The sequence below is a fragment of the Mytilus edulis genome, chromosome 12 (genome assembly GCF_963676685.1).
Source record: "Mytilus edulis chromosome 12, xbMytEdul2.2, whole genome shotgun sequence".
In the NCBI taxonomy this organism is placed as follows: domain Eukaryota; kingdom Metazoa; phylum Mollusca; class Bivalvia; order Mytilida; family Mytilidae; genus Mytilus; species Mytilus edulis.
In genome coordinates, this window is record NC_092355.1 from 13,714,068 (window position 1) to 13,786,156 (window position 72,089).

Genomic DNA, 72,089 nt, shown 5'->3' on the forward strand with positions numbered 1-72,089 from the left:
TTGTAGGATCCTTTACTATAGATAATTTAGCTGATCTGTAACAATAACATCTTCATGCCTTATATATCATGTACTGTAGTACGCCGCTAGATTAAAACTGACGAGGAAAGGTAACACACGGCCAGCGAAAGCTCTTTTATGAGAGCCCAGGTGGTCGTGTGGTCTAGCGGGACGGCTGCAGTGCAGGCGATTTGGTGTCACGATATCACAGTAGCATGGGTTCGAATCCCGGCGAGGGAAGAACCAAAAATTTGCGAAAGCAAATTTACAGATCTAACATTGTTGGGTTGCTGTTTAGACGGGTTGTATATACATTATATACACAGCCATGTATCACCATCATTGATGGCGATCCGATGGATACATCTGTTGTAGAGTTGTGACTGACTAAGACGTACTTATAAATATAATTATTTTCTGTGACTGTATATTACATCAATTTGTTGGATCCTTTACTATAGAGAATTTAGCTGATCTGTAACAATAACATCTTCATGCCTTATATATCATGTACTATAGTACGCCGCTAGATTAAAACTGACGAGGAAAGGTAACACACGGCCAGCGAAAGCTCTTTTATGAGAGCCCAGGTGGTCGTGTGGTCTAACGGGACGGCTGCAGTGCAGGCGACTTGGTGTCATGATATCACAGTAGCATGGGTTCGAATCCCGGCGAGGGAAGAACCAAAAATTTGCGAAAGCAAATTTACAGATCTAACATTGTTGGGTTGATGTTTAGACGAGTTGGATATATATATATAAGAATATGACATTTAAATTATCTGAAAAAAAGATGTCATTCAATTGGTCTTTGCAATTTTTATTTTAATAATCTAAGATTATTGAGTGAAATATACCTTTTTGTCATTTGTCATGAAATAGCCATATACTCGATCAGATGGTGGTATATATCAAAAGACAGAGAATATCGATAAATACATCTTTTGGCCAACAATCAGCGGTCAACTCGAGATATCTTGCGTTTAAACTATCTCTGTTTGTGTTAGTTCATGTAATTCAGTTTGGTGAAAATGCAATCGCAGGACTATGGATTTCAGTTGAAGAACCACCAATGGGTCTTCGATATGCTTCAGTAATTATTGGTGCAGCAGGTGGAATAATGAACGGTGTTGTGTTTCTTACAGTGCGAAAATTACCATTTAGCGATAATGTCATGGCGTCGTAAACGTATGTTGTGAACATGACTATTGTATTAAATAGGTATGTAGCATATTTTGTCATTAGTTCATGACAGATCATCAATGGAAACCACAAGGCCTCTGAATAGATAAGAATATGAACATTTGATTTATCATACAAACAAATGGTTTAAATGACTTTTAAAACGATTTTTGTAATTTTCTTTTGACATTTAAAAGAATAAAACTAAATGACAAACATGTTCTTTCAAAGAGATTCTAAATCACATAACTATTCTCTAAGGTTGTAAGTTTTAACAATGTGTACATATATCGACCTGGCCTTTATATATTTGATGTTTTATGCAATTGACATAACTGAGACTGTTTCGATTCTTTAAAAAAAAGTCATCTTTAATAAACAAACAAAAAATTTAGAAAAATATCAAATTGTTTTGTATAGTGCCCCAAACGTAAATTCACACAAAAACATACAGACTTCCTCGGACCTAAGAGGCGAAATAAATGTATTTCAAATAAAAGAATTTTCAATTGCTCTTCTCAGTCATGATCACATGTCTCCATTGAGGACAAAGACAATGATTTCTTAGGAATTTATCTGTATTAATTCTATGCTTTTCACTATACTTTTTGACAATAAGATATAAAAAAGAATTAACAAACCATAGCATGCTCCTGCATTGTGTTGTAACATACATCTGTGCAAGAAAACTTAACAGAAATTCGAAAGAGAAAACAGGCACATACAGCATACACACATAAATTCCATCGAAAAAAACATGTGTGTCTTTGTTGGTATTTGTATACTTATTGCTATTTGTTCGTCTTTATTTTATGACTGTAACCTTATATTGTACTGTTCTCCCTTTTGGTGAATTTTTCAAATAAATCAAATTGTAATACTTGTTTATCGTCGTTCTCTTTAATTGTGCCGTTTAATATTTCAGCTGTTCTATAACAGAAGAGCGTGGATTCATCACCTTCTATTTTCTACAAATATTTCTCGTCACATTTTTGTCATTTGTTATCCATGTTATCATTATTCTGGGCAACAATCAGCGGTCAACTCGAGATGCCTTGCATTTAAACTCTCACTGTACAAGCTGTATGTGTAAAAGACAAAAAGAAAAAGCACCTTGCAAAATTCTTTAATTTCAATTGCAGATATATCGATGATGTCCGATCACTAAATAATCCATATTTTAGACAGTACTTACATCAAATATTGACACAGATGGACTATTTCAACTTCCCAATAATCAATTTCCCATTCGTAGTCGGAAACATCCCTAAGCTTCATCGTATAATGTTTCAAATTCCAGTTGATACGTTGTGCTTACGTATATACACAATATACGGACTTTATATTCATGAGTGTGCTTCTTTCGCGAAAACTGCCCCAACAAAATTATATGAAGGAAAGATTAAAAATGACGCTTCATAACTTTTATGGAGATCATCATGAATTGGTTGATCATACAATGTGCCTGTGTCTTAACTAATCATTAATATTTCTACAAGATGATGTTTATTGGTCTTTTATGAGTTTTTAATCTGATAGATGCTTTTGTACTTTTTTGTAAAATTGTTTGCTGTAAGATTTACTACAAAAGTCAAAAGTCTGAAGAGTGCACTTTATGTCAGAATTTGAATGAATATTTACTCTCCATTCTTTATTTGTCTGAATAATCTTTTAAAAAATCTTGATTTAGTATGAATTTGTCTAATACGGTTCGGGATTTTTCTTGACAGATGTATAGACAGTATGAACATTGTCTAAAAATATCTTGACACTTCCTGTAATATCTGATAAAAGACTGGATTAGTTTCGACCAATTCTTGACTGTCTTAAACTTGTCTAGATCAGTCTTGACATATTCTTGACATTCTTAATAATGTCTGAATATGTTTTGACATATTCTTGACATTCTAAATAAAGTCTGAATATGTCTTGACACATTCTTAACAGTCTTAAAGCTGTCTGAATATATCTCGACACATTCTTGACAGTTATTGATAAATTTGAGAATGGAAATGGGGAATGTGCCAAAGAGACAACAACCCGACCATAGAGCAGACAACAGCATATGAATATGTCTTTACACTATCTCAACAGTATAAATTTCGCCTGAAATGTGAACAGACTGGGTCTGCACTGTTTATGACTTTATATTGCTGTTAAATACCCCTTTTTATTATGGCTAAACTTGTCTGTGAACAATCAAGGATCAATTTTGTCGAGTAAGATACCCTTTGGGTGCAACTAAGTTGGAATACCCTGAATACTCCCCCCGTGTTGTTTAATTTTGATTTATATTTATTAAACATTTCATTAATTATTTTCACTTGGAATATATGTCAAAGTTACCGATAACAGCATTTAGATGTTTGCCGTTCGCAAAACTGCCAGTCAAATTTGCTTCACTAGAATAGGTGACATGAGGAAGTTTTAAAATGTGACCATGTGTCTCTTTTGGACCCCACAATTCATCTTTTGCGTTTGTGTGGTTATAAAAAAGGGGGCTTCCGTTTAGGTAAAATAACTTGTACCCATATTCATCCAAAAACCTTATTCATTTCTTAGAACAACCAAACACATTTGTTATTCAAATTTGTGTGTTAAATTTCATAATTCTTAAAATCCTTCCTGAAAAGAAAAAAATGTTTAGATCTATATTATGCATGTCTGTTTAAGATCCATTTCAAAGGACCGCTGATTTCTATAGCAATCTTTGATTGGACCCTTTATAAATAGTTTATTTTATTATCCCTGGAGTAGAAATTATTCTTTTTTAAATCTTTGGGAATTATTCAATTTGTTTTTAATCATTTAGGAGTTATTTAAAGATTTAGGAATCAAAATTTGTAGTTATTTAAAGACCTACATTAAAAATGTTTTAAAACAACATACCCACATTTTTATTGTTACTACTTTAGACCGACCGTGCAAGGGCTGTATAGCCAGTCAAAGTCGTTAAACACTTCCATTTGTTGTTGTTACTTTAGATTTCATAGCCATTTTTGTATTTGTAAAAATATTTATATATCAAAATTTTCAATTATTCTACAACCTTTTTTGTTGTTGTAAGAAGTGCAACTTGAAACAACTGTATATTATATGAAGAGAAATAAAGATTAAAGTAATATCATGAATATTGGTCATGATTTGTAAAACTCAGCATTGTCAAGTAAATTTAATACACAATTCAAAATGTTAAGAATATGTAAAGCCATACTGAGAAAAAATAAAAATGTCGAGAATATGTCGAGAAATTTCAAGACAGTATTCAAATGTCAAGAATTTGTCAAGACATGTTAAGACCATATTCAGAATGTCAAAAATATGTCGAGTAGATTTCATACAAATTTAATTTGATTGATAATTTGTCAAGAAAATTAAGACATAAGTCATACTTTTCGAGAATGTCGAGTAAAGGTGTATGCAGATTAAAACAAAAAGTGGTCTTTTCAGACTTTTAGACTTTAGTAGTGATTGTAACACAGTGATAACTGCTGTACCCATATTTTGACTATTTTACTTATTATGTCTGTTTTTGTTCACGCATCGTTGTAAACATAACGGAATTTGATGAGACTGTCGTAAAAGTGAGAGATTTTGCGCTATAAAACCAGGATCAATCCACCATTTTCTACATTTGAAAAAGCTTGTACCAAGTCAGGAATAATACAGTTGTTGTCCATTCGTTTGATGTGTTTTGTCATTCGATTTTGCCATGTGATTAGGAACTTTCCGATTGAATTTTCCTCAGAGTTCAGTATTTTTGTGATTTTACTTTTTAAGTACCGAGCGTGGCCCATTTTGGAATGTGACAGTTTTGCTAAGTCTGAATTCGCATTGCTATAATATGTGTTTCGTTATTTATTTATCAAACTTTCATGTTTTTGTTTTATGATGTGTTATTTCTAATTCTGATCAGATATTGCTTTATAAAAAGTAAAAACACAAAAATACTGAACTCCGAGGAAAATTCAAAAAGGAAAATCAAAAATCAAAAGGCAAAATCAAAAGTCCAAACACATCAAACGAATGGATAACAACTGTCATATTCCTGACTTGGTACAGGCATTTTCTAATGTAGAAAATGGTGGATTGAACCTGGTTTTATATGTTATCGTGTGTAGCTGCAATTCTATCTATTATTGTTTATTTGAATATAAAATTAAAGACAATTAATAACCCACTTCATTTATAAAATTTAGTTTATAGCAATTATATTCACAGGATTTATTTGTTTTTCACAGTTTGATTTAGAAGTCAAAGCGATATAGTTAGATAATACTATATATATACATTACTAACACAATTCTATATTGATAGTTTTGTAAATGTTATAAATTACATCAAATAACATAATTACAAACCTAATTGCGATTTATATCCAATTCTAAGAATTTACCTGTAACTTCACGCTTTTTGTGATGTTTATATATTCGTGTGAGGCACGGCTTGTTATTCTTTTATGCTGCTTTTGTAAACTGTCCTAAATTTATTTTAGGAATTCGTTGTTATTCTGTGGTAACCTTATCGTAAGGTACTATCATATTATTTATTTATTTATTTCTCTGTCCTGATAGTTCTTGTATTTATTTGTTCTGTAATCATGGCATGCACTGAAGTCATTTAAGCGGAATATTTAACATTGCCATAAAGCAAGAGGTTTGGCTAGCGAAAAAAATGGGTTTCCACCATTTTTTTTTTTAAATATCCTTTATCAAATCAGGACTGTGGCAGTTGTTATCTCGTAATTCTTTTCTATGTATCTTGCATAGTCGGATGTTGTTTTTTTTTTGTTATTGTTGCACTTCATTGTTTTTGGCGTTTCGTTGATTTCTTCTTATAGTTGATGTGTTTCCTTTGATTTTAGATTGTAACCTGGTTTTCTCTCAATCGATTTATTACTTATTAACCGCGGTATACTACATATTTAGTTCATGTAATACAGTTTGGTGGAAATGTAACCGAAGGATTATAAGTTTCATTTGAAGAACCACCCATGGGTGTTCGATATGTATCAATATTTATAGGTGCCGCCGATGGTATACTGTGAAAGGACTTTTATTCGTGGGATACCAATTATTGTGGTTTTCGAAGACGGTTGTATCCACGAATTTTAGTGGCCGATCAGCTGCGCCATGAGCGCATGATACGCCCGACGATTTGTGTGGAAGTTTTATGCAATAATCATAAATAGTTTCTGACAAAGTTTTTAGCAATAACCATTTATTGCTTTTCAGACACGGCGGGACATGTGAACCCCCCCCCCCCCCCCCCCCCCTCCCCACCCTGTTTTTTTTTTTAAACTAAATATCACTAAAATAAAATTTTGAATTAAACCAAATAGTATACAGATCTTTAGATTAATATAACAAAGACGTGTTTACAGTTTCAAGCAGTAATCATAAATTGTTTTTGAGATACAGCGATACAGCGCGACATGTAAAAAAAAACTCCCTTTTTTTACAAAATACTCAATAACTCAAATATAAAATTTTTAGTCATCACCGAAAAGTATACATATCTTTAGATTAATATAACAAAGAAGTGTGTAAAGTTTAAAGCAATAATCATAAATGGTTTTTGAGATACGGCACGACATGTAAAAACCCCTCCCCCTTTTTTACATAATACTCCATTACTCAAAAATGAAATTTTGAATCATCACCAAAAAGTATACAGATCTTTAGATTAATAAAACAAAGAAGTGTGTAAAGTTTAAAGTAATACTCATAAATCATTTTTGAGATACGGCGCGACATGTAAAAAAAAACCTCCCCCTTTTTTACAAAATACTCAATAACTCAAAAATGAAATTTTGATTCATCACCAAAAAGTATACAGATAGTAAGATTAATATAAATAAGGAGTGTGTAAAGCTTTAAGCAATAATCAAGAAACGTTTTTTGAGATATGGTGCGACATGTGAAAAAAAAACACACCCCTGTTTAAGTTACAAAGTGCCGTAACTCAAAAAGTTTAAATCTTATTTTCACCTAAAACTATACAGATCATTTGATCATCATAAGAAACAACTATATTAAGTTTCATGAAATTTAGATAAGTCGTTCTCAAGTTACGGTGCGACATGTTTACGCCGGACAGACAGACGGACGGACGGATAGACGGACAGACGGATAGACGGACAGACAGACGGACGGACACCGGACATTTGTATAACATAATACGTCCCGTCCAAATTTGACGGGCGTATACAAAATGTAGTCAGAATTAAGACACATTTATTCATTTGATATTTGGCTGGCTTTTTTATATGATAAGAATTAATTCTACAATTCTAAGCATTTTATGCAACTGTAAATGCCTTTAGATACATGTTTTCGGCGCAATTGACACCTTTATAGTAATCTGTCAAACATTCCATTTCATGTTAATTAATGTCATCACTTCTGATTACATAATTAAATTATTACACGTGTATACACCAATCCAAGGAGTAATCAAGTATTTCTTTAATGTCTTTGGTTTTTTTAAAGTAATTTGGCAGTTTTCTAATCATTATAATTTGTAATGAGGGCTTAATTTTGACACTGGAAGTTTGTTTCCAAGTGTATTGGTGTCATATAATCATTTAAGTATTCTTTCTATTTTGTTGGCTTTATTGTTTTTATTCCGCATTGTGTTTCGGATATCAATTAAGGTCACACTCGAACCAAAGCCATTCATTTTCATCAGGTGCTCTGCCAATATTTAGATTATTTATTTGATCTATTTATATTATTGTATTTTACATCGGATGCGATTATCTTAACGATTTTAATCTTCTTAGATATAGCGCTACAGAAAACATCCCGGACTAAATATTGTATACAGACAGAGGTGTTTTAAAAGAAAAAAAAATCCTCAAGCAATCACTAAGCTATCAAAATATATAGCTATTTGTATAAATCTTACAAAGCGATATTAAAAGGAAAATATTGAAGAAAAGAGTACGTGGGTTTAAGAATACATTGTAAAACTTCCTTTAACTATTAACTGAAGTACATATACAAAATATACAGATAAGTTAAATATAGAATATATTTATATAATAAAAGGCATTGAAAGGCGAAAGACTTTTCCGCATCTGTGCTACTTTACATAATATGCCTAATAGAAAAAGAAGGCGCATGAGAAAACAGGATAAGAACAGGAAACTTTTGAAAAACAAACAAAGGAAATACAAAAACAACAAACGTAGGAAATCTCACAAAAGAAACCTGAAAGAAACTGCAAAAAAAAGCATAAATAATTTAAAATAAATTGATATGTATACCAAATAAAATTTAACGAAAACGAAATATCAATCCTTGCTAAAGGGTTAAAATTCGTTCCTAGCCCAAGCATAAAAAATGCAAAAGCTAATCTTCTCATTGATTTTGAAGAACTAGCCCGAAAAATGCGATGCAAATATCAGTTTGACGATGGATCAAATAAGTGTATCCCTCACCCATTTCAAAAGAAAACAGGATATAATCCTAATCCTACTAATATAGCAATTGAAGACTACATATTTGCTACTAAGATTGAAATTGAAAAATAAATACTAAAAAAATCAAATCAAACATGTCCATTAATGAAAATGAAAAACTATCGACTTTGAGGAATAAGTTGAATATCATAATTTGAAAAGCAGACAAAAATTCACTGACATTGATACTTGACAAAGATAAATATGAAAAATTAGCCATGGATCATTTGAATGACCCAATTCACAATGAACAGGTGGATAAATCCGACTTTGAAGAACTTCTAAAGATTATCAATGGAAAAATAAACAATCTGTACCGGAAATCTTACATTGACGAAACTACTCTAAAATATCTATCAATTCCTATAAATACAAGACTTGGAAGATAAACTTAAAGTTAACAGAGAGTGGTTAGACAATATTAATATTACGGAAAGACCTACTGTATCATTATGCAATAGTCCATTTGCAAAGTAGGGAAAATTCTCGATTATTTCATTCACCCGGTGGTAAAACAACAATGGACTCACACCAAAGACACCACTGACTTTATTAACAAACTAGAAAAAAATCAAACTTCCTCATGAAATAATTATGTGTTCATTTAATATGTCTTCTATGTACACACGAAGCATCATGAAGATATAATTGAGGCTGTGGATAGTGATTGGCCAAAACTAAATAAATCTGTATATGAAATCAAACTTCCACCTAAAACATAAATTTTGGAATTACTAAAATAGTTCTTTAAAATAATATTTTGAATTTCACGAAAATATTTTTCGGCAGAGAGTTGGTGTCCCAATGGGACTATCAGCCGCACCATGCGTAACAGATCTGAGAATGTTTGAAATAATATAAGACACACTAAATCGATTCCAATATTCGGAGAACATCTAAATGATTTCAATTTACAGGGACGATGGGTTTATTATTTTTAGTAAATCTGAAAGATATTTTATGGAATTTATAAAAATTGCTAAAAGCATGCATCCACTCATTTAGTTCACACACACCATTTTAAATACGGAAATACATTTCGTAGACGTAACAATATATAAGGGGAAGAGATTCTTGGAAGTCAACATTTTGGATGTTAAACTAAACCGGAAACCTACAGATAACTTCCAATACCTAGACAAAACCTTCTCTCATCCTAAAGCTGTATTCAAAGGATTAACTATTGGTGAAACAATAAAAATAATAAGATCGTCAGACAATGAAATCGACAGACAACAGGAAATAGATCTTAATTTAAAGACTTAACTACATTAATCAAAACAAGCACTAGTGGTGGTATCAGGATAAATAAAACATATACAGATCCCCATATGGCATCTATCTTGTTACTCATTTATGTACAACCCTGATAATTCGTTAGGTCTTATTCGAAGAAAAGAGAACGGAATTTTGGTTACGACAATTGAAATATATCTGTCGTTATCTGTGAAAAAAATATCACATAACGGTCAACAAGTTTGTGATGGTGTCTATAAAAAGATAGAACGTGTACCATTGTTTGTCTATTTGGTTCTTTTTCATTTTTAGCCATGGCGTTGTCAATTTATTTTCGGTTTATGAGTTTGACTGTCCCTCTGGTATCTTTCGCCCCTCTTTTGCAGCAGCATGCTAAGATAATTTAGTTCTCTTTGTGATGTTACAAAAGAGTATCTTAAACAGATAAAAAAGATGTGATATGAGTGCCAATGAGTCCAAACAGTCATGCGTAGAGAGGTGACAAGAGAGCATAATAACGTTTTGCAGATCTATCATGTATAGGTTGTGTCTACTCAATAATTAGGTGTAAAACGAAGGAACCCAATTAGAAATCTAGAGACAATACATTAGAGCATATTATGTATATACAGAATATTCATCTATTCAAATTGTTTTTACGTTTATCAAGATGCTTTATATTGTAAATTCACAGGCAAACGTTATAACAAATATTAAGAATAAATATAACTGAAAAAAACTATTTTTGATTATCATTTCCTCCCTTGAAAAGCAAAAGACGAGTACAAAAGGCCACAGTTCGCATTCGAATAAAATTCCGGATGAACAAAGTTAAAAAAAAAACTGATTGCAGAACTCTCTACAACCTGTAAATCATTTTTATATATCGACAGCTACATGTACATTATAGACGTTCGGGTGAAAAACATCTAAGGAATCGATTAATATGTAGTAAAGATTAACACTTTCAAAGCAATCTTGAAATTTTTAAATTTTGAAAGTTTGCACAGACACGCAGCAATCTTAAAATTTTGAACGTTTGAAGTTTTGAACAGGCAAGACATGAAAAACTGTTAAATTCACAAAAAAGACAATATCTTATAAGGAATGTACATATGACAAGAACAAGAGACAAGATGCATTCAAATATTAGAAATGAGAATTAGATATATTTGGGGAAATTGTTACATGGCCCCATTGTTGGGTTACGTGGAACATTGGTAATAGAAGAGGGACGAAAGATACCAAAGGGACGGTCAAACTCATATAACGAAAATAAACTGACAACGTCATAGCTATAAAAATAAAGACAAAAGACAAATAATAGTACACAAGACACAACAAAGAAAACTAAAAACTATGCAACACGAACCCCACCAAAATCTGGGTGGATCCCAGGTGCTCCGGAAGGGTAGCAGATCCTGCTCCACATGTGGCACCCGTCGTGTTGCTTATTTTTATTACCAACCCGGTAAATAGTCTTATTCAATAGGTCACATTCGGGAAAAGGAACGGGATTGAAGTTATGACATAAGGAACATATCTGATATCAACTGTGAAACGGATATTACATAACGGCCAACCAACTCGTGATGGCATCCGTAAAACATTCGAAAGGATGATTTCATCTTCATCATTTGGAATTATTGGTTTAATAGAATTTAGATTTACAAGCTTTATATGCAATTAACATATAATTATTATACTTTTCTTTTAACATTTTAACAAATAATGTGTGATTGCTGAATGTTATTTCTTCGATATTTTGAAGAAAAGTATTATCTTCTTTGCATGTAGTTGCAAACTTAACCTTATAACTGTTTGTTATACTTGGGAAACTGGTGAAATGTGTCCCATTAACACATTTTTATTGGATTTGAACTTTTAACTTTGTATGCGTTTTAATCAAAATCATAAAGAAATGCATAACATACAGCCATGTAAACGAAGTTCGCAAAAACTGAAGATCAACAGAACAGTTTAGATTAGTGAACTTGAGTATGCATTTATTCCTAGACGATGTACTTTTTGCAACATATAAATATCCAAAAGGTCATATTGTCAAACACATTCTAAATAAATGAATGCATGTGATAACGTTGTAGTTGAAAGTGAAACAGACTGTGTGTCGTATTTTTCAAGACCACATGTTGACTACAAGCTGATAACGTTTATATCATTTTGGTCTCTGGGAGAGTTGTCTCAGTGACAATGATACCACATCTCAATATTACATATTGTATTATATTCTATTCAAATCATGGCTAAACCTCCGATACCTTTATTAGTGACATATATATGTATATCATGCATATATAACAAAAGACTTTTTTTTACTTTGGAATACTGTATATTTCATGTCTGACTGTCAAGGATTGTCATAATCGGACGATATCTACAGCGATTTCCTAACATTTCTTCGAAAAATCCATATAAAGCCCCATCATGATAAATTTATAGCGAGGACCAATAGTTGATCAAATAATTCTTTCTGAAACACATTTTTTGCAAAGATTTCCTTGAAATAGGACACACATCATGAATAATAGTACACATAATAAGCTATACTTTTTTTTTAGGGAGTTAATTTCTCCTTTTGTTTTGTATTCTGTTATAATAGGAGAATGTGCCTAAAAGGGGGACGAAAGATACCAAAGGGACAGTCAAACTCAAAATCTAAAATAAACTGACAACGCCAAGGCTAAAAAAAAAAAGACAAACAGACAAACAATAGTACACATGACACCTAAATAATACTTTAATGAATATATAGTAATAAGTAAATGATATTTTTTTAAAGCAGTAATAACAAATAATTTGGATTAAAAGAGAAGCTTTTAATGTCCCTCTCCGTGACGCTTCGTAAGTTTAAGTCTTACTTAATGAAACCTCCTTGGAGACAGTAAACTTTAATATTGATGGTTCATTCAGCTATAATAAATAACTTTTTATCATAAATGAATGAAATTTACCCCAAATTTGTATGTATTGCCCTAAAAAATTGAAATGTGTCTGTGTTTTGTAATTTAATTTACAAAAAATTACCACATTCAACAATTTTGACTCTTTTAACCTGCCAATAATAATAATAAATAAGAGAATTAAAAAAATGATATTGTACATTTCTAAAAATAGACAAAGTAATACATATATCTTCATATTTAAATTTATGAACTCATAGTGAAATACATTCATGTGAATCCAATATTATTTTTTTTTATTTGGTCACACTGCAGCTATGGAAGTTAGTAGTCATATCATTAATACTATATAGAACTGGAATCAATAAGGGGATATTAATAATAGTCTAACACGAAAATGTTAGGCTTGAAGTTGTTTTGTATTCTTCTCATGATCATGTTATATAGTATGCTGTCAATTACAAAGCATGGTGATTACCATTTAGACATTTCTACACCAGAGTATAAATGATTGTGGTCAGTTGCTTGCAGATTAAGTATCCTACATTTTACAAAAAAAATCCTGTAAGGTGGTGGTATTATTGAAATATCCATGCTAAGGTATTTAAATTAAACTTATGCCTGTGAAATTCATAAGAAGCGAACTCAACTTTAATGTGTAAGACAAAAAAATCCGGATCAATTTGAAAAACTCATTTCAATTATTAATGAGAAAACATTATCAACCATCTGAACGGGTAAATAAAGGAACATATTCCTGGCTTGGCACAGGCATTCCTGGAAGAAAATGTTGGGCTAACCCTGTTCATTTCTAGCAAACCCACCCGCCTGTATGTAATTACTCCAAGAAGACAGAATCGGTTAGATTGACCAGAACTAACAGATTTTATCAAATAAAGAGTATACTGTTTGAAAAAGGCATGTACTTGAAATATAGATAGATAGTCTGACTCAGTCATGAAAAGTTAATAGATTAACCCGCCTATTTCTATTGATCTTTACAATATTGGTATGCTTTACTTATCTTACCCTATGATTTACTGTCCATTTCCCCTGTTTATAACTATGGACACATACAAATATTGAAACATGTGACTTTTGTTAACAATAAGACGTCAACAAATGCAAACAAAAAATTATACAGGTTAATTCTCAAACCCAAAACACTTGACCGAATGTGCAAAATTAAACTCTACGATGTTTTACTCGTTTTCCATGGGTACACTACTAGTCATACGTCCAAAAGAAAATGTTTCAGTAACAGGCTATTATTTGAACTTGGAATTATTTTTAATTATGGAATTTGCTTGATTTCTCGTTATTGAAATTTTTAATAAATTCCATGTTTATTCTGTACTGAAATGTTCTGTGCTGCGCACAACACTTTCTATTACAAAGAAAATAGTATATTTTCAATAGAATGTACTGTGCCGTGCACAACACTATCTAACCAAAATACATTGTATGGAAAGTGTTATGAACCGCTGAAAAGATTATAATACCAAATAAACATGGAATTTATTAAAAATTTTAAACACAAGAAATTATGCAAATTCCATAATTAAAAATAATTCCAAGTTCAAATAATAGCATGTTCAGTATAAAGTAAAAAATTACAAGAAAACTAAATTTTCTATAGCATGTTATCCTTTCCCTCTTATGTAATGTAGCAATCTATTCGAATATCGGTCTGTAGAAGTTTTGTGTTAACTTTATTTGATATAGTGCTGTTGGAGTTAAGTATGACGTACATTATCATTGAGCTAGTATATATTTTTGTTTAGGGGGCAGATGAAGTACTCCTCCGGGTGTGGGATTTTTCTTGCTGCATTGAAGACCCACTGGTGACCTTCGGTTGGTGTCTGCTCTTTGGTCAGGTTGTTGTCTCTTTGATACAATTCCCATTTCTATTCTCAATTTTATGTATCGCGTGCAAATCTCAATTTATGTCTATACTGGCTGTATACGTATATAAAGAGAGAATTAAAAAGAAACAATTTAAAAGTTCTTATGATTGTGCGGTTGGGTCTATTTCGAATCAGTTCTTTTTCTTCTTTTTTAATATAAACACGACTCGATTCTAAGCATGGTCCTTTGCATAGAGAATGAGTTGAAACGATATCTTTGTATCCATTCTTAGTGACAAAGAGTTTTGAAATTCATTTCAATTTGACATTCTATAAATTAACAGCGATATTGCATTTAAAGCAACTAAAAAAAATGTTTATATTTATTTAAGGATTTTTTATCATCTCACTAATCGTTCAACACTTCTTGAACTTACAAACATCATACGTTTTAACAATGAAAACCTATATAGAACTCCGCCTCTCCTTAAAATACTTATAAAGTCACGTAAAAACATTTATGATTGAAGAGTGACAAACACCAACCAAGAAATCAACCAGGATATTTGAGATTTTCCGAGTTAACAGTACGTCAGTTCATTTATTGTTGTCTCGTTTTCACAACAAATGTTCTCTTCCTGTGTTCATTACCAATCGAACTGAGGCCTTTTAGGGCAGCGAGGCGTTATCCAAACGAAATGCCCAGAAAGGTAAGTATTATTAAAAATATGATCATGTCTCCTAACTACGTTTAGATTTTATTGAACTTTTGAGATTATTTATAAAGACAATTATTCATTACTTATTAGAATTTATTCAAAATATATTTCATCGATTCATACACACAGGAAAAGAATGAATTATGTGTTATGAAGTCTCTCCTATTGGGGAAGGCGTCAATCAAACGTAAAAAGCGTACAGTTTAAGAAAAAAGTCATAACCATTTGAAATCCTGGTATATTTTACTTTTATCTATCGAAATTTGATGTACATCAATTTATGAGAAAAGAGCTACATGTATTTATCAGAGAAGCAGAAACATTGTATCATGGGCAAATGAAGGAGGACGGAAATAGAAATTGAAACTTTTAAAACTTAAACTTTGAACTGTGTTATCATTTTACAACATTTAAACGGAAATATATGTTTCATCAATATATTAACACGCGCAAGGGTTATTTATATTTTAATTGAAATTGTGTATTTCTAATAAATCCACCAAAATAACATGACTGTCTGTAATTTTGCTTGAACATTGGAGATGGTATTCAGATATCCCTAAGTAAACCTAATTGCATGGTAAAATCCATATTTGTATTGCACTAGTACTTGTACAAATATAGGACTGATTATAAATAATCCAACTGTAGTTTGAATCACTATTTCATGAGAAAAGAGCTCATTTCTGGAGGAGCGGATACAATTTAGGAGGACGGAAATAGAAATTGAAACTTAAACTTAAACTTGTTATTGATTTTATACAAATTGAAGAGAGTTTTCGCTATTTAATGTAGTTTCTATACATATGTGTAGGTTTTTTTTTTGAAAAAATCACTTCAGTAATATTTCAGAAAAATTAAACAGAATTATGCATTACGTTTTCCACTTTTAGTTATAGTTCAACCAGCCAAAATTGTATGCAAAATATTACCAAAATCTGTGACATAGCTTATTTACTGTACCTTAACTTTTGTAGAATTTCGTTGTTTATGAAAACTGCCGACAGAGTGTTGCGTAATAGGATTTTAAAGTAAGACATAGTTTTTGCAAGCTATTACAGAAATTGCAACAAATAGCATCTTAATATAACTCAATCGCTCGATTTTTCACATGAGTAGAACAGTTTCTTATGATAAGAATCGTTCAAATGTCATTCATGGGTGAAAGACAAAATATTTTGTTTTATCTTTTGTTCATAATGCAAAGTTATTAACCTATTATGTCTTTTTGAGTTGCTCACCTTCTTTTGTCAGTATAACGGAACTATAAACAACTGCCATACAAGTGGGAGGTTTCGCTAGCTGTAAAACCAGGTTTAACCCACCATATCTTCGGACAAAACATTTATATGCAGCATAGATTATATTTGATTATTTTAAGAATCAGGTATTTAATATATAAGACTATGGAACAGTCAGTATACAAGACTCAAGGGCGGATCCATAATTAAAAAAGGGGGTGGAGGTTATTTAAGAAAACAGAATAAATATTTATATCGGTACACATATTGATTATGTTATCAATAAATTAAAACCAAAAATGTTATTATTACTATACACCTTTGCAGTTGTATATCAAATTTATTTTTGGTTTATGAAGTTGTTTTGAACATACAGCAGGCCGTTAGTTTTCTTGTTGGAATTGTTCACATTTGTCAATTCGGGGGTTTTCACATGGCAAATTGAGCCATTTTAAAAAGGGGATCCCAACCCAGGATAAAAGGGGGGTGCCAACCATATATCCCTATTTTAATTTATTGATCGTAAAAAAGGGGGGTTCCAACACCCGAACATTCCGCCTCCCCAACACCGATCCGCCGCTGTTTTATAGCTTGCTGTGCGAGATGGGGTTTTTCTGTCATTAAAATGCATTAATAGCATTATTCTTTATAGTCTCGGCCTCGGTGGCCGAGTGGTCTAAGTAGTTACTACTGTAATCACTAGCCAGTCAAAACTGAGGTTGTAAGTTAAACCCCGCTCGTGTGGTTTTCTCCGGGCTGCCCGGCTTCCTCTACCAATAAAAACTGGCAGCCACAAAATAGCCTGAATGCGGTGCTTAAAAGTGGCGCTAAAACACCAAGACTTATTGGTTTATCTTTGATGTTTAATGTATTGATTGTGTTGATTTAAAATCTAATGGTCATTGCTTTTAGAGAAAATGTCAAAACCAGTTACTTTAAAATAATTTTATAAGGATCAGTGGCGTAAAGCAATTACTCCACTTAAACCCCTTGAATGTGAAAATCTCGTTAATGAACATGAACTTATTTATTTTCATAGATATTCAGGTGTAATATTAATTCGTAAAGGGTTCCGTGGAGCCCTGGTTTTCGCTTGGGATTTCTTCCCGCAAAAGCGGAAAACAAAATAAAAGTTGTAACGTTATACCAATAGATACGTTATTATATATGATAAAAAATATAAATGAATTTCATACGACAACAAAAACAAAATAGTCAGAAAACTTTGTTAAATGCGATATTCGTGCTGCAATTTTAGAATATACACTAGTTTTGTCCTTAGGTCCACTCAATTTTGAAACAGGATTGGTTAATAAAAGAAGTTTATTTTTTTCCACGTTCAAATTATTATTGCACCGCTTGGTTAGGTGCCAAAAAATGTTGCTAATGATAGCATTTCTAAGCTTCAAAAAGGGCAGCATGAATTATTTTAAATGAGCGTAATAATATGGACCGACTTACGACATGAATGTATATTTATACATGTAAATATCAGAAATATAATTAAGAAACGACTTTATATCAAAAATAAATCACTAAATATGCATTAAATCCAGAGTTTACTTATTGCCTAAAATTATGTTCGGCAATAGGATGAATAATCATCATCAAATTTCAGGAAATAGGCTTAATGCCTGAACATTTCAGGCAATAACTGAATGCCTAGGCGTTAGCTTATTGCCTGGATTTAAGCTTAATGCCTAATTTCACTTCTTGCCGCTAACATATACATGATAAAGCCATGGGACTTTCTGCATTATGTTGCAATCAATTTGATCTTGAAAAAGCCAACCGGAAGTGACCTTGTGTAAACCGGAAGTAGCTATTTTTTGTCTTAAATGTAAAAATATATAGAACCATATATTTTTAAAAATCAGTGTCACGTAAACTATAAAAAAATTCGGAAGTAACATTGTTCAAACCGGAAGTAAAAAATTATCTCCCTTATCTATATCTTTTTGTATACAAACCATATATTTTGGAATAAGCGTACAATAAACTGTCATTTGACTCTGGAATTGACATTTTTAACCAATTTTTAATATTGCATATAGAAAAAAACATCTTTACTGGTGGAAAGACCTTCAAGCGTCAGAAATCTTTTAAGATACCGACTGAATATTTTTACAGAATTGTTAGTTGCGACATGTCGTAACACGAAAATTTTAGTTGTAAGGGTACGGAGACATTTAGTAGGAGTTTTCTCCCCTATTAAATTTAAAATTACATGTATGGTGATCTAACTCATTTACCATATATAATAAAAACCTAGGGTCTTTTGATTTGAGACCCTTGTTTTATGACCATAAAATTGGAGTCAAGTTCAAAGGTTGATTCGACGTTCTATATTTTGACATTTGCTTTTACCTCATATGTATACATGATAAAGCAATGGGACTTATAGAATTAAGTTGTTTTTATACTAAATCAAATTTAATGTAAAGTATAAAGAACCATATATTTTCGGAATCAGTGTCAAGTAAACTATCAAACAATACCGGATTTGATATTTTTCAAACCGGAAGTAAGAAATGATCTCCCTTATTTATATTGTTTTGTAAAGAAACCTTATTTTTTTTAATGATCGTACAATTAGCTATCATTTGATGCTGGAGTTGACATTTAAAATCAAATTCTAATATTTTCATATCAAAATAGATCCTTACTGTTTGAAAGACTTTCAATTGCTCTCTGAACAATTGATATTTATTTTTAGGTCTTTCTTGGAAAGACCTTTCGTTTTTCTTCTGATTATTTTTTTTTCTTCTGCCATCTGAGATGCTTTTTTGTTTTACAACATATAGAATGGATTTTTGGCCAATGATGTTGTACAGTAATGGGGGTTTCAAAACTCACCCTTTGTTACCCAATACTTAATCTTATTGGAGTTATCTCCCCGCGTTCCCTTTTTCTTGTTATCACTATATTTTTAAAACTGTAAAAGATTTTTTTTAACAAACTGTTTTTACCAACTTGTTCGTCTACTCTTAAGAATGAGTTGGTTTATTTTGAACAGAGTGATCAGATAACATCTTATGGGAGTTATTTCCCTTTGAAAATTCAAGATAGGCGATATGTTGGATAAATTCACACAATATAAGTCGTAGAGGCCTAAAGTCTTTTGATATGGAGTCCTTGGTCCGTTTGGCGGAAATTAAGATCAAGGTCAAAGGTCAAGATCATGTTCTTAATTTTGAATTTTGCTTGTTATCTTTATTCAAAAGAAACCATAACAGTTCATGATAACAGATAAGGCGTAACTTTAACCTATTTAAGTCGAAGTGTTTTGGTTTAACCCTTATATGAGTTTCCTTCTCTTTTGTATTTGAAATCGGTATTTCTCCACAACCATACAAGTGATTGACCTGGGGTCTTTTGATTTGAGATCATTGACCTATGACCTTGAAATTGAGGTCTAGGTCAATGGTCATTTTGACGTTTCAAATTTTGACCTTTGCTAAAATTTCTTTCTTGTTCATTATAAAACAATTATGTCTTCTACATACACCTATTAATCTTATTTTTTCATATCAGTTTGAAGTACCAAATTACATAAACAAGTAGTGACATTTTCTAACATCTTTTTAAATTCAATTTTTATTATCGAGGTGGAAAGGCCTTCAATTGTTCTCTGAAGAATTTGTTTTTAATTTATTATCATTATTCTTTCCGTCAATTTTTAACGACATTTCCCAAAAATAGTCCGCGACATATTAAAATGATATTAGGTACAAATGTATCTAGTATCGGTTGACCAAAAGCTATCTTTAGGTTAGGGCACGACCCAGTTACATAGCTTTTCTAGTGGTTATCTCCCCTAATACTAAACACCTTGTTATCATTCTTACTCCATAACCATAATAGATAGAAAAAAACGATGGGTGGAATTCGTTCAAGAGTAAACCCTGGTTCTTCGTTAACTGAAAAGATTCAACGTCATTGGTAGGATTATGCCCCTTCGAAAATTAACCGATGTCGGTTGGGCACTAAAACTCAGAAACCGTAAGTTGTAGCCACCTAGGATCTTCACCAATGATTATTAATTTACGTGACCAAGAAAATTGACTTAAGGTCAAAGGTCAAGGTCATGACCTAGATTTTGATTGTAGCTTGTTATTGGATTAACTCAAAAACCGTCAAAAGATGGCTGATGAAATGTAGTGGAGGATATGTGTGTCTTGATGGGATCTACGTTTGTTATGTTGGGTCCAAAATTAGTAAACCAACTATTATGGACACAGGGAACCAACACTGTGTTTCGGGGCCCGAAATGATGATTTTTTCCTTATAACTCAAAAGAGGTAATAGATAAAAAGAAACTTTGAATTGCAAAATCTGTTCAGCATAATAGGATCTACAAATTTAGGTCAAGGTCAGAGGTCAAAGTCCCTAGTAACGACATAAAACACCTAGCAAACATATACTTTTGAATTTAGAAGGCTATGAATAATATAAATATGAAATTTTTAATACTGGAAATGACAATTTTGTCCCTAACAACGACATATAAGTCCTTAGCAATCACTTACTTTTTTAACTTTACAGAATATGAATAGTAAGTAGAATGCCTCCCCGTGCTTCAGGTTTATGCTCTTATAATATACTAGATTATGGAGTGTGTGTCCGAGCGAGAACTGCTCTAATTCATTACTTTAGGAATATTTATCAAAAAGTAGTATTTCAATATTCAGCCCCATTCTACTATTTAATACTGATAGCGTTTGACATTTTTAGCCGAACAAATTTATCCATTTTATATACTTCAATTATTGTATGCTGGTCCATATTCTGGACGCCAATCTTTGCTCCTTTATTATATAATTCACTAACAAAACAATTATGAAGCTTAGAAATGGAAAATTACTAAATACTAAACTTGTTCAAAGGGTATCCACACGTCTCAATCTTCAAAATCGGTTATCTAAAAATACTACCATCGCTAACATTTTTAACAATAAAAAACGTGGTTACCCTTCTATCGATAAGTGTCATGCCAAAAAATGACTTACATGTCCCCGTCTTTCAACCAACAATACGGTAAGGTCCACGTTTAATGGTCGCACATTTTCTTTAAATTTTGAAACTGATATAACTTGAAAAACAAACAGTATTATTTATTTACTCACATGAAACAAACCAGGGTGTGGTATTCAGTACGTAGGAGAAACTGAACGATATTTATCTAAACGCACTCAAGAACATCTGTATCGTTTTAAAAGACCCAATAAATTCAAAAGTATCATTTACCAACACCTTAAGAAGCACAACCATCCTTTTAAATATTTAGCAGTTCAACCTTTAGAAGTAGTAAATAAGCAGCCTGGTGAATCGCATTCAAAGTTTGTACGATCACGGAAAATAATTGAATAAAATTGGATTAAAAAATTACAGACAGTTTACCCTCTCGGTCTAAATGATAATATCATGGGAATTGGTAATATATCTAGAACCAATTCCGTTAACATTTTGGATATAGTTTCTAAAACTGTTCGTAAAAAACGTTCTCATGGTCGTAGAACAAATCGCAATCAACGAAGATTTCGGGCCAATCATACCAATATTTCGGACCTAATTTCTATTTCAAAAAACAACGGCAGACATTATCTATTAACAAAACTCTGTTCGTTACCGGTTAATAAGTTAAATAAAATTTTGGAGGATTGCAACACAATTTCATATAGCAGTCCTAAGTATGAAATTGTTCAAATTATTATGGCATATTGTTATTCTAAATTATTTCCCCAAATTGATCGCCCTGAAGATCATAAAAAACATTTTATTAAAATTAAGTATGTCAATAAAGGCTTTGATTTTGTAAATATTGCCGGTATATTTAACGACCATTCTGTTAAAGAACAAATTCCTGGATATTTTGACAATACTGAGCTACCTCTTATTTGTTATATTTACAAGAAATCTACCCGGAAATTTGTGTTTAATAATAGTCAATTGTGTAAAGATGTTAATATCAGTGAAAATACACCTACTTCATGTAATTGCAGTAATTCCGAATATATTTATGGCCCCATTTCCCATGTTATAACAGGAGATCTTAACATCGTTCAAGACCGAGAGTTAAAATCATTCCTCAGTAAAGGACCTAAATATCGTCCCCCGTCAATTATTAATTGGAATGAGTGTCGTAATATCATCCACGACTCACTCCATACTTACTGTATGAAATGGATAAAACGGGAAAAAGCTGACAGAAAATCTTTGGACTCTTTTTTTAATTCAGTAATGAAGATAGTTGATATACGTATTCAACATTTTAAAGAACATTTTACTATAAACCCTTACAACAATAAACCTATTTCTCGTGTCAAACATAAACTAAAAGAACTAGCCAAGGAATTTGTTTTTGTCCCGGCAGATAAAGCTGCTAATAATATTATTATTGTTTGACGTAAATTTTACATTGAGGTTCTGAAAAAGGAAATCACCAATGCACCAACATTCCAACTGACTCCATTTTCAGAAAACGAAATCTGTAACAAACATAAACTTTTAGGCACCGCTTTACAAGCAGAGCCAAATACAATGAAAGTCCCAACTATGTATTGGCTTCCGAAGCTACACAAAACCCCTTACAAATATAGATTTATTTCGTCTTCAAGCCATTGTTCAACTACTAAATTGTCTATTCTTCTTACCAGCACACTTGGTACAATTAAAAACCTGATAATAAATTGTTCAAATAAGGCCTTCGAAAATAGTGGAATAAATTACTTTTGGAGTGTCAAGAACTCGTTAGAAGTACTTGATAAATTGCATGCTTATATTGGTGATTTTGAATCTGTTCAAAGTTTTGATTTTTCTACCCTGTATACCACATTGCCTCACATTCTCATTAAGAAAAAATTCACACACCTACTTAAATGGGCATTCAAAAAATCAGAATGTGAATATATATGTTCAAACTCTTTTAGGTCATTTTTTAGTAGCAATAAACAAAAAAACTATGTTAATTGGACATGCTTTGATACTATATATGCCCTTGAATTTTTACTAGATAACATTTTTGTTCGCTTTGGGGATTCCGTATATCGTCAGATTATCGGAATTCAAATGGGGACTAACTGTGCACCACTTATTGCGGACCTGTTTTTGTATTGTTATGAGTTACAATTTATGACAAAAATAAGCAAAGACCCATCGAAACAACATCTGATAAACAAATTTAATAATACTTTTAGATATTTGGATGATATTTTGGCTCTCAATAATGACGACTTCAGTATGTATATTAATGAAATTTATCCTGTTGAACTTACTTTAAATAAAGCTAATACTAACAATGACCACTGCCCTTTTCTCGATCTTGATATCTATATCACTAATGGAAAGCTGAATACTAAAATTTATGATAAAAGGGATGATTTTTCATTTCCTATCGTTAATTATCCGTTTTTAGATGGTGACGTTCCCTTGTCACCATCTTACGGTGTTTATATATCTCAACTTGTACGATTCGCTCGTGTATGTAACAATGTTTTAGATTTTAACGAGAGAAATTTATGTATTACTGAAAAATTATTACACCAGGGTTTTCGATATCACAAACTAGTCAAAACATTTACTAAATTTTATCATCGGTATAAAGACATTATTCGTAAATATAGCTCAACATGCAGACTTTTAATACGTTCAGGTATTTCACATCCAATTTTTTATGGTAATATTCTTTATAAAGCACAAAGGTGTCAGTATTCACCTCAGAAACTTACAAAACCTTTGAATAGACTTATTAAGAAGGGATATAATTACGATACTGTTGTCAAGTCATTAAAGATTGCATATTTTGGCGTTAATATTGAGTCATTGATAAGGTCTTTGCATCGGAACTAAACACATTTATTCCAAAAACAGTTGTTGGCATGACACGGGTTATGTTCTTCTCATATATGTTATGATGGTATGATACTAAACCCCTAACGGGAAGGATTGTGCCTGATGTTCATATGATGAAATCATAATCTTTCAGTCAGTTTAGTTGAAGTCTGGAGCTGGCATGTCAGTTAACTGCTAGTAGTCTGTTGTTATTTATGTATTATTGTCATTTTGTTTATTTTCTTTGGTTACATCTTCTGACATCAGACTCGGATTTCTCTTGAACTGAATTTTAATGTGCGTATTGTTATGCGTTTACTTTACTACATTGGTTAGAGGTATAGGGGGAGGGTTGAGATCTCACAAACATGTTTAACCCCGCCGCATTTTTAGTTTTTTGTGTACAATTTGGAAATTAGTATGGCGTTCATTATCACTGGACTAGTATATATTTGTTTAGGGGCCAGCTGAAGGACGCCTCCGGGTGCGGGAATTTCTCGCTACATTGAAGACCTGTTGGTGACCCTCTGCTGTTGTTTTTTATTTGGGCGGGTTGTTGTCTCTTTGACACATTCCCCATTTCCATTCTCAATTCTAATTTTACATATGACATTTTTAAAACTGGAAGTTATATTTTTATCCTATGATTGATTTTTGTCCTTAGAAACCATTTATTATGAACATAAAAGTCTTTAGCAACCATGTATTTTTGAACTAAGAAGGCTATCAATAAAAAGAAAAAAAGGAAAGACCTTTCAATTGTTTATGAACAATTTACTTTTTAATAGTAAACTGAGTGCCAATGAAAACGCAACACTAATTTTTTTAGAAATATCATTTTTATACAAAACAAAAATTGCTATACAGTAATTGTTAATGACAGTTAAAGGGTTTGTCTAAAGATAAAAGTCGAACACAAATGTTCAATTACCACGACTCGAATGCAATACTTTTATGCAACACAACGCTACAATTCACTAACTCACAGTCTCAATAACGAATGTGTCCACCGCGTGCTGCAACGCAATTTCAAAAACGACGTGGCATTGACTTGACTAGACGTCGGATACGGTGTTGTGGAATGTTTGTCCATTCTTCCCGTAATTAATTTCAAGTTGGCGCAGTGTAACTGGTGGAGGCTGTCGTAGTTTTACGGCTTGTCCAATTTGATCCCATAAATGTTCAATTGGACTCAAATCTGGCGAAAAGGCTGGCCATGGTAATGTCTGAACATGGTTGTTGTTGAAAAACGCAGTTGCGAGTCGTGCGGAGTGTGCACGAGCGTTATCTTGCTGACAAATATTAAAATCGTGATGCCTAGCCATAAACGGTATAACGGTCGGCTGTAAAACTTCATCAATGTAGCGTTCAGCTTTTAAATTGCCATTGATAGTGATGAGCGGAGGTTTGTGGTTAAATGATATTCCTCCCCATATCATGACACTACCACTACCCCAATGATTTGTTTCATGAATACACGAATCTGCATAGCGTTCTCTTCGTCTCCACACACGAGGTCGTCCATCACTACGGCGAAGATGGATCTTGATTCGTCCATCTATAAGACAGTTGTCCATTGACTGTGTGACCATCTCTGACGCTGTTGTGTCCATCTAAAGCGATGTTGGCGTCGTACTGCTGTCAGCATGTTACCACGAAAGGACTCCATGCCCTTAATCCACTTCAGCGCAAACGGCGTCTTACCGTGTTTGCTTCAATGTGTCCTTATGGACAGTATCCCGTGCTGTTTGTACAACCGTACAGAACCGATCTCCCAGATGCTGAAGACGAATGTATCGGTCCTGTTGGCCATTACTTGCTCTCTGTCTTCTCATACATGGTCTATCATTCAAAAACCCAGTTTAATTTAGTCTTTGGATAAGTCTGGTAATTGTTGAAGCTAAACATTGCATTTTGCATGCAATTTCACAACTTGGAATGCCTCCTTGCACCATGCCCAAAATTTCATGTCTCTGGTTGTCTGAAAGTTTTGTGTATCTTCGCCTTAGTTTATTGCAGTGACTTACAAAAAAGGATGGGAAAGTTCAATTCTTAAGCGAGGCTTTTCAAAACACACAATGAGAAAATCACTCGTGCGTAAAATAGCGGTGCACTCGACTCATCCCCCTTTTCCATAATCCTGCACGTAACTTTTTTTTCTAAAATCATTCAAGTGTAAAGTTGCCGAAAGAAGTCTGACGATTCATTTTCAAACCGATATAGGTAATCATTTAAAAAAAATATTTGAAATTTGCAAGTGTTGCGTTTTCATTGGCACTCAGTATATTTGAATTTCTTCGTTACAGAAATGAGAAATAATTTGCCAGTATGAAAAGCCATTAGTCAGTTTGTTACTTACTTCTCAGCAGTATCAGCTTGGTTTGATAAAAATATTTGATACCATTATATTTTTTTAAATGGTAAACTACAACTGTTTTGTTATGACCACTAGTAACCCGAATTTAGCTTGAACGGACAAAAACGTGTTAACGATCTTTAAATGAGATTAATCGTCATTTGATAATGATTGACAAAAATTAAAAATTAGTTTTAATTCATTTCAATTCATTTCAATGCATTTTAACGCCAGTCAAATAGATTTCTTTGCAGTCAATCAATTGAAATCAAGTTGATGGTAATGAACGTCAAACTAATAGGCCACGCCCCCGTTAAACTATTTCAAACTGGCATCAATTCGTTTTAAACATTGTTGAGACCCGAGCTTTGTACAGGTAAATCACTCAAGCAAAACAACCTTGATTTATGTATCGTTTATTTTTTTTCAAATTTTATCGAATTTAGTTAAATGCGTGTATTCTTAGTAAAGTCGCACGCTTCACAATTTTTAACAAATGAATGAACAATGGGCCATTCCAGTTAATTTCTGAAAGGTGGGGATGGATGAGGAGAGTTTTTTTATACGTATCAGAAAAAAACATCATGAAAAACTACCTATCAGATCTACTGCAAGGATTGTACCCATCAGAATTTTAAATACAATACCAGATAATGCATGATACGAAACTGTCTACATTCCAAAGCACCCCTCAGATCTGACATAGGCATTTTTGTAACCCCTAAGATGTGATTATTTTTAATTATTTACTGCTGCAAGACCCTCAGAAGTTTTTCGCGTATAAGTGTACCTGTCAGATGAAAAAAAACAAAAATTTCACCCCTAAGATGTATAAATTTTACACCCCTCAGAAAGGACCATCCATCCCCCTTTAGCAGATATTAACTGGAATGGTCCAATACACGTGACATTTAAAAAAATTAAATATTGATGCACGGTTTTAAAAATGTGAATCTGTTGAAGAAATAAAACAGTAAGATGTATAACATAATTTTGAATTTGCCAAAATGCAGTAGATCTTTATCTCACATATTCGTTTCAAAAATTGCTAAGTGCTATGAAAACTCGTGAAAAATAAGTAACGTGTGGTCCCTTGCAATTACTTACGAAACTTTAGGTATTCCTGTATATTTACCGTTTCTGTTTTTCTATTTTACTATATTGTACTCGTAAATTAAATATGTCACGGAAATAAAAGTAACTTCACAGAAATTATTCATTGCGTATATAATTTAAATCTGATATTTTCGGTAAACAACAAATATTCACTAGCTGTATATTAATATATGAAATAGCTTGTAATGAAAAACAATGTTTTGTTAAATAATAAAATTGATGAAGATAATGTTGACATTTGTTGAATTTAAGCAGAGACATATAATATTCAAAAATAAGTTTTGGAGGTCAAACTGTGTTGTGCAAGAATCTATAAAGTATTTTGGGATGCTATGAATAACAAAGAATCTAAATTTATTCAAGTATGGACATCACAATCTGTCGAGAAATCATAGATTATGTCGTATCTGTGGCTCGGCTGAAATTGGTGACGAGTATCATTATATTTTGTCTTGTAAATCTTTCGTTAATGAAAGACAAAAATATGTACCGAAATTTTGTTGGAAAAATCCAAACACCTTGAAATTATGTAATCTGTTTTCCTCAAATAATATTACTGTTTTAGAAAAATTATGTCGATATATTAAAGCTGTTAATGTGAAAGTCTCTCCTCCTGGTTAATGTATATCATTTTCCTCATACATGCACTGTATATTATATTGTTGTATATACTTATTGTCTCTATAACTATGTCATTAGTTGATGAGAATAAAATTCATTCATTCATTCAATATGGCAATTATGTAATAATTATGTCATAATAAAATTATCACAATTTGAAAGATTAATCCTTCTTTTTTCTTTTGGTACCTCATTTATAAAATTTAAAGAAAGATGAGTGGAATTACATCAATTTAAAGATGTCTGATTGGGGATGAAAAATCTTTGTATTGTGCTACCTTAATAAACAGTTCAGTCTTGCTCAAAATTGTAAATGAAGTAACAGATCAATGAACTTTTAAAACAGTGTTAAATTGTAATACCGGTCGCTGGAGCAAAACAGGCGTAAATTGTGGAAGAGCTTATACAGGAGTCAATCTATCATAGAGAAATATCAAACAATGTTTATAGTTAGAAACGATTGATAAAATCTAATGTACGGTTTATATTTCGGTTGCGAATCAGAACCAGTGTTACTTCTCATTTAAAACAAAACAGTGAGACGCTTACTTGCTATTTCGAAATTGACCAAAAAGCTATAAAATAACGTAGCGAAATGACCGTACTTATAGATTAGACTTTAATGTGTTTGTCCGTTTTGAATTGTTGTATACTAGTCATTTTAGGGACCGTTATAATTATAGCTTGCTGTTCGGTGTGGGCCAAAACTCTGTGTTGAAGCCGTACTATTGAATTATAATGGAATGTTCTATACTATGTGACTTGATGGCGAGTTGTTTCATTGATACACATACCACATCTTCTTATTAATATTAACCGACAGCAGTTTATAACATTTTCATTTCGATAAAAAAAAAATGCAAATTCGGTAAATCAAACAGATTTGTACCATATTGTTACATTCAAAAGTTTTTAATTTTGATTGATAGCATACTTTATTTTTTATTGCATTGCTCCAATGGTACGGTTGTTTTATCCGATCTATCTAACTTGATAGGGAAAATGTTATTTAAAAAAAAACATGGTCTGTCATTTTTAAACTGTTTTTATTGGAATTAGTTAAAAAGTCAAAGTTCAAATCATAAATAAGTGTTCATAATTCTTTTATGTGATTTTAAAAAAAATCGAACTTTCCCTCATCTGTTCACCAGCATGGCTAAAGGTATTACCCCAAAAGGTATTGTGAGGTGACACGACCAGGTATTCAAACGATTTCCTGTCGGACTTGCAAGTTCATGCATCGTTTCCTTTATGAGGGTATTGAGGACTGTACACGGCCGATAGCTTGTAACTTTTCATTTTGAACTATCAGGTGTATAATATACATCTCTGTCTTGCGTGTCCGAAAGTGATATACTAGTCATTACTAAACTCATACGTTTGTTTATTAATAACATTTTGTGTGTAAAGAATATTATTTGTAAAAATCTAAATAATACCAAATAAAAAAAAAGATTTGATAAAATAAAAATCTATTTACATATTTCTTACCAAGAGTAAATTTGGAAAAATGTAAGTATATACTTTAAATAAAAATGACACCTTACATCCACGTATTCCAACATCAATCCGAATTTCGATAGCAAACAATCTTATTCGAACTTTATCGTAATTATATTACAAAATAATGATCACATGATTCAAGTATTACTAGACTGCTTTACATCAATCCGACATTAATTTAACGTTATCGTTGTCAATACTTGAATAGTGAAGGACAGATTGGAACATACCAAAAATATTGATTTAAAAAAATGCACGGCACTTGTCGACTATTCGTTTATACGCCAGGTAACAAGAAGCCCTCTTAGCACTTAAGATCATCATAAGACTGTCTTAGTGAGTGAGAGTGTAACAAGAAGCAATCTTATATCAATCTTAGAATGATTGACAGCCCTTATAAGACTTTCGAAATTCTTACGGATCTAAGGGAATTCTTTGCATACCCTTATCATAAACTTTTCAAGTCGGGTAACTCAAAAACATTTTTTTTTTTTGTCCTTTAGTAAGAACCCTTTGCATAAACTCAAGAATTTACGAGCGTAACACGATTTTTACCTAACTCGTTTAAATGTAAGTGTGGTTTTACCCACCCCAAACTACTCTTAGAATGGAAAATGGCGCTTGTTTTACATGTATATGAAGACAACCAGACGAAGAAATCCTGATTGCTTTTTAAGACGTTTATTCCGCGACCGCTGATATCCTGTTGAATTTGTGACGGATGGAAAACTTATTGCAAGAACTATCGGTTAGACAGAGCGAGCATAAATGATTTATGGCTTTATCCTCTCCCCCTTTCTCCCAGCCTAAACACCCGCCCGATTTCAAATTTTGGGAAATTTGAATCTGTAATCGTTTAATTTGTACTATTAGAAGAATCATTTCATTTAGAAAATAGTTTTTTTCCTTGTTTACCCCTATAATTATATCCAGCCCTTTTTTTCCTGATACTCCACTAAAGAGACCATTTCAGACGCTAAAATATTGTTTTAAACACTTGTCTCATATATACAGATCCTCAAATTTCCCAAAAAAACTATAAAATAAGATCTATATATATACCTATCCTCAAACTGTTCAAAAACTTTCAAACACTGTCTTACGTGTCCCAAGTCCGGAACATGTAATTCAGTGATTGTCGTTTGTTGCTGTATATCATATCTGTTTTCGTTTTATTGTTTTGTACTTAAATTAGGCCGTTAGTTTTCTCGTTTGAATTGTTTCACATTTTTCAATTCGCGGCCTACTATTATAGCTTACTATAAGGTATGGTTTTGCTCATTGTTGAAGACCGTACGGTTATCGAAAGTTGTTAAATTCTACGCCATGTGTTCTCTGGTAGAGAATTGTCTCATTGGCAATCTTACCACATCTTTTTAATTTTCTATGATCCTCAAATTTCCCCCACAACTATAAAACATCGTCGTTCGGGATTATGAAAATGAGTAGAATCTTTCCTTTATTTATAGATAGATAACCATGAAAATGCGCCGGACATAAACTGTTCATATCAAATTTCTCGGTTGTGGGTATATGAGGATATTTCTTCTTGTTTAAAACTTGGTTTAAGTGGTCTTTCGCACTGAACCATTATATTATTTTTTGTCTTAAATTTACCACATTTGTAACTTTATCAGAATCAATAATTTAGCTGACTATGTAAGCAAAACATCCTGTTACTTCAAAACGCAAGAGAGATTTTTATTTGGCAATGACCAACTCAAATAAAAAAAAAGTTGACGGTCAGGACGTAAAGTTAGTAAGTGTGCTTAGAATGAGACCACTTTAGGGATATTCTTAAGCGTTGTTAAGGGAAAGAAAAAGGCGAGGAAAGAATGATTTGGTTTACACTATTAAAAGATTATTTCCGCACTCTTTGTGTTATTGTAATCTATGAAATACGAGAACTTTAGAGAAGTTTCTTGTTACTGGCCCCTGGATATAACGGTTATCGAACTAAAGCGCAATTTAAAATATACTAGAACACACCCGCGAAATCGCGGGCATTCAGAGCGTAGTTTAAACGGTATGTAAAGTGTTGTTGGAAGAATTTTATAAAATATTGAATGACTGGAGCATTTCAGCAAAAGTATCATAGGTTATTGGGGACAGGAAATGTATTTTTTTATCCCTCCTCCTTTATTTCCAAAATTCCCAATTTTTGGTTTTCTATCCATTTCAGTATGAACATACATTTAGTATATTATGAACATTTATATATAATTAAGAAAGGAGCCTGTAATTCAGTGGTTGTCGTTTGTTTATGTGTTACATATTTGTTTTTCGGACTTTTGTTTTGTACATAAATAAGGCTGCTAGTTTTCTCGATTGATTTGTTTTACATTGTCATTTCGGGGCCTTTTAAAGCTGAGTATGCGGTATGGGTTTTGCTCGTTGTTGAAGGACGTACGGTGACCTATAGTTGTTAATTTCTGTGTCATTTTGGTCTCTTTTGGAGAGTTATCTTAAAATGGCAATCATACCACATTTTCTTCTCTTTTTTTGTAATCAATGAATTTTGCATAGGCGGAATCAGGTGTGGGGGCTTAGAACCCGCCCTCTTTCGTGTGAAAAAATTGATTGACTGGAGCAGCCCCCCCCCCCCCCCCCCCCCCCTTAGGTCAGTCAGCCCCCCTTACAAAATGTTCTGGATCCGGTATCAAAAGTTCACATGAATAATTTTAGCGCGTAATATTTGTATATTATGAACATTCATTACTATATAAAAAAAGTGTATTTACTTTCAATTCTATAGTAAGTTTACTAATCGATCCATGGTGGTCATTGATATAGTATACAGCTGATCCTCTCTATTTAGTAAACTCTGTGACCGCCGTGGATAGTTAACTTGAAAATACACTTTATTCATAGTATACATATATGTTCAAAGTATACAGGAAAACGCAAACCGGAAGTCTAATCTGACTTACAATTTCGGACACAGCTTTCTAAATATTTTACCTTAAGTTTAACTTCATAGAAACCAGGTATATCCTTAATTGTACATGTATCAGCTTTCTACATGCCAATTTTCAAAACAGAGGTACTCAAAAAAAAAACTGGTTTTCTGGAAATCTAGAATTAGTATACTATGGAGCACATTACAATTTTTTAATGCAAACTCATAGACAAGTAAATTTTGGCTCAAAATGATCTAGAAATATATTTCTCTTTCACCAAAAGTTTCATTTCTGCAAATTTGTTGGTTAGTTTAAGTAAACAAGGACATCAAAAGCACTATTTTGTGTCAGAGTAGGGCTACTTTTACATACGTTCTAAATTGGAGGGAGTAATTGGTGGTCTGACATTTTTTTCTCGTTTTTCTCCAAAAATAACTAAATCTGAATAATCATATGAATGGATGACAAATGCGACTATGCACTGTACCTATACGACACAGAGTAGAGGCGTGTTGATTAATTTATTGTGGCAAGAAGAGAAGAAGAAGAAGAAGAAGAAGAAGAAGAAGAGAACCAATTTGATTTAAATACAGATTGTTCATCGAAATTATGGACGTAGTAAAATCACAAATTTATTTTTAATTAGATTGTTCTCCAATAAAGGAAGAAATTCGTCATCATCACAATTGTTCTGACATGCATGTAATATAAATGCAACTGGATGTACATGTACACTAATTATCCCCCAAGGGATGTGAACATTTTACAGGAAAACTATTGAGCATCAAAGTTTCAAATCAATTTTGGGATTTTATTTTCTTTCTTGATATTCAATAACAGAAATTTACAGAATAATTTCTTGCCAGTTAAAACATACTTATAATTACACTATAAAAAAGAGAAAGATGATATTAAATTCGTTCTGTCTTTTTTTTAAACATCGTTAGTCAAATAACCATGATAACTAAAGTATTATCCGTTGTGAGACAAAGACTATTTTAATAAAGAATTCCCGATAAAATTGAATCCATTATTCATATTGCTAACACGACATTCACTCGAGGAAAAGTCACCTACGTAACTCTATATGCGTGTTTTTTTGCCACGTTGCTTACAAAAATCATCATATATCTTAAATATTTTCCAATAACACTTCCTGATTCAATTTGCTACTCGTCTACCCCAAAAAATTAAAAACGTTTTTTTTTTCTTTTTTCCACTTGGTTTGAAGTTTATAATCTCTTGGATAAATATCAAAAATGTGTTCAGAGTTTTGACGGTTGTGAATTAAGGATTGGTTACTTTATAGAAACTTATTTCTTTGGATGGTAATAAACGCTTGTATTTTGTCTTTTAAAGTGTGTCTGTCTGTTTAATAATTTACAGTTTAAGGAGAATTCTTCGTCTTTTGCAAATAGATAAAGAATAGTATGAAAATGTGCTTACGGTTGCATTTAGGCAGAGATAAATATGCTTTATTTTATTTTAGAAAATTATTTAGTACAGATATAAAAAATATTTTTAATCTTTTACAATTTACATATAAAATTTAATAGTGGTCCTTTATGTACATGGTAGATAAAACTTGTGTGATTCAACTTTTTCAGAGGTAGGACGTTCCGGAAAACACAATTTGCTATAAAAAAATCTTGTGGTAACGCTCATATTTGAATACCTTTCTGTTGAATAAGAAAGTGTAAAAACAGTTATATAAATTCACCTGAAAAGGGGAAAACGAAAAGTGATTACCTATTTTATTTTTCAAATATCGAATACACAAATAAATCTCGAATATATCCACGCCTGCATTTTTGTTTTTACTGACAGGTGTCTGCTGGTATTAGATTGGACATCAAGTATCAATATAGGCGTAACAATCTATCTCAATTATCCAATCAGCTGTCTTGTTTGCGGTAACATACGGTCGACATGGTTTAGCTTTTTTTATAATGCATTATAAATTGATTGCATTAAAAGTTATTCCTACACAATTATTTACATACACTATAAAAAAAAACAATATCCTTCCCAAAAATGACTTACAAGACACTCTATTATACAAAATGACTATTTACAAATTGAGATAGCGTAAACATAGAATTTAGTAACATTAATAATAATTACTATTTAACGGTAGAGCTCTGATTTAACGGGGACAGAGACATATAATACATTGTTTTATTATATGTCTGTGACGGGGACTATTATGCTGTTAGTATGATAGTTCCGGCAATTTAACAAATTGATCCTCAAAAGGACGGTGTTGCTATTGTGGGTCCGGGACTTGCTGGGCCGCCTTGGTGCACTAAGCTCTCGAACCTGCACTAAGACCAGGATGGAACACTATAGCGAACTTTCTATACTACTGAAAAGTCCATGTGTGGGCTTGTCAGATTAAAATAGACAACGCTTATATTTTAGAATAAAAAAGTGAAGAATAGAAATATTACTATACATTGTACGGACATTTAGACTAATGCACTAGCTGTGATACAGCGGAAGAAATAATGTCGAGTGTAGCAAAGATGAAAAAAAACCAAAAACAACGATTTTAATAATGCTAAAAACTATATAGTTTCAAATCAAGGGCAAAACGTACGCTATGGCCCGGATTCCGACACTGACCTAGCAATTTACGATATAATTAAACAATTAAAAACCTTGTAAAAAAATTACAGAAAAAAGTCTGTTATTTTCCTTTAACTGGGAATATTATGATACTTTGTGAACATTATATATAATACATCTTCAATCAGTGTTTTAAAGTCATATCAGATAAATAAAAAAAAATGTTATTTCTGCCAAAAAAAATACCAACATATTATATATAATCACAAAATAATTGAAATCGAATATAGATTAGATTTGTGATCATCGGAATTTATTAAGACTTTTTTAAGTATTTATTTCTTTATAGGGACTTTTTTAGATCGAAATTAATGATGTTCATATATAAGTATGTGGTACAGCTCACATCGATTAATATATTAGTATATTCATGGAATTGATCTATGCTCATGCAAATAACCCTTTCAATTATGAATTCGTATACATAGATTTTAAAGCACATACTATAGATGTGGGATATACTTCAATTTGACAGCAACCAAACGACAAAAACACCATAGTTAAATCAAGACCGCATTTTTAGTCTTCAACTAGAAACAGGTGTCTTAGACCCCGTTCACACTAGGACATTTTTATCGATTTAAACTAGACCGGTTCACTTTAGATCGATTTAAGGGCCAATGTGAACGCTTTGAATCTGTCTTCAATCGGTCTAAACTAAAACACCAAAAGAGGTAGTTTAGTTTGAGTCGGTCTAAAGTAAACCGATCTTACTTTAAATGTGAACGCAGAGATCGGCTTAAACTAGTACGATTAAATCGAAAATAATGTATGCGCATGTACAGCGCCAAAACTATCTCAGAGGTTCGTTGTTTAACCCATATTTCTCTGTTTACAGACATTTAAAAAAAACTGAAAACATTTTGTCTTCGCCATCGCTTTGCATTGCGAAATCTGTGCCTTCTTTTCTTATGATGATTTTTTTTTCTTTTCAGGAACCGCAATATTTCGTCGTGTTGTAACTTCGTTACTACAGATATTTTTTTCAAAATTATAGAAAACGCGGCAATAACACCTGTACCAAAATGTTAACTTCTGATTCAGTAGAAACCATGACTTTATCCATTTTTTTTCAAGTGTGTGTGTCAGCGTATCAATGTTTACACAATGTTTACAGATTACGGGTAAAAAGGTTAGATCGATTGCGTTTTTAATTGTAGTGTTAACGCAGTGGATCGGTTTAGACCGGTAGAGATCTTTATGATTAAAGATAATGTGAACGCTAACTGGTTTTATTTAGATCGATTCAAATTAGATCGATTAAAAAAAAAATGCTAGTGTGAACGGGGTCTTAGCTCAACACGAAATGTCAAGGTCTAAATCGTCATGAGTTTGTATAAAATTTGTAAATACATGAAATACAATAAACAAAAATAACTAATATGAAATTCTAAATAAAATAAATATTCATTATTCACTCATATTCGAATGATCGAATAATCAATTCGACATTTTCTATCGTTAGGGACACGTTTGCAAAGCCCGCTTTCTGTTCACATAATGTTTTTGACGGATTTCCCTTTTCATTTATAACCTACAAAAATTGCTCAGAATAGACAGCATGGTATACTAAAACTTATTTAAAAGTCAGTGTACACACGGTGTTTCACAAACCTGTAATTTCTTCACCCAGGGATACGAATGTGACATTGAAAGTCCCTCAATAGCTTTACAATACCCGGCCGTGTCATTTCAGTATATTGTAGACGGAACGTGTGATATACGTACACCAGCATACCAATACGGGTAAATTTTACTCTTTTTTTAGAGGACTTCAAAGAGGGGTTGCATTGGATATGCCCTTATTTTGAAAAAAAATATCTATTCTTTTATTTGTGCCAAAAAAACTAAACTTCAATAATGATAAAACGTTATTCCAAAAGTAAAACAGCGTATAGGGTGCGTCAAGGATTTTCTATACAAATCCTTGAGTTATTTAATTCTTTAATATTTCTGACAATTAATGTATATTTGTATTGATTGCTACATATGACAATTTTCCAAAAAGCAAAGAAAAGAGTTTTGAATAACCCAAATATATATCCATTAATATGTTTGAAGATGACACGGAAACTTTAGGTATTTGTCCGCAAGACAGCAACGAAACATAATTACCTATTAAACAAACTTACTAGTTTAAAGCTATCCGTCGGTGCTAATATTCACAAGGACAGCAACTTTATTAAAAGTATAGTTAAATAAGTGATGTTCGTAAAATCCATATGACCAATGTATATGAGCGACGAGGACGGGAACTTTGATATGGTTTGCAAAAATTGCATCGTTGGATCTACACCTTTTATATTTCTTTTATTTATTAGATATTTTTTCTTCTCATTTTGTATTTTTTGGTTTGAATTGTTTACACTAGTAAATTTTCGTCCCTTTATAGTTTACTTTTCAGCGTTGAAATAATGATTGCTTACTTTTAACAGATTGTATCTTGGGTGGACAGTTATCGCATTTGGCACTCATACATTTACCTCATCTTTTTTTCATATATATGTTTGCTGTATAGTATAGTATAGTATAGTTTCAGAACAAGTATCGATTTGCGTATTTGTAAAACGTCATGTCGTTGATACACACATGCAGTGGCGGATAAGATAGGAGGCATCGGGGGTTTTGTCCCCTTTTGTTCTAGTTCTCTAGTTCCATGCCATAGTAAAGTTAAAATGGCTTAATTTCATTTTATACCTTTAAAGAGGCAAAATTAGTTGACGCAGATTTTGAAACTTATGATAAATGACATATAGCAAAATAAAATATTCATAAAATTGAATTCAAACAGAAATCACAGCTTATTGATGTGAGCGTGAGGGAACGAATACAACGTATCTTGGAATTAATAAAATACAAAACTATGTACTAGTATTATGATTAATAAATCGATCAGAACTGTCACACAACAGCGATAAAATGTCAATAACCATTGAAATACAAATCGTTGCATCTCAAAATTTCAAAGTACCATTTCTGTTATTTCCTTTCCGAAAGTTAAAAAGCCATTGCCCCAGTAGAGATTAAAAAATAGTCATTATTTCAATATCGAATAAATTAATTGATTGTACAATCGCTTGCAATTTTACTGTACAATCACTTGGGCCTTTCCTGTACAACCGCTTGGCCAACTTATATTTAAAAGGTGACGACCTGAACAAATAGGGAACAATTAAATTCGAAAACTAACGGCCTAACTTATAAAGAAAAAAAAAACAATATGACAGACATGAACCAACGGCAACTACTGAACGACAAGCCACTGACTTGGGACAGGCACATAAAAAAGGTGACGTGATAAACATGTGTGTGTACGCTCAACCTCCAAAAATGAAGTGGGCGTAGGCAATTATATGAAACAATACGACCTTCAATAACGAGAAAACCCCTTCCGTAAACTCGAACGATTAATAAAAGGCCCCGACATGAAAATATGATTTTTTTTTTTAGACTTTTACCACAGTGAATGTATCTTAGCTTACAGAAAAACTAAGTATAGTTACAAATAAAAATACGGTTAAACGTTTTATTTTACAATATTTACATTTGAAAGTTTTCTTATGATCAAAAACAAGCTTCTCTCCTTGTTTGGTAGAAATCCAGGATAGTTTAAGAGAGTTATTAAAGTTTAAAACTCTTTAACCACAGTTATAATCTATTATTTAGCGTGTATTCTCAGACATTTATATCATTAGATCACCCTGCAGCGTTTAACAAAGAGCAAAACCCAAACCGCATAATCATTTATAAAAGTTCCCAAAATTACAAATATAAATTCAAACAACTAACGGCCTGATTGATGTACAATACTTAAAAGATAATATACAACAACGACAACCACTGATTACAGCAAAAAGGGGGTTCAAACCATATGTTCCAATTAAAAAGCATGTCTCGTCAAACAAATCGGAGTTCTTATCTACGGAACAACCACTGGACAGTCTCCTGGTGTTAAAAAAATGTTTTTTATTTATGCTTTATTCAATTTAGTAATGCAATTTATTGATTGAAAAAATATTGAAGCAACTAATTTTATTAAGTTATTTAGATTTAATGACCTTAGCTTAAAGGGTGCGAAAAGATATATTAATGTAACTGTTTCAAAGTTCAAGTTAATCAATTATTGATATTAGTGAATAGATAGAATTCATTTTTTCGAGGAATGAAGTATATTTTTCTAAATTCTATTTGTTAACTCGGACATCGTAGAGTCTAAACATTTGTACCATATTGGACTTTCGATGACAACACCTGGCCTGATTGAAAGTTTACAAACTTTCCGACCAATGAAATTCATTTTAATATGTAACGCGAACTTCAACTAGAGCACCTAGATGAAATATTAGTTTTTAGAAATTTCCGCTAAAATATAGCTAATAAAATAATATGAGAGCAACATTGCAGAATTGTTTCTTTTCCGTTCTTGTTTTTTTACAATGTGTATGGTCATTTCAATTTATAAGGTAGAATTAGATGCCCAAACGAACTTAATATCCATTTTTTTTTTAAATGTATTAAAAGGCGTAAGAAAGTGCCGACTAATAGCCAATCAAACGTCACGGTGCATGATAGCACGATAATATACCTTTCCAGAATCGCAACAACGCTTCAATATGCTCGTTTGATTTTGCTGCTTTTCCAAAATTTACGCCTGTTTTGCTCCAGCGACCAGTATTACAATTTAACACTGTTTTAAAAGTTCATTAATCTGTTACTTCATTTACATTTTTGAGCAAGACTGACTGTTTATTAAATTCAACAAATGTCAACATTATCTTCATCAATTTTATTATTTAATAAAACATTGTTTTTCATTACAAGCTATTTCATATATTAATATACAGCTAGTGAATATTTGTTGTTTACCGAAAATATAAGATTTGAATTATATACGCAATGAATAATTTCTGTGAAGTTACTTTTATTTCCGTGACATATTTAATTTACGAGTACAATATAGTAAAACAGAAAAACAGAAACGGTAAATATACAGGAATATCTAAATTTCGTAAGTAATTGCAAGGGACCACACGTTACTTATTTTTCACGAGTTTTCATAGCACTTAGCAATTTTTGAAACGAATATGTGAGATAAAGATCTACTGCATTTTGGCAAATTCAAATTATGTTATACATCTTACTATTTTTTTTTCAACAGATTCACATTTTTAAAACCGTGCATCAATATTTAAATTTTTTAAATGTCACGTGTATTGTTCATTTATTGGTTAAAAATTGTTAAGCGTGCGACTTTACTAAGAATACACGCATTTAACTAAATTCGATAAAATTTGAAAAAAAAATAAACGATACATAAATCAAGGTTGTTTTGCTTGAGTGATTTACCTGTACAAAGCTCGGGTCTCAACAATGTTTAAAACGAATTGATGCCAGTTTGAAATAGTTTAACGGGGGCGTGTCCTATTAGTTTGACGTACATTACCATCAACTTGATTTCAATTGATTGACTGCAAAGAAATCTATTTGACTGACGTTAAAATGAATTGAAATGAATTGAAATGAATTAAAAATAATTTCTAATTTTTGTCAAGCTTTATCAAATGACGATTAATCTCATTTAAATATCGTTAACACGTTTTTGTCCGTTCAAGCTAAATTCGGGTTACTAGTGGACATTTTGCAGAAGTTTATTACTGATACAAAGACGATTAATGTATCTTGAATTTTTGTCTTGTATGCTAGTGCGACATTTGGATGTTTATAATCAGATAGAATATAGCAAGTTGTGAGTGATCTCTGAAAAGTTCTGGTAGGAATAGGAGCTGTAATATTTTAAAGTTGTTAAATATTCTATCCCTGCATGAAGTTGCATAGGCCCCTGGCTTTGTGTTGAATGATTTTATGTAAAAAAAATCGGTATGCCAGGTGTAGTGTCAGTGAGAGATGTAATTACTTGATGCACACAGGCACTCAACACCACAACGTTAAACCAACGTTGAACATTTGTAGAAATATGGATGTGGCGATTTCCAACGAAATTCAATATAAATTAGGATTTTTTCATCATCTTTACACATCCACTGTTATTATTGTTTGTTTAAAAAATTCATGGTCATGTACGGAACCATATTGACCATATAAGTTTTACTAATTTCCTACAAATATTTTATCAAATAATTTATTATAATGTGTATAAAGAGATTGATCAATAATATATGGTATTATATTTCAACATTGTATGATACTGTGATACATGTATTACTTTATATGAATGAAATATCTATATTTTTGAAATTTTTAAATAATCACACGGGTAACCAGTACAAATTACACTTTTCAAATAGTCCATTTGCAAATTACCGATTTGATTCTGTTATTACATACTTTTTAAACAAATTACTTCCCTTTAACAATCTTAGACTAGTTATATGCCGGACAATATATCATTGGCTTTTCCCAATGCAAAGTATGATGAATTGAAAATGATGTATCGGCGGTTTAACTAATTTTTCATCAAAAATAATTGCTGATGTCGTAAGTATTTAACTAAACAACAAATTAGTATAATCCAAAAATTTCAAAGCCTTAAAGATTAATCACATTATGCACAGGTAAATTTCCTCTTTCTGCTAGCTCTTCATTGTTAATAAAAAATGTATGTCCCTCTTAAGGGAGACAACTAAACTAGATGCTCTAAAGAGCCTGTGTCGCACACCTTGGTCTTGTGCATATAAAACAATGGACACGGATAAATTCATGACACAATTGTGCTTTTGTGATAGTGATGTGTTTGTAGATCTTACTTTACTGAACATTCTTGTTGCTACAATTATCTCTATCTATAATGAACTTGGCCCAGTAATTACAGTGGAAAATATTTTTTAAAAATTTACTAAAATTTATGAAAAATGTTAAAAATTAACTATAAAGGGCAATAGCTCCTTAAGGGGTCAATTGACCATTTTAGTCATGAAACTTATTTGTAGATCTTATTTTGCTGAACGTTATTGCTGTATATAGTTTATCTCTATCTATAATAATATTCAAGATAATAACAAAAAACGGCAAAATTTCCTTAAAATTACCAATTCAGGACAGTAACCTAACAACTGGTTGTCCAATCCCTGTGAAAACATCAGGGCAGATAGATCTTGACCTGATAAACAATTAACCCTGTAAGATTTTCTCTTAATGCTTCGGATTTGAGTTATAAGCCAAAATCTGCATTTTACCCCTATGTTCTATTATTAGCCGTGGCAGCCATTTTGGTTGATTGGTCAGGTCACGCCACACATTTCTTTTAAAAGTTACCCACATGATGATTGTGGCCAATTTTAGTTTAATATGGCCCATTAGTTTAAGAGAAGAAGATTTTTGTAAAAGATAACTAAGATTTACGAAAAAAAGGTTAAAAATTGACTATAAAGGGCAATAACTCCTTCAGGGGTCAACTGACCATTTTGGTCATACTGACTTATTTGTAAATCTTACTTTGCTGAACATTATTGCTGTTTACAGTTTATCTCTATCTATAATAACATTCAAGATGATAACCAAAAACAGCAAAATTTCCTTAAAATTACCAATTCAGGGGCAGCAACCCAACAACAGGTTGTCCGATTCATCTGAAAATTTCAGGACAGATAGATCTTGACCTGATAAACACTTTTACCGCTGTCAGATTTGCTCTAAATGCTTTGGTTTTTGAGTTATAAGCCAAAAACTGCATTTTACCCCTATGTTCTATTTTAGCCATGGCGGCCATCTTGGTTAGTTGGCCGGGTCACCGGACACATTTTTTTTTAAAGTTACCCCAATGATGATTGTGGCCAAGTTTAGTTTAATTTGGCCCAGTAGTTTTAGAGAAGAAGATTTTTGTAAAAGATAACTAAGATTTACGAAAAAATGGTTAAAAATTGACTATAAAGGGCAATAACTCCTTCAGGGGTCAACTGACCATTTTGGTCTTGCTGACTTATTTGTAAATCTTACTATGCTGAACATTATTGCTGTTTACAGTTTATCTCTATCTATAATAATATTCAAGATAATAACCAAAAACAGCAAAATTTCCTTAAAATTACCAATTCAGGGGCAGCAACCCAACAACAGGTTGTCCGATTCATCTGAAAATTTCAGGACAGATAGATCTTGACCTGATAAACACTTTTACCGTGTCAGATTTGCTTTAAATGCTTTGGTTTTTGAGTTATAAGCCAAAAACTGCATTTTACCCCTATGTTCTAATTTTAGCCATGGCGGCCATCTTGGTTAGTTGGCCGGGTCACGCCACACATTTTTTAAACTAGATATACCAAAGATGATTGTGGTTAAGTTTGGATTAATTTGGCCCAGTAGTTTCAGAGGAGAAGATTTTTGTAAAAGAATACTAAGATTTACGAAAAATGGTTAAAAATTGACTATAAAGGTCAATAACTTCTAAAGGGGTCAACTGACCATTTTGGTCATGTTGACTTATTTGTAAATCTTACTTTGCTGAACATTATTTCTGTTTACAGATTATCTCTATCTATAATAATATTCAAGATAATAGCCAAAAACAGCAAAAATTCCCTAAAATTACCAGTTCAGGGGCAGCAACCCAATAACGGGTTGTCGGATTCATCTGAAAATTTGAAGGCAGATAGATCTTGACCTGATAAACAATGTTACCCCATGTCAGATTTGCTCTAAATGCTTTGGTTTTTGAGTTATAACCCAAAAACTGCATTTTACCCCTATGTTCTATTTTTAGCCATGGCGGCCATCTTGGTTGGTTGACCGAGTCACGCCACACATTTTGTAAACTAAATACCCCAATGATGATTGAGGCCAAGTTTGGTTTAATTTGGCCCAGTAGTTTCAGAGGAGAAGATTTTTGTAAAAGTTAACGACGACGGACGACGGACGCCAAGTGATGGGAAAAGCTCACTTGGCCCTTCGGGCCAGTTGAGCTAAAAAGTTCTCTTATTACAGTGTCAATTACAAAATTGACAACTGGACTATAAAACAAGTTCTATGCAGAGTTGTCGAACGTAATTATGACTGGAATAGCTGTATATGCTGTGAAAAAAGGAGAAATGCAAACTATATTAAATAAAAGGACGGAAGCACATGTTTTTAGATTACCTGTAGTGTTTAAAATATATTCCGTTGGACGATATTTTTTGTATTGCGACTTTAAAACAGGTATTCTAGGCATCGTCTGATTTTGGCTCGTGTTTTTTGTGCTAGTTGTTTGATATAAATTAAATTTAAGAGTGCCACAGCCATAATTAAGTGACAGCACCTTTCTACTGTTTACGTCTTACCTCCATTTTAAAATATCTGCACAGAAGAAAGAGTTAGAGCCGGGCAACGACTCTTTAGCCACTGAGTTGAAAAAGGAAGCGTCGGTGAAACTAAAGAATGCAGGTAACTAAATCCAATTTACTTTCAATTTCAAAGTCCTTGCTGACCTACATACATTTTTGTAGGCTGCAAAAACGTTTTTCGAAGGAAGCTTAGTAGTATAGTACTTTAACGAGTCCAGCGCACCCCCAAAAAAAAATGACCCCCAAAAAGTAAAAGAGCCCTAAATTTTCATAAAAAAAGCAAAAAACACCCAAAAAACACCACATTTTCTTACTCCCAAAAAAATATTTTTTTTACTTTGGAAAAAAAACGTTATTAAAAACACCAAAAAAACAACAAAAAAATTCCAAAAAAAAAATAAATAAAAAAACCGGGAGAACAGGCAGAGAAAGAATTCTGTGGGATTTAAGAGAAAAAAAAATCAATTTTTACTTAAAAAAATGCAACAACCTACAGCTCCTGATTTATATCCAGAATTACCTATAGAAGATGGACAAAATTATAGACTACAAAAAATAACAGAAATAGAAAAAACATTAATAAATGAGAGAGATAAACGTAAATCACTATACAAAAAATATAAACGCGGAGTTAATGTTACTGATGGTGTTGATACAAGTTTAATTTCGACATCTGTTGTTTTAGCTGGTATAGGAATAGCTTTTCCTATCTTACTTCCCATACAAATTGCAGCTGTTGTATGTGGAAGTTTAGGAGGTCTAGTTAAATTAATTAGAAGAAAGTTGACAACAAAATCAAAAAAACATTATGAAATTAAAACAATGGCAGAATGCAAGTTAAACAGCATAAAAGATTTAATATCAAAATCTTTAACTGACGGACAGATAAGTGCAGATGAATTTAAACTTATTTTAGATGAATTAGAAAAATACAACAAAATGAAAGAAAATATACGAACAAAACAAACACAAACAGTAATGAATGATAATGAAAGAAAAAAACTAATTGAGGAAACAGAAAATAGAGTAAAAAACGAATTAAAAAAAAAATGGAAAATCTTTGATTTTCTTTAATAAAATAATTTTAGTTGATAACGGAAATCCACCAAACTATGATTCAATTTTTAATTAAATAAATGGATGAAGAAACAAAAGAAAAATTAGTAAAAAATGTAAAAATAATGTTAAATAAAAAATTTAATTATTTTTATCTTAAGTTGTTTTTAACAGGTTCTTTTTATTGTTTATTATCTAATATTTTAGATGAATAAAATGGCTGAAGGAGGTTATGAGTTTGATATCCTGAGTTTAAAAATAATGATTATGATGAAGAAGAAGAAGAAGAAGAAGAAGAAACGTCTTTTCAAGATGATGAAGAGTTTCAAAATAATATAAATAAGGAATTTGAAAAATCAAGAGATTTATCAGAAAATGATGTTAAAATTCGTAAAAAAGAAACTACAAAAAAAATGATTAAACAATTTTATAAAAAAAATGGTGAAACTATGCGTAATGAAGAGGTTTTTTTTGTTGGGGAAGATCATAAGGGAAGACAAATCTTATATGTAAAAGATAAAAAAGGTAATGATATTGCCAAAAAGGAGTATTAAAGTTTTATAAATTTAGCACTCTTCAAAAAGAAAACAGTGTTAATTTTTTTAGGGATGTTTTAGGTGTAGATGATTATAAAATATCTGATAATTTAAGAGAAGCTAGAGCAAAGTTTCAGAGAACGATAAAATCACCAATTCGTGAACTCGATAATATAGAAATTCCATTACAAGAAATATCTACACAACAAGAAGGACAAGAATTATTAGAAATAGCAAGTAATGAAGAAACACATGTGAAAGAAATAGAAACTTCATTTATTGAACAAGGAACATCTTTCATAAATGAAGAAACACAAACATATATGACAAAAAGAGAGATGGATGGTATAATCAGTGCAATGACATCAGTAAAAGAAGAGATTGCAAATGAATTAACAAAACTGAATGAAACAAATAAAGACGTAGCAAAAGAAAATACCAAATTAGAACAAGCTAAAGAAGACAATGATGAATTTCAAATAGATAGAATAAGTAGTCGAATAAGAGAGTTGGAATCTGAGAGAAGTGCAAGACTAGAAGTTATTAATATTAATAAAGAAAAACTACGTAGTCAAGTAAACAGATTTAAACAAACAATACATAAAATGCTAAACGAAGACAAAACATTAGGTGAAAGAATAAGAACATTATTCAGAGAACAAGGAATAACAATAGTTAGTGTTTTAACTGCTTTTGGAATGATTATTGGTGTTATTGTTGAGGCATTTACTGGTTCTCCTTCTCCTTCTCCTTCTCCTCCATCAAAAGGTGGTGGTGTACAATATTGGATGAAAAAACAATTAAAAAATCTTGGAAAATTATTATCTTTTCTTGCAGGAAAATTAGCAGCTGCATTACCAGGTATTATAGGTTCTATTGTTTCTTGGTTATTGTCTGCAACAAAAGACGTAGTAAATTGGTTTGCAAACAACTTATGGGCATTGCTTATTTTAGTTGTTAGTTTATTGTTTACTGCTGCTAGAGATTATTTGAAAAAATAAAGTGCTGTAAATCCTATTACAATACTTACAAATATTATTGCTTGTTTATTATCTTCATGATCTTCATGTTCAATTTTTTTTATTGGATCTATTTTTGGTTCTTTAGGCTTTTCAGGTTTTATAGGTTCTTGTGGTTTTACAGGTTCTTTTGGTTTAAAATTAACATGATCAAAATTTTTATTATTTAAATCATCATTTAACCCAAGTGTTTGATTTTCTGGTGCAATTATAATTTTATTATTATAACCAACAATACTTCCAATTTGTAAAACCATATCACTGGGAGACATATATAAACCAAGTACATAAGCATAATCAACTTTACTTCTTGCATATTTTAAAACATTTTCATAATTTGATATCTGAGTGGGTAAATCGATAGGACTATTTATTACATCTTGTACATTTGCTAAGAATTGTTTTTGTGCATAAAATCCTGTTCCTACTTTTAAAATTTCTGTTTTTGTTTGAGATTGTGCACCCAACAAAGCCCATACGTAAATTTTAATACTTTCATTAATACGTTCAATACCTGCTCGTGTAAAACCTTCTGATTTATCTAAAATAAATGTTGTCCAAGCCATACTTATATCTTTTTCATGATAAATTGTATCACGAATATTAAAGAATGGACCATCCTTTTTATGATTTTGTCTATATTCACCACTTGGTTTATAATACATTTCAAAACTTCCTAATCCTTGACATGATGATTCTAGTTTTTGTCTCCAATTTGTATCTATTGAAACATTAAATTCTTTACATAATTTTTGATATACAGCTTTGTCATATGAGTTCTTATAATAACAGAAAGAAGAATATGTTGGTAAAGGTGATTTAAGTTCTTTTAAAATTCTGGCAATGCAATAATATAAATGAAACATATAAAAAGACTTTGTAAGATTTGAAGTATTTTGTATATGATCATTATAAGAAACACCACATCCTGTACTTGCACACCAAACTGCAAAATTTAACTGACATTGCCACCAATCAAATGAAGAATGAATCCAGGCATTCCATGGTTCGTTAGTGTGTATTGATGGGTTTTGATAGTTTTGAAATAAATCAGGAAAAGCTGTTTTAAAGTTCTCTTTTTGATTTACAAATATCGTTTGATTTACAAGATTTGTTTTTAATTGATGATCTTTTTCAGAATATTTAATACCTGGATTATATGAAACATTAGGATTATATTTAAATTCTTTTGTTATCATTTTTTTATATTAAAAATGTTTCATACTATTTCAAATATTGATAATACAATAAACTTAGAACAATACATAAATAACAGAAATGGAAATAAACGTATTGGTTTGAAATTTATAAGATACAGTATAGGTTGGTATAATGTTTATCATGGGTTTATAACAAAAACCGGAGAGGAACAGCAAAGGATTATGAATGGTTATTATAGTTTTCAACAAATAGTGGATGAATTTCAAAAAGAAAATATTGTATTATCCGTAAATGAAGCAAATGGTATCGCTTCATTAAACACTACTACTGAGTTAAGGATAAGTAAGGGATTGGGAAATATGTTAGGATTTAATAATAAACGTAAATTCGAACCTAATGAATTACATTATGGAAACAAATTTGTAGATTTTGCTACCCATAAATCATTATATATCCATTTGGAACAAGTTAGCACTTCTCATAATTATCTTGATGGTAAGCCAAGTACATTATTGGTTGTTATTCCAGTCGAGAATAAAGAGTTTGGTGAAGTTATAACAGCGAGATTTGAGCATCCGGAATATAAGTGTTTAGTAAATGATGTTATAACAGAATTGAGATTAGAAATAAGAGATGAAAATAATAACAAGATAATTAATCATTTACCAATTAATTGTGTTTTAGAAGTTATATAATTTATTTAATAAAATGAGCATACTTGGTGTCAAAAAAAAAACGTAGAAAAAGAAATATTAAATATGAAGAGTGAGCTTCAAACAATGGATACTAAGGATAGAAATTTACACCGGAGTGTCGCTGCCCTAACCATCAGAGTTTTAAATGTTGAAAATATAGTTAGTAATATTGAAAATAAACCAGACAGAAAAATAATAAGTATATATGCTGGAATTGATGGTCCAATACATGGAAATAAAAAGTTTAATTTTGGTGATGGTGGTGGTTATTATGTAATGAACTTTCCAGGACAAATATTGGGTATTAGTTTAGTAAGTTTAAGAACAAGCACATATATTATAGCCATTAAGATGATTGTTAATGATAAGTCAACTAGTTACAAAATGAGTTTGGATAATGGTGTCACACACGGTTTTAATAACTTTTATACACCTTTTGAAGTTAAGGCTGGAGATTTAATGAGTTTTATTAGTATGACTAATAATTATACATGTATCAATACTCTAGTATCAGTGGTAATTGAATTATTTTTATAACAAATTTAATCCTTCAAAATGTCGGCATACGGAAACAAATTAAATCCTTACAGAAAAATAAGAGAACCCCGTGGTGTGAAAGGTATTCGTCAAAGTGTATCAATAACAAATAATCCTTCAACTATTGATCAAAATCAACAGCTATTAGTGAGATTCCCCAATCTAAGCAATAATGATGTTATTGTTCCTGGAACAACCAGATTAGCATTTGAAATAGAACTCACATCTACAGACGACAATGCAACTATATATCAAAACATAGGAAGAACAATAGTTAAAAAAACAACAATTCGTATAAGTGGAAATGAAATTATGTCAATTGATGATAGTGATATTTATCATTGTTATGTTGATTTATGGAAATCTACATCTGAACGTTTAAATATGGCATACCAAGGTATTGGTGAAACAAACATGTTAAAACACAGAGTTGGTGCGGATGATAAAGCATCAGACACAGGCGATGAAGCAATTGCAACTGCATATGGTGCAAGATTTTGTATCCCACTTGATTTTGAACTATTAGAAACTCATATGCCTTTTTATCAAGCAGGTCTTGGTGATAGACTTGAATATGAACTTACATTTAATAATTATAGCAATGTTATTAAATCAACAGATACATCTGCAAGTTATACAATCAAAAACATTTGTTTAGAATTTGATATGGTTACTGATGCAGAATTAGCAAGACAGATAAGACAACAAGTTAATGGTAAGATGGTTATTTTGTACGATAGAATACTAAGACATAGAAAAATAACCAAAAACAAATCTGATACATTGTGGAATATAAATTTAAATGTTCCAGCTAGAAGTATGAAAGGAATTCTAATGTTGTTCGAAGATCCTGAAAGAACAAGTACCGAAACTTATTATAATCCTAACATAACAAAAGTAGAAATGACAATAGAAGGTGTTCCAAATCAACTATACAGTCAAGGAATGAAAGCATATCAACAATGGGATGGAATAAATAAATTCTTTGCTTTAAATTCAAAAAGAAATAAAACAACAGAAGAAGTTTTAAAGGATTTAAATTTATCCTATACAACATAAGAAAAATATCTTACAACTAATTATGCATTATGGTTAGATTTACGTTCAACAGATGACAATTCGTTACACGGTTCAGGTAGAAGAATTGAAAATGCTTCTGAAGGTATTACTATCCAAATAACTAAAACAGCAGGAGCAAATAAATTAATAAATGTTTATCTGTTTGTTATACAAGATGCACAAATTAATTTTGAAGATGGAAGATTTAAAGAAGTTAATTACTAGCGGTTCCCCTTAAAAAATGGAAGAGATACACTCCGATTCCCTTTATGAATTACCAAAATATCCCCATTGTGCTATTATATGTGGACAAACAGGATGTGGAAAAACAGAGTTTGTTCTTGATTTATTAGAAGGAGAATATAGTGGAGTTTTCAAATATATAATTATTCTTTGTCCAACCATCCAATGGAACAAAGCATACAAAAATCGTGAATGGATTGATGATGTTAGAAAACCAAAAACAAAAAATTTAATAATTGTTAATCCTATTGTTGAAGTGAGAGAAGCGAACGGTTCCCTTCATGAAGAAGAGAAGCTACAAGAACTACTAAGAATGTTCTTTAAAAAATATGCTGGTCATCCAACATTATATATCATTGATGACTGCAGTGCAACAAAAGAACTAACAAAGAAAAAAGATATGCTGTCCGAGCTTGCATTTTCAGGAAGACATGCGGAACAATCAGTGTGGGTCATTTCACAGAGATACAACTCTGTTTTAAAAGATGTAAGAGAACAAACAAAATGGTTATGCATGTTCTACACAAAAGATAGAGATAGTTTTGATAATTGTCTAAGAGAAAATGATGTTATTCCTACTTTGGAAGAAAGACAAAGAATAAAGGAAGAACTTAAAAAAAAGAAACATCGTAAATTAATATTAAAGACAGATCAACCTACTGATTATTGGTTACTTAATTAATTTTTTTAGCAATTCTCAAGTAATGCTTAAGTAATGCTTAAGTAATGCTTAAGTAATGCTTAAGTAATTCTTAAGTAATTTAACCAAAATAAGTAATTCTTAAGTAATGCTTAAGTAATGCCTAAGTAATGCTTAAGTAATTCTTAAGTAATTTAACCAAAAATAAGCAATAAAAAAAGCAATGCTGTTGGAAATACTAACAATTGCATTTAATTTTTTTAAAGTTAAAAATAAATTATATCCGTTTTTTGAAACGTATAAAATGAATGCTGAAGAATTATTAAGCGAGCAAATTGTGGAAAACATAAATATTGATGATGAAGTGAACGGTTCCCTTCAAGAAAAAAAACGCGAAAGATTATCAGCTGTTGTTGCTGGTGGGAGTAGTAAACAATATCTGGGTAAAGAATTACAACTGTCAGATATTGATAAAATGACAACAGAACAAATAAACAAACTATACTGTAAATATGAAGCAAGATTGGGAGCTAGTATGACCAAGACATTAGGAAACTCTTTTATAAATTTATATGTCATGGGTGTATCAAAGTTTTTCAAAGTTGTTAATCCACCAATTTTGATACAAGACTTAGAGGAAGATCCTTTAATCAATAATGCTTTAACTAATACATGTTGTGAACTGTACTATAGATATGGAATGTATCTTGCTCCTTTTACTGCAATATTAACAACAGCAAGACATATCGAACCACTCGCTTCGCTCGATTTCCGAAAAAAAGATGAAAATAATGACATAAAAAATGATGAATGAAAATCCTGAACAAAAAGAAGTATTTAAAAAACCCAAACCAAAAGACCCAAAAAGAGTAGCTGCTGGTAAGAAAGGTGCAGAAGTAAGAATAAGAAATGCAGAATTGAGAAAAAAAGAAGTGGAAAAATTCAAAAAAGAAAATTCAAAAATCAAACAAATAACAAAAGATTCTGATACAGAAACAGATTATGAATCAAACGAACATATCCCTTCTGTCAAGAAACACTCCAGTTCCCTAGTTGATTACAAATTTGTACTTTTTCCTATAAGTATTGTTGGATTGGGATTGTTTTTTTACAACCAAAGTAAGAAACCAGAAAGAATGATTAAAGAAATAACAAAACCAGAAAAACAAAAGAAAGAAATTGATCCTTTTGAATTTAATTAAATTTAGTACATTAAAATGACAACTCAAAAAGACGGAAAACAAATAGCAAATATGTTATATCATGCTGGAGTGGAAACATTGTTAACAGTTGGATATGCAGAAATAGGTAAAAAGGTATTAAGGAGGCCAGCACCAAAAGTGGATTTTAATATGAATGATGTTGTAATGTTATCCATTGATATATTACTTGCAATGGCAACAAAAGATATGTTGATTATGCAAGGTATTATACCTGCTGATATTATGAAGTAATTTTTGTTTTTATAAAATGGCAAGTGCTTTAACAATGATGCTTGGTGGGGCAATAACAAATGCTTTTGCATTTTCAGGGAGTAATTATTTATTTTCACATATGGGTAGTAATGCAAATGAAGAGAAAATAAGACATGATAAAGCTATAGAAAAATTAGAAAAAGCACAATCAGAATGGAATAAAAAAAAGAATACAAAGATTAGATTTTATAAATGAACAATTACAAAAGGAACATCATGCGGTTCAGACTTTTGATGATGTTGACCAGGCAATGAAACTATACTATCGTGTCACGAATAAAAAATTAACTTCATTATCACCTAAACCTACATTAAGTGATTTTTATACTACATCAGAAGACCAGAAAAATAGAGAGATTGCATTTGTTGTTGGTGGTATGGCATTAACTGGTTTTATTGTTTGGAAATTAAAATAAATTAAAATCCAAAAGGTTGAGTATCTATTCCATTATCTAAAATATATCTTTTGTCGTCGAATGGAGTCATACTTATTTTATTTACTTCATTAACAAACATTTTGTGTTTGCTCGAGTTCATTGTACACATTTTATTCATTTTGGTTTTATTATTGAACAAACAATCTTTATAATCATCAAATTTAATATCTTTATATATTGTAGTTTTTCCAATTCCTTTTAATTTTTTTTCTTCACTTAAATCTGTTAATGTAAAAGAATATGCTTTACTTTTTAAAAAAAACTATTTCATTCATAATTTTCCCATTAAGTTCATCTTTAAATTTACCAATTACTTTTTTATTTTTTTCTGAATATAAAGGGTGATCTTTTGGATAACCAGACGTATCAAGTTCATCTATCATTTCTTCCATGTCTTTATAAATATCTTTGGTTTTTACACTCAAAATCATACTATCAGTATCACTTGCAACTAATTCATTCTTTTCCCATAATTCATTAGCAACATCATAATAAAAGCTATACATTAATTGTTTTGAGTAATCCAATATAGCCTGTCCTAAATAAATAGGTTTATTAAATTTAACAGAAGTAACATTATTTTCAATTGCAACAAAGTTATCATTAAATATTATTGAGTCTTTAAAATTTGGTTTTTTAATATATTTTTTTACTTCTTCCCTGTTTGTAAATAATTTTATTTCACTTCTTCCTCTGATATTTTCTAATGTTTTGCCATAGAAACTATTGTTCATCAGTTTCCAAAGATCTTTTTCAAAATCTGATTTTGCTTTAGTTCTTTGTTCTGTATTGAAATTTATGTATTTTGCTAACCAATTTGATTCTTTAAATGAAATTGTTCTGTAAACTTTTGTTACTATCATTCCAAGTTTTATATATTTTTTTAAAATGCTATCGTGAATTATATTTTTTTTTTTATCTCTCAATGTTAAAAATAATTTTTCTTCATTACCTAATGGTTTATTTCCAAGTAAATTTAATTGGTATTCAGATAATTCTTCTTTATTTACTTTCATCTTTTCTGGTGCTAAAGGATATTTATATGTTTTCTTTTTACATTTTTTTGTATATTGTAAATCACATTCAATTAAACATCCTCTTCCTTTTGGAATTTTTGTATAATAATTTGGATCTTTTTCCCATTTAAAATCTCCTGTAGGAAGTTTTTGTGACATTGCCCAACCATATAAATTATTTGCATCTAGATATAACAAAAATTTTTCTTCAAAAAATTTATCTAAATCTTTTCCTTCTTTTATTAATTCTAAACCTTCTTTTTCTTCATGTTCATCTATTATTCTATAATCTTCATTATAATTTGTTGTATATTTATTAAAAGCTTTTACATGTCTAGGACCTAATACTCCAGAAAATCCTCCTCTTATTCCTTTCTCAAACATTTGTAACATATCAACATCAGTCAACAATTCTAATTTTATTCCTGTATATTTTAACCCACATTGCCATGTTAAACCTGGAGCGGAATAACAATAACATGGGTCTATTTCATGATGTTCTAGAAAGAAATTTCTAAATTTTTCCAATGCATCGGCTAAGATAAGAACATCTGTTTTGAGATATAAATTATGGTAGTCTAATAAAGTTTTACAATTATAATGTTCCCAGACTCTTTGTGCATGTTTGTACTCTTCTTTTGTAATTGTTTCTTTTTTTAATTTAGAATAAAAATTTTCTATTTCAGGAAGTTTTTTATCTTCAAATTTTTTTATAGAATCTATGTATTCATATGGATAGAATCCTTTTTGTTTTAAAAGAGCTATATTACCTTTAAACTCTTTTTCTAAAATAGGAAACTCATCCATTGATTTGGCAATATCTGATAAGCCTTTTAACATAAATCTATATGAATCTAGGAATCTTATTTTTTATAATTTGATCCATAATCTATAGAAATATAATTTTCTGAGTTTTTAGAAAGAAGTTTTACTTTATTATATTCATCTTCATATTTCATTAATTCTTCAATTAAAAAGTGGAAATCATAATTCGATCCATTATGAAAGAACACGGGTATTAATTTTGTTGCTTTACCTTCTTTTGTGTTACACGATTGACACGCTGCTCCTCTATATTTACCTGAAAGATGATTATGTTCTCTTACTTTTTCGCTTTCTTTAAATTCTTCTCCACAAATATAACATCCGGTTGCTTCTTGAAATTCATCTTCTTCATGATTATTTAATATTGGTTTTTTTCTTTTCGTTAAGGTAGATCTTATAAGTTATTTCTTTGTATATCTTCATTACTTTTTCCACATATTTTTCTACTGCATCATCACCAACATAAGAAAAGTATTGTGGTTTATATATTTCTGGATAATCAGAATGAACAAACATACCATAACTATTTATTTCTTGTTTACTTATTGGTTTTATATAAGATTTATTAGGATCTGGAGTACATGATTGCATGGGTATATTATATGCTTCGAAATCACAATATATAACAAATGGTAATTTATTTTTAAAATGATGATTATTGAATTCAAGAATATTTTTTCCTGGTTTTGGCATTATGGTTTTACAATGTTCGTTATCATAATATATTTTTTTATGTTTTCTAAGTGTTTCTTCTCTTTGAAATCCTTGCAAACAATTTCTACATATAAACGATTTATTTCTTTTCTTATCACACATAAAACTATTTAAATCTTTAATTAGACAATAATGAGTATTTTCGTTACTTTCAATGTATAAGAGATCAATTACGTTTTTACTTTCTACATTTGATATATAAACTGGATGTAAAGATTGTTTATTTGTTTGATCCTCTAAAGCAAATACATTTATACTTAGATTATTTTGTTTCTCTACTTTTGGGATATCTTTTATTGATACCAGGATACAGGATATTCAATTCCTTTCATGTTAATTTCATTTTCATATTCTTTATATTTTGTTACTCTTTGTTTGTCTTTATTGGCTGGATATAAACTTGCTAATATTGACCAAAGAAAACACTTATTATCCTTTTTATTTTGGACATTAATAATATTACTTGATTTAAATTGAAGGGGAATATAAGACGAAGCTCTTTGATATTCATATTTATATAGTTTTACTTTTACACTTTTGATACCATCGAAAACAAAACCAGATCCTCTTTCTTGAAATTTATCTACCCAAGCTTTAAATTTATCTAACAAATTATTGTAAAATGTAGATAAATTGTTTTGTGTTAGGACAACTTCAACAGGATGAGAGTAATGACTTTCTATTCTATCAAATGCCATAGGAGTTGTAAATTCACTTGTTATTTTTATCTTTATTTTCAAAGGAAATTGATTAATAACTATTTTATCTTTTAATAAGTTTATGTATTTATTTATATCATCTTCTTCAATATCATCAATTATAGTTTCATTTATAATATTTTTAAACGATTTTTTAGGGCCCATTTCTTAGGTTATATTTTTAGTTATAACATTTTATTTATAACAAGGATTTCTTTCCATAAATTCTTTAAAAGCTTTTTTATATTTTTCTTTATTTTCTTGATAATGTTTTTGTTTTATTGGTTTTAAACATTCTTTACATGCACATTTAACTCCTCTTGGTTTATCATTTGCTTTTTGATATTCATACAAAAATTTGAATTCTCCACATGTAGAGCAATGTTTTCTTTCATCCATTTAAAAAAAAAACATTTTAGTTACTTCAAAATGTCTAAAACAAATCTAACAAATAAATTAGCAGATGAACTACATCATAGAGTTGTAAAATCTTTTTCCTAAAAGACGTGTTTATGTTCATTCAATAGATCAAACATGGGCAGTTGATTTAATAGATATGCAACCATATTCAAAACAAAATAAACACTATAAATATTTATTAGCAGTTATAGATGTTTTTAGTAAATATGGTTGGTTAATCCCTTTGAAAAATAAAACAGGAGTAACAGTCAGTGAAGCTTTTAAAACATTATTTAAAGAAAGAAAACCAATATATATTTGGTCAGATAAAGGATCCGAATTTTATAATCGACAAGTAAAAGAATTGTTAAAAGATAATAACATAAAGTTATATTCAACTGAGAATGAAGAAAAATCCAGTGTAGTGGAACGATGGATAGGAACAATGAAACAACATATGTATAAATACTTTACTGCTAATGAAACTTTTAAATATTATGATATATTAGATAAATTAGTTAAAAATTATAATAATACAGTACATTCTTCAATTAAAATGACACCTGTAGAAGCAAGTAAATCAAAAAATGAATTAACAGTGTATAAAAATTTATATCCAGAAAAGGAAGAGAAAATTAAAAAACCTAAATTCGAAGCAGGTACTAGAGTAAGAATAACAAAAAAAAGGGTAAATTTGAAAAGGGTTATACTACTCGTTGGACTAAAGAAATATTTGTAATTGAAAAAGTTTTAAATACAATTCATTTTACTTATAAAATAATTGATTTAAAAGGCGAAGAAATAACAGGTGCTTTCTATGAACAAGAATTACACTAGTAGCCAGATTAAAGTCTGAAACGGTCATTTTGGTCTGATCAAGTCTTGATCGACTTAATTTACCGCTAGAGAAATACGTTGAGACTTTTCAGATTTTAAGACATTGTTCAGATATGTTATGTCAAGTCTGTTCAGTCATGTCCAGTTAATCAAGATGGAAGGCTCTAGCGTTCAATCAAGTCTGTTAAGACTGTTTTGGACAAATTAAGACCAATCATAAAAAGTAACTTTCAAAACTTTCAGATCGGGTTAAGATCCGTTTAGTGTGTTAGAATGATATTAGGAGTTACGCCCCTTTATGTGGATGATACATTGTATTATAAATGCTAGAATAAAAAATGTATATTATTTTGAATTATTAAACATAAAATCATTCGTTGGCTTTTTATTTCTGTTGGTCTTTGTTTAAGGTTTAAGAGAATAAATTATATATTATACAGTTTTGTTAGCTTGTTTTGTTGTAGAAATAAATTATTCGCCAATAACTGTTTCTGATTTTATTTTTATTTTTTTATTTTCTGGTGTTAATTTATGTATTTATTTACTTATTCTTTGAAAAAAGTAATTGCAAATTTTTTACGTAACACTAACAAAAGAGTGACAACAACATCTTATAAATTTCATACGTCCAAATCACGTTTCTGGATTTTACTTCATCTGGAACGATCAACGCAAAATACAAGTATTTTATATGTCAGATAATTTATATCGTTAATTTCGTTATCCTCATCAGGCCGCATCAGGGAACCATGTCTCCGTTTGAACTAAGCTTCTAAAACTGCTCTAAGGCCGTGAAGTGAGAGTGTTAAAACTATAAATAACATACCATCGGAAAGAGAAGGATGTCGATAGGTTTTACAGAAAAGAGAATGATCGGCTATAAATATGAATAATAGAGAAAATGGAAAAAAATATAAAGAATGGAGAATATTAAGGTGCTTGAATATAAAGAATTGATAATAATAGACAAAAAGTATAAAGAAAAAACCCGGCCTACTAAACATTAAAGAATACAGAAATCACGAAAGGACCCCCCTCCAGATCCTCATAGATTAAAACAATATAACCTAATTTTAAGTTCAGCATCGAGTATATGTCTTAGTACATCTTTTTGTAAATGCGCTTATCCTTTCTTTCATTTGAATAAAAAAACTTATTTGATATAAAATATGTATTTATTTGTTTTTTCAGATTGCACTATTATAAATAATTCTTCTTCGTCTTCTCCTTCTAAACTGTAAAAGTAACGTATGTATGCGTTAATATTCGGTCTATAAAGATTAAGTTCGATGGCACGTTCCAATAATCCAAAGGTAATAAAATCAACGATCCATAAAATAACGTGGCAATTACAATGGCTATTTCACAGTTATATCATACGTTCACCTGTCATGGTATCATACATGTACCTCCGTATGTGTAGTATAAGGTTCTAAATCATTTTTGATAGCTTCTTTTTAACACTATTGACGACATTGTTTAAACTACATGCTCATGTCACAAAACCGCAAATTTAGTATAGTTAAAAAGACAAATGATATTGAAAATGCTTTTTTTTTTCTATCAAAAATGTATGGTCGTATATTTGTAACTCTAGGTGTTTACCTAAAATGTATTGAATATGTAAAAGTTGAGATTTTTTTTTCAGATATTTGCCAAAAGAAACATTTTCCGAAAAAAAACCAATCCATATAATAACGTTTTGTCCTTTAAATCTTTTTTTGGGGGTCCGTAGAAATACCGCAAAAGACCCCTTTAGTGAGAACAAAAAATTGCACTAAGGACCTGATGGAATGATAAAATTGACACAAAGGACATTGCATATCTAAGTTAACGTTTTAGAAATAAATAATTTCAAGTTTTATAATCATATCTAAAGTAATTAGAAAGTTATTTAATGTTCTATCGAACGCGCCACACTCAGTTGATTGTAATCTATAGAAATTCATGTTCGTTCAACCATGACCCGTTTTGAATACACTAGTATACTAATTAAAAATGTATATATTATGTTATTTTATGTTGTTCTTGTTTTTTATGGTATAGTTATTACTGCCGTATCTATTTTGCTTTTCTGTCTGCTATAGTTTTTACTTCTATGTAAAAGTGTATTTTCTACTTATTTTTGTTTCTTTTAATTTCGTTTGCTTGTTCCGTAAGATCACTTTTTTAAGTTTTCTAGTAATATTTTATAAAGATATTTTAAAATAGTAAAAAAATGTATAGAGTTTGTTTACCAACACATACTGACATAGAAGATACACATGTTTCGCAAAGTGTTACAGTTTATTACATTTTTGTTGAGCCTGCGACTTTTGTTGCAAAAGCGAGACATAGCGATCCACAAACCACAAATATTCACTTTGTGGTTAAAGTGTTTGAAACTCTAATAACTTTCTTAAACTATCCTGGATTTCTACTAAACTAGGACAGAAGCTTGTTTTTGATCATAAGATAGCTGAAAAAAAAGAATTGTTTATCCGTATTTTTATTTATAACTGACTTTTTTGTTTTTCTGTAAGCTTATATGAATTCACTCTGTTTAATAAAAATCACATTTTTATGTCGGGGCCTTTTAATGATCGGTCGACTATATGGCAATGTTTTTCTCGTTATTGAAGGCCGTATTGTTGCCTATAATTGCTTTTCTACCTCAGGCATAGATTACCTTAGCTGTATTTGGCAAAACCTTTAGGAATTTTGGTCCTCAATGCTCTTCAACTTCGTACTTTATTTGGCCTTTTAAACTTTTTTGGATTTGAGCGTCACTGATGAGTCTTTTGTAGACGAAACGCGCGTCTGGCGTATATACAAAATTTAGTCCTGGTATCTTTGATGAGTTTATTTGCTATAAGACGTCTATGACTATTTTCGACCTTCTCGTCTTATTTTTTAAATTACGTCATTGATGAGCTGATCACTACAACGTTTAAACAAAATATTCGTTCCCGTGAAAACTATAAGATTTGTTTAACTTTCAAATTTAATCGTGATCTCTTCGGATATAACGGCTATCTGTATGTTGGTTTTACAGCTAATTTCCCAATGCATGTAAGCGAGACTTTTGTTAGCTTGATTGCTTAGTTTGTATATTTTACAATTGTAATTGGGATAATGTCCAATCAAATTTAAATATAATATATACAGATTAAAATGTGCCTCTACATTGTTTGAAGATGTCAATGTTATTTACAAAGCTTGAATTCATGTTTATACCAACAGAGCAAGCAAGCCTACCAAAATTTTACTCTACAAGCATTAGGAAATAAGCTGTAAAGTCGACAAGATAACAGGTTAATGTATTCAAGTGATTTTCAGAATTTAAGATTTGTTGCAATTCTAAAGAACAATGGTTAAATCAATCTTATCTTTGATGTGCCACATGGGCATCCCTATAAAAAAGACAGTCCATGTGTGGCCCATGACATTAGATATTATGCATGTCAGTGGATATTTTCTTTGTGAAGCTAGCACTAATAACCTATATTATTTACGTGTCTGAAATATTTTGAAAAGTGTAACTAAACTCTTGAACAGACCATTAATAAACGTCCATTGTGTGAATTCGGGATTTACACGTATTAAAAACTCTTCACTTTTCGGCATTCGAGAAAACATATATTTAGCAAACACTATTGAGGAACACAAATAAAAAATAAATTTAATTTGTTAATATTTGCAACTCTTAAACCCAGCTGATATTTTTTTTTATTTCTCACCTGACAAATGGGATATACACGACTTCCCAAATTTAATCTAATATTCACCATATATATGCTCAAAGTCAACTTATTTTAAAGAAGTTTTAAAAATAAAATGGTTAAATGCATTTTTTTTTTACATAAAGCACAAATATATTTACATGTTTCATTATCAGATCAAAATATCTTAAATACCCCAGTCCAGAGATACCGTGTATATTCGGCTGAATATACATGTACCATATCGAGAATTTTACATTCATACTTGTTACGTAACGAGATATGTGCCCAGGTAAAAAGATCCAGCAGGTGGTGTATATTCTAAAGTGTTTATCGTCTTCTATTATACATGCCGATGACGATGACATTTAGCTTGAGGGCCATTTTGTTTTCGCAACCAAAAACAAAAATTAAAAATTTTATAGATATAATATTCTGTTGAAAAATCATTTTTAAAGGTGAACAGATAAGCATAACGTCTTCGCAATTTCTTTTTAACAGCCATGGACACAGATGTCAGAATGAATAAGAAAACACTAAATTCTTCAACAATATATTGTAAAATGGACACCAAACACATGTTGATAGAATAGTGTACTGATAGTATAAAAAAGAAGATGTGGTATGATTGCCAATGAAACAACTATCCACAAAAGACCAAAATGACACAGACATTAACAACTATAGGTCACCGTACGGCCTTCAACAATGAGCAAAGCCCATACCGCATAGTGAGCTATAAAAGGCCCCGATAAGACAATGTAAAACAATTCAAACGAGAAAACTAACGGCCTTATTTATGTAAAAAAATGAACGAAAAACAAATATGTAACACATAAACAAATGACAACCACTGAATTACAGGCTCCTGACTTGGGACAGGCACATACATAAATTAGGTGGCGTGGTTAAACATGTTAGCGGGATCCCCACCCTTCACCTAACCTGGGACAGTGGTATAACAGTACAACATAAGAACGAACTATAAAAATCAGATGAAAAAGGCTTAACTCATCAGATGGACAAAAATACAAGTGGACGCGTCCCGGTACTTATACATCCCGACACAAAAAGACACAATGAACAAATCTGAGAGTATTCGCAGTTATCTGACAGCTAGTTCAAAGTCACTAACAACTAATAAAAAAATCATGCAACTAAGACTAAACTATCAATCCGTACACATCCAACATCCATCTATCGTTTTCAGATATTTCTTTTTCGCCATTCATAAGTTTAATGTTTACTTTGACTTAATGCTATACATGTATAATGTGTGTTCAGAGATGGATTTATAAACTTTATGCTTAAAATAATAAACCCAAACAGACAATAAACAGGTGATTTGGTGACCATTTAGACTTCGTTTAGATAACACACGTCTTCAAAATTAATAGTTTAAAATTAAATTTTGGGGATTTAAAATGTATATATCCAAACCTATTCTATTACTTTCCTCTGAGCAAAGTCTCAAGAAAAATATATATTGAAACTGTAGGAGATCATAGTAGGTTGAACGACAACGAGACACTCGCAACCAAACAACAAAAATCACATAAGGACGGCTAGTGGGCAACATATAAGTGTTCACCAATAGATAGGTGTATACACAACATGCCAATTTCTAAATCATCCCTTATGTCTTTATCATTGTGAATAATTTATTCCGGATATAATAGAATACATGTACTAGTCATGTCTTTGATTTAACAGAACAAATGATAAAAGATTCAAAAATTTGTTGTTTGTAATTATTAATAGTTGACTAGTTCTATATTTACCTGTGACACGCGTCCTAATTTTTAAGAAAAGGGACAGAAAAAGTATTAAACAAAAATAACCGGTTTTTCAAAACTATATTTTTGAAAATTCACTGCATGATTTAAACAGCTTTAAAGTGTTTCATTTAATTCTATCTTTTTGCGTATACGAAAAATTGATAACAAGTTAAACTTCAGTGTTCATGACTTACGACTATTTTATATTTCTTGTGAAATTGATAGATGAGCAGGTTTTCACAAATACCGAACAAAAAATATAGCGTAAACGTCAATTAATGGACAAGCAACACAACGAGAAAAATAAAATTTATATGAAATAAAGTAACAACATAAGTTTACGAATACGTACTTACATGTTGTAGGTGCATTTAATAAAAACAACATTTGAACTTATTATTAACATTTTTTTTCAATTGTAATTTTATGCGTATGTATATTTAATGTTACCCGATATGGAGTTCTTCTAAAAATAAAAATCACTTGAATGGGTATTTCTGGTGTATATACATGTATCACACATGCTATCTACATGTACAATATACGGAAATGACATGGCTGGGTATTGTAAAGTTACTGAAGGAAGATTAATGTCAGCTGCATATCCCCGGACGAAGAATTTACTGGTTTGTCAAAACGGTCAGTTGTAATTTGTCAAATTGTAAAGGTTTGAATCGCGCCCATCTCTTCTGTCTTTTTTATGATATGAATTGCGCCAATAAATGAAACTTTACACATTCCCCATTTCCATTTTCAATTTTATTAGTTGTGTCATATTTACCTCGAAACGATTTACTTATTTGCACGTACATGTTACATTAGAATACTGACTTCAACTGTTAAATAACTTTATAATTACTAAAGATATGATTATAAAATTTGAAATTAAGTACTTTAAGAAAGTCTCCATTTTTATGTCATGTTTTTGTGTCAGTTCTATCATCCCATCAGGTCCTAAGTGCACTATTTTGTTCTAAGTGCACTAAGGAGACCCTTTGCTTGTACCTGTCAATACCGGAAAGGACCTCCTCAATGCACTAAGAACAAACATCTGAAAACAAGTCTATAATATTTGCGCAATTAAATGGTTGTTTTATTGGCGCAAATGAATGTTGCAGTTTTTACAATAAAGCATGTAAAATAAGAATTGGCGTAATTAAGTTGTTGCACAAATTCATTCTTTTTCAGCAAAACTAAATCCAGTGGCAGATTCAGAGGGGGTGTAGAGGATGTACGCCCCTCTTCAATGATATCTCAATGTAAATGTAGTCCTGCTTTTTTTTTTTTATTTTACACTCTATTCTGTTCTGCATTTCTTAGTTATTAATTTATCCTGACTTGTTTTTCATTAAGTCATCATGACTTTTCTATTTCGCAAATGGCCATACTGCCTTTTTTCTCTTAACTCCCGTCATGCTTTATTTCAATTTTTATACGTCAGACAAACTTCTTCATGCATGTAACTTCATATTTCAAAATGGATACGAAATGTCTTAATTGATATGTTCTACATTGCATTTAAAACATCCATTGAAAGAATATTGTATAATAAGAAATCCTTGTCCGCTGTTGGAAGTTCTGTTTCGCCATTTTTGGTTCTTGTCATGAGACGATATTTCAGGGGTTTTGATTGTTAAACTCGTTAAATCAAATAACGAACATATTCCATCTCAACCTGAGAAAGAGTGGCTCATTTACATTTATCAATGATTATCGTTTATAAGATGTTGTACTTTCAGTGCTATTTATAAACGCCGAGTAAAATTTTAAAAGTTTGGTATACAAATTTTAAATTATTGATCTTAAAAATACTCAGTAGACAATTGGACATATTAAACAATCATTATTCATCTATTATATTATAACACAAAATATTCACAAAGGCTTACAATGATAAATGAAATCAATGTTTTGTTTTCAATGTTACAATTTATGTATTGTTCTATGGTGACGAGTCTTTAAGTTCTGACGAAAATTATAGTGTTTTTCTATCTTTCCACAAAGTAATGCAAAACAATAAGATATCAAGTCGACGACATGGTTCTTATAGTGGCCTTTTATAGCTGACTATGCGGTATGGGCTTTGCTCATTGTTGAAGGCCTTACGGTTACCTATAGTTGTTAATGTTTGTGTCATTTTCGTCTTTTCTGGATAGCTGTCTCATTGGCAATAATACCACATCTTCTTTTTTATATATAGTATCTATAAGTTGGATGTAGAAAATGCATTACCTCCGATTTTTTTTTATCACGGACGGAGAACACATATCAATCTTTTAGTTCAGAAATTTTCGTATCTGCTTTTCCATCATGTGAATCAAGAAAAAATTCCCCAAAACAGGTAACGATTGTATCGAAAAGAGAAAAAAATCGAGTGCACCTTTTTATGTTAGGGCATGTTTGGGGTGTATATTTTGTCTTTAAAACGTACAAAGCAAGAGTATTTTATATAGCATCTCGCTTCAGATTCTATCATTTTTATATATCAAAGCTACAGGTTGACTTTATAACGTAAAAAAATGACAGTACGAAAAGATGAAATATATGGGTCAATTGAGATACCTATCTAATGAATCACAAAAACAGTAGGTGTGTTCGAATAGCTATTTTTTCTAAAAGTACTTGACGACAGTCTTTTAATTTGGATGTCAGATGGAAACGTGTGTGTGATAACTAGGGTTTATAATCTTCAACCACTGAAAATGGTTAGTCTGCCCTTCTACGAAATATTTAATTAGAATGTTTTTAAATGCTTAAGAATTTTCAAAAATTCCATCTGACATCCAAACAGACAATATTTTTAAGTTGAATCAATGCAGACAAGATCATTAACTAATGCTCATAAGCTAGTAGATACATTTGTATTTTAAAATATAACTGACATATAACGATCGATCGTAATGGTGCTATGTGGATAAATTTATCAGTTTTCAAGAGCAAAATTGGCAGAGCGTCATCCCTACAATGGCTTCCATTTCTACGACTGTGAGCATGAACTGGCGTAATGGGGAGATAATTTTGAAGAAGTAGGATCCTGACTGTATGAATAACATTTCTGTATATATACAAATTGACAACGTTCCGCCTTGTGATACGCTTTTCGTACAATACTATTTTAAGGATCTACTTTGCTGGAGCTCACCTTTACTAGTTTATTCGAATGATATTTTCAAAATATTTCTGTTATTTTATTTGCACGACAAAATGAAAGACGATATAATATCAATGGGTGTACATGCAATTTTTTGGCATTTTTAAAAATGTGTATTTATTATATGTCATTAAAAGGAATCCCAGAAACAAAAAAAATCTTTTGTCGAGCAGTTGAAGGCTGTGCACCGCATGTCTTTTGGCAAATTCATTTTAAAAATTGAACCCTCTACTGTAAAAAAGATACATATGGTAATCTTTGCATTTGAAGCACGTCTTATTTTCTTCTACCTATAGGATAAAACTTTCATATTAATATGTGTATACCAACACGATTAATCATTTGATACAAAACGATAGTTATATAAATACGGATATTTCTTAGAATTGAGGGTCATCCTTTAAAAGTTACGGTCATCATTTACAAATTACGGTCATCTTAAAAGCAGTTACGGTCAGCCTTGTTATGAATCGCTGATTCTGTTACGGTCATCTCGATTGTGATTTACGGTCATCTTGGCGATTTTTTCAAATCGAATTTCCTGTTTCATGCACATTTCTCAGAAGTAATTAGTGATTTCCGAGTGATTCTTTTATAAATTTACATCGTTTCAATGTATGATTTGTAGAGACAATACAGAAACTGACCTAATTTTTCATCCGACATCTTGGGATGACCGTGAATGCAGTTACGGTCATCAGCTTAACCCCAGTGTCTATGTAGCTTTCTTTCTGGCAAACACGGTTTTATAAATGCTGACAGGCACCGACCATTGAAAAACAATCGATCTGTTATGTAATGTAAATAATTGGGTTTGTTTCCAGTTTTTGGAGAAAAAAATAATTTGTTTTTGATTCTGAGAAAAAAAAATGTTTGTTTCACCCTCAGCTGCCACTATATGTAATGCTAAAATTGAAAGAAAAAAATTGTTTTCGACTTGTCGCGAAAAAAATAGATTGTTTTTCGCCGCAGGCGAAAAAAATAATTTGTCCAGAAAAAAACCCCATAGCCCCCCCCCCCCCCCCCCCAGAAAATCAAATGGTTGCTGCCTAACATTAGATATATGTTTCATTATAGTACGTTATTCTAATTGGCTTCTCTGCAATCTTGCGTTATTCCTTAATCAATTTAAATACACAATAAAATGTATCATTCATGATGACACGAGGTCCCACAATAGAGTGCACAAGTAAATAAACACAACCGTCCTTTTGATGATCAATTTGTTAACTTGCTGGGACTATCATTCTAATAGCATAATAGTCCCCGTTAAATCAGAGCTCTACCGTTAAATAGTACTGTAATTGTTATTAATGTTATTATTTTATTTTTGCGCTGTCTTAATTTGTAATTTAATATAGTTATTTTTAAAAGTATAATATAGTGTCTTGTAAGTCATTTTTGGACAGGATATTGTTTGTTTTAGAGTGTATGAATAATTTTTATTGCAATCAACTTAAAAAAAACTAAACTATGTGGACCGTATGTCATCGAATACATTTTACCTTATACAAGACAGCTGATTGGATAAATATGATAGGTTGTTACGCCTACATTGATACTGATGTCCAATCGAATACCAGCAGACATCTGTCAGTAAAAAACAAATTGCAAGCGTGGCCGATTTATTTGTTTATTCGATATTTGAAAAATAATTTAGATAGCCGCTATTCGTTTACTCTTTTTCAGGTGAATTTCAATAACTGTTTTTTTTCTCACTTTCTTATTAAACAGAAAGGTATTTAAATATGAGCGTACAACCAGTAACGGAATACTACAAGCATTTTATATACCGTGTGTATAAAAAACATTATCAAATTATATTTGTAGATTGTAAAAGATTAAGAATATTTTTATATCTGTTCTAAATCATCTGAAATAAAATAAAACATATTTCTCTCTGCCTGAATGCAATCGTAAGCAAATTTTTTTTTACTTTTTTTTTTGTCTATTTGCAAATGACGAAGAATTCTCCTTAAACTGAATTATTAAACAGACAGACTAACTTTAAAGGACAAAATACTAGCGTGTACTTCCATCCAAGGAAATGAATTTCTATAAAGTAACTAATTTAAGTGGCCATCGATGTGTAATATTTGACACTGGACATTATTTTTGAAGCAATGCAATACGTATAATGTATACTATCAATCAAAATTAAAGACTTTTGAATGTAACAATATGGTACAAATCCATTTGATATATTGAATTTTTATATTTTTTTTTATCTAAAAATATTTATCCCAGTTAATATAAATAAGAAGATGTGGTATGTGTGTCAATGCAACAACTCTCCATCATTCAAGTCACATGGTATAATTTAATAAGAGGTCAAAAGTACGACCCCAACACGGAGCTTTGACCCTCATCGAACAGCAAGCTATAACGGTCCCTAAAATGACTAGTGTAAAACAATAAAAATGGAAAACAAAAGTCTAATCTATAAATACGGTCATTTCGCTACGTTATTTTATAGCTTTTTGGTCAATTCCGAAATAGCAAGTAAGCGTCTCACTGTTTTTCAAAATGAGTAGTAACACTGGTGCTTCAAAATATCTGATACGAAACAGAAATATAAACCGTACATTTGATTTTATCAATCGTGTCTTAACTAACGTTGTTTGGTATTTTTCTATGATATGATTTACTCTTGTATTTAATTCGTGCTAAAAAAAAATGGCAAAAAAAAAAATTCAAATGAGTTATCGACATCGGTCTTTATATGTATATAATGGTCAATATAAACTGTCAATTAAATTTTTAAAATATGCTAATATAATTGTTGCATTTATTAAAAAAAATATAAAATAATGTTTTATTTGTAAATGTAATAATTTAACCCGGTTTAACCTTATACATCTTATATTAAAGATAAAACATGGAACTTCATTCATTATACGTCCAGTGACTCGAATGCGTAATTATTTAGGTAGTTTATGCTCATCCGTTTCGGTTGACTGCTTAAATAATCCGTTTATTAAAATGTAAATAACTTTCACCAAGCATCTGTCATCTGTGTACAATTTTAAAATAAAAAGTAAATTATATACTTAAAATATACGTTTCTTGACCAAATATAGATAAGAACTATTACTCTACATTAGAAACAAAAAATGTTTAAGAACATCTTTCAGATATATTTAATACTGATCATTGTATCTTTAGAGGCGGAATGCATACATACAGGACTACTTTATGTGAGACTGCAAAGTTTTTATGAGAAATTTTCCGGTTACAACAATTAATCTTTTCTCATATAACCAATGAAATGTTAAAGATTCTATCGGAAATAAATGAATTGTTTTTAAAGTTTGCATACTTTATTTAATTAAATAGATATACAGTCATATTAAAAGATCACAAAAGAATATCATCCAAGATATAGAGATTATATTCATAAAGGGGGAGTAACCCCTGATAAAAAAACAGATAAAGTGTCGCCCGTTTTATTCAAAATATTTAAAATCTTAACACAACTGAACACGATCTTACTGCAACTAAACAAGTTGTTCGCCTTTGGTCTTATTTAATCTGAACGTGATCTAATCAAGTCTTATTTGGATGCTAGACGAATCTGTCTTATTTATCTTGACACGACTGATCTGACTGAACACAATATATCTTAACAGAGTCTGAGTGTCTAAACAGGTCTTAACGTTTTTCTCTAGCGGTAAATTAAGTCGATTAAGACTTGATCAGACCAAAATGACCGTTTCAGACTTAAATCTGGCTACTAGTGTTACAAATGACTAAGTTTTAAATCTTTATTATAACACTCAATTGTAAAAACTAAAACACAAGATAAAGTATTTGCAAAATTACACATTATCATCCATGTACATATAACAGTCACTCAGGTATGTAGAAATACAGAATCCATTATCAGTTAATAGTCAACACAAAATCCTTAGCAACGGCGCTACTGTAGTGTCACCGTTACCATGTTATGAATTACGGTAGTAAAGTAATACAGAATCCATTATCAGTTAATAGTCAACACAAAATCCTTAGCAACGGCGCTACTGTAGTGTCACCGTTACCATGTTATGAATTACGGTAGTAAAGTAATACAGAATCCATTATCAGTTAATAGTCAACACAAAATCCTTAGCAACGGCGCTACTGTAGTGTCACCGTTACCATGTTATGAATTACGGTAGTAAAATGGGATTGTACATGACAAACAAGAACAAATATTGTACTATACATAATTTAAATGGCGTATCCTCTTACAGCGTCGGTAGTCATGACTTCTTGAGATGATTCCATTTCTCGTGTGGAACATATATCAGGATTTTCTTGCCAAAATGTGTTCATTTCTGGGCTGCTGTTAAACAAAGCTACAAGTTCTTTCTTAAGTTTGAAGATCTCGGTGAAAGAAGTCCAACGTTATAAAGTTTATAGTATCCTCCCAACGATTTTGCACATTCCCGCAACCTTCGAGCATAGGAAGGATGAATCCCAATGTTTTCAAGAAGCCACTTACCCCATGTAATAGTGATAATCCCTTGAATACGTAGTTCGAAAATTTTCTTGTAAACAGCATTGAGCAACATTCCATATTGAATAAAGAAGAAGAGAGTCTGAGCATTTTGACGTTTAAGATGCTTACACCCGTCTTTTAATTTTTCAAGCGCTTGTTCTTCAGTGGTAATGTCCTCAAGTTTAAACAGAAACACATCTCTGTCTATCGTCTTCTTTGTTTCTATAAAGTTTTCAACTAAATATTCATGAAGATTTTCATGACTTCGTTTTTGCACTCCTTTTGTTTTCTTTGTCATGATTACTTGCTATAAATTACTCTTTGGTTTCCTCGGAAACGTCTTGGTTGGTCCTTCCATCACAACATTGTTTAAAAAAATAGTCATATTCATATGAAAAGCCTGATGTTCTAAAATAGTTGCTTTTTGTTCATCCGTCCATGTGTAATTTTGTGTAGCAATCATTTTTTAAGTATATGATCAAATTGACGAACTTCTAATAAAATGTTACAACGGAATCTATTCACAACACAAAATAATAGAATGAATAAACACCTACAGATGATTTTCTTGTGAAATACTCCAATCTCTCCACTGTCAATAAACGTCTGCTATATGTTTACATCACCCAGGCAACATGTAAACACACTCTTGACAACCATGTAAATATTTCCAATGATCGATTTAGTCTATATCACTTCACAAATGTAAAAAGCAATTTAATTTGTAGTCGTATTGATCCGTTTTATTACTAGACTTTATTGATAGAATTAATTAAAAATCACAATTTAC